Source organism: Oryctolagus cuniculus, chromosome 7 (assembly GCF_964237555.1).
Source record: "Oryctolagus cuniculus chromosome 7, mOryCun1.1, whole genome shotgun sequence".
In the NCBI taxonomy this organism is placed as follows: domain Eukaryota; kingdom Metazoa; phylum Chordata; class Mammalia; order Lagomorpha; family Leporidae; genus Oryctolagus; species Oryctolagus cuniculus.
Window position 1 is genome coordinate 15013028 of NC_091438.1, and position 70025 is coordinate 15083052.

At 51.9% G+C, this 70025-nt stretch overlaps 1 protein-coding gene and 1 pseudogene across 6 annotated transcripts; one reads left to right on the plus strand and one right to left on the minus strand.

Annotated features, from left to right (window-relative positions):
• Positions 1–327: 327 nt before the first annotated feature.
• LOC103345895 (neuroblastoma breakpoint family member 4) lies at positions 328–30302 on the plus strand. 6 transcript variants are annotated; one of them, XM_070076832.1, is made up of 19 exons: positions 328–520; positions 3739–3762; positions 5300–5360; positions 6131–6304; positions 6485–6668; positions 6794–6895; positions 10903–11109; positions 12790–12889; positions 14747–14961; positions 15985–16033; positions 16867–17081; positions 18287–18341; positions 18596–18762; positions 20159–20216; positions 21344–21390; positions 24173–24227; positions 24422–24477; positions 26934–27325; positions 28277–30301. In XM_070076832.1, the coding sequence occupies exons 7-18, from the start codon at positions 10935–10937 to the stop codon at positions 27317–27319; spliced, it is 1578 nt and encodes a 525-aa protein (XP_069932933.1). In that variant the 5' UTR covers positions 328–520; positions 3739–3762; positions 5300–5360; positions 6131–6304; positions 6485–6668; positions 6794–6895; positions 10903–10934; the 3' UTR covers positions 27320–27325; positions 28277–30301. The 6 variants fall into 6 exon arrangements, with proteins under 6 accessions (XP_069932933.1, XP_069932932.1, XP_069932936.1 ...); XM_070076831.1 differs by having other exon boundaries at positions 6134–6304; XM_070076835.1 differs by having other exon boundaries at positions 328–3762; positions 6134–6304; positions 18599–18762; positions 28277–30302.
• Positions 30303–37840: 7538 nt separating this feature from the next.
• On the minus strand, positions 37841–65616 carry LOC103346098 (adenomatous polyposis coli protein 2-like; annotated as a pseudogene).
• Between the last annotated feature and the right edge of the window lie 4409 nt (positions 65617–70025).

Genomic DNA, 70025 nt, shown 5'->3' on the forward strand with positions numbered 1-70025 from the left:
GTGCACACAGGAAACCATCTAGTGTAGGGAAGTTGTTTCAAAAGCAGAAACCAGTGCCTGTCCCTCACTCAGGGCCATAATAGTGACTGTTTCCAAAAGACAGACTTTTTCAAAAAACAAGCAAGCACGCAAACACACAAAACCCCTCCGTGCTCCATTCAGCCAGCACCTCGCGCTCCTCCCAGGGCCCCAGAGCGCCCAGAGCCCCACCCCAGGGCCTCACCGCGGCCCTCAGCCTCCGGAGCCGCCGCGCTCCCAAGGCCACGCCCACCGCCGCGCGGCCCGGCGCTTTCCCGCCCTCCGCAAGCCCCGCCCACCCACCCGTTGCCCTCAGCCTCTCACACAGCCCAGGCCCCTGCGCCCCGAGGACGCCATCGATGACCCCCAGCCCAGCCTGCAGGCCGCCGAGGGCCCTGGGGGCTGCCGCCCCCCTGGGGAACCCGGATGCGGACCCCGCTTCAGAAAACAGAGCTGTGGACAATGGAGGACCCCGCGCCAGGGCTCCGGAGCGGGGACAGCGGTGCGGGGTCACTTGAGGGCCGCCTTCCGGAACCGGAGTCAGAGGAGAAGAGAGGGAACCGCGGACGCGGGGCGGACCCCGCGCCGAGGGACAGGGTTCCAGGAGGACGGGCGCCGGCCCCAGGCTCAGGATGCCGCTCCTCCGGAGGAGGATGCAGGAGCCGCGCCCACAGCTCCCGGGAGGGCGGGAAGGGCCGGCCCCCCTGGAGGAGGCCACGGGGCTGCGGAGCCCGGGCGGCAGGGGGCGCTCTCCGGGACCACAGCCTCCTGCTGTTTGTAACTCCAGGCCTTTCATTCTTACTGTTGTGTTTATTCACTGGAGAGAGAGAATTACAGAGAGGGGAGAGGCAGAGAGAAAGGTCTTCCATGCTCTGGTTCGCTCTCCAGATGGCCACTACAAGGGGTCTCCCAGGCAGGAGCAGGCCCCAAGCCCTCGGGCCATCTTGCATGGCTTCCCCAGCCCATTAGGAGAGAGCCAGAAGGGAAGAGGAGCAGCTGGGACAGGAACCAGCGCCCATGGGGGAAGCCGGCCCTGCAGGTGGAGGCTTAGCCCACCAGGACACAGCACAGGCCGGGCCCACGGCGTTTCCGGTGCTGTGCCGAGAAACTGACTTGAAACTTAGCAGACTCCAGGAGCTAGAATCCTGCTGTCTTTTCTCTTAGAGAGAGGAGGCCTTGCCTCCTGCATGGGGGCTTGTAGTGTATAACTTTGTTGCAGGCAGAAGTCTCTGAGGGTTAAAGTGCAGTTAAGGAAGTGAGGTTAAGGTGGCTGCGGGTCATCCCGCACTGTCTTGGGCTCAGAGGCTCTGGAGCTGGCGCAGTCACACTAAGGAGAGGAGCCCAGGAGCTGCAGCGTGGGGGGGACAGGGCGTGCACAGAAGGGCAGGGTCCAGCAGCCAGGTGGCACAGCAGGTTAGAGCCCCAGCCTGTAGCCCCGACCTCCATGGGGGCTGCTCCACTGGCTCTGCAGCTCTCTGCTGTGTCCCTGGGAAGCAGCCAAAGACGGCCCTAGTCCTTGGGCCTCTGCCCTGGTGTGGGAGACTTGGCAGAAGCTCCTGGCTCCTGACTTTGGATCAGCTCAGCTCTGGCCATTGTTGTCATTTGGGGAGTGAACCAAAGACCTCTCTCTCTCTCTCTCAGGCTCGACCTCTCTCTGTAACTCTGTATTTCAAATAAAATATAATAATTATTAAAAGAAGAAGAACCAGGGCAGTGTCTTTTCCCGTGGGCCATACTAGTTCACTCATCTCTTCCCTGAAAGGTTGCTGGGCCCAAGCCAGCTCCTCCCCAGGGTTTGAGTCATTCAGTTTGTTCTGCACCTGTTCTCTCCATCCTTATCCTCTCTACTTGTTTTGTGTGTGTGTGTGTGATTTATTTATTTATTTGAGGGTTAGCACTACAGAGAGAGGGAGAGACAGAAAAAAGGGCTTCCATCTGCTGGTTCACCACCGAAATGGCCTCAATGCCTTCCTCTGGGCTGATCTGAAGCCAGGATTTATCCGGGCCTCCCACATGGGTGCAGGGGCCCAAGCCCTTGGGCCATCTTCCACTGCTCTCCTAAGCGATAAGCAGAGAGCTGAATTGCAAGAGCAGCAGCTGGGACATGAACCGGCTCCCACACGGGATCCTGGCCTGACTGACAGAGGCTTCCCCTACAAAGCCACAGCCGGGCCCCATCTCCTTCTACTTTAAATCAGATGTGGAAAAATCCTGCCTGAACCCCATGCTCACATTAATGAGATTGCAGGGATGTGTGGGAAGGATCCCTCCTCCAATAGGGTGAAAACAACACCTGTGTCTTTTGTGCTTTTTCCACATAAATTCTTAGGTGCTTCTTCTGGTCATATGAATAATGTGCTTCATATTTTGGTGTGGGTTGCCTTGAATTTGTAAATTGCATTGGATAGAGTAGACATTTTCATCATGTTAATTCTTGTAATCCGTGGACATGGATGTCTTTCTAGTGTTTGTGTCTGCTTCAGGTTCTTTCACTGGTGTTTCATAATAGTCATGGTAGAGAAGACACTAAGAAATGGACAAGTAGGAGTACTTTCTACATGGCTTGGCAAACATTTTAATGAGATGTGGGGGCAAAGCATTGAGGCCTGTCTGTGTCTAGCACACAGTAACTGCTCAGTCACATTAGTTCTTACGAGTTCATCACCCTCTGCTCTTTCAGACTCTTCTTCCTTGTCTTAGACACAGGGATAACTGTTCATGGTGTGATGGACCATTCTACTCACATAAGTTAATGTTCCTCAAATGATTTAAATGTTTAGTATTATTAATAATGTCTCAAGGAGCATCATCTACATATATTTGGTATGTCCCTTATTAATTGTGAAGATGCTTCTCCAGGTTGTATCCTGTAAAGGGAATTGTAAGATCAAAGTTCTGGTACATTCCTGATGGTGCTGTTCTGGCCCCATTGCCTGGCAAGAAGATTTTCCCATTCACATTCGCAGCCACTGATGAGAATGTTCTTTTCTATACCCCCTTGCAGAAACTAGACAGCCCCTGTTACCTTCTGTTAACTTTTACCAGCACTTAACTCTTTATTGTGAGATTTTATCAACTCAGATTACACTCAATAGGCCTGGAAAGGCTGCGATCAATGGGATGGTCTGTGTTCTCTTGTATTGGATGACTGCTCTGTTCTGAGATAATCAGACAACAGCAGTGTGAGCACACGAGTCTTGCACGGTGGACGACACTGCGTGTTGGGTTCCTGCAGTGTTCTGGATTTTGTGTGTGAGGCCCTCATTTCTTTGTCGCTCTTTCCTTTCTTTCTGCCTGCTTCCTTATTCTTTCTTTCCACTGACTTGGGATTGGTCTGCTCCTGTTTTACTAGGATTTTTGAGATACTTTGTTAGGTTATTGGAAGTCTTTCTAATTATTTGATGTAGGAACTTAATCCCATAACCTTTCCTCTGCATACTACTTTTAGAATTTCCTGTAGATTCAGTGTGTTGTGCTTCCATTTTAATTAGTTTCATGGAATTTTAAAATTTCCCTCTTGGTTTCTTATCCAGCCTTTATGTATTTGCATACCTTTGGGGGTTCTTGTGTTGTTGATTTCTAGTATTATAGCATCCATGTTCCATGTGCAGATGAAAAGAATGTGTATTCTGCAGCTGTGGAGTGAAATATCTGTAGTCATCTGTTATGGCCATTTGGTCTGTAGTAGTTTCTCTCTGATGCTTGTTAATTTTTTTCCAGGTGATCTCTTCCTGTCGAAGAAAGGTGAGTGTTGAAGTCCCCCACTATTACTACATTAGAATTCATGTGTCCTTTAGATGTAATAATTTTGTTTTATAAATTAGTGTGCTGCAGCAATGGATTCGTATGCACTTACCATTGTCACATCTTCTTGTTGGATCAAACCCTTGATAATCATATAGCAACCGTCATCTCTGTTTCAGTTTTTATCATCAAACCTATTTTATCTGATCCAACCATAGGTACTCTTGTTCACATCTGATATCCATTAGCATGAAGCATCTTTTCCCATCCTTTCCCTTTCAGTCTCTGTCTTTACTAGTGTGTTTCTTGTAGGCAACTTGTGGTTGGGTCTTGGTTTTCATCCAGTCATCCTGTCTGTATCTCGTAACTGGGTAATGTTGTCTGTGGACATTCACAGTTATTATGGATAAGGGATGGGTAAGAACTTGATTTTTAGAAATTTCATCATTTTGTTGTGAGTACCCTATGTTCTTTTTCCAGTGGGTTTTCTGTCATGTGTCTTGATAGTGGCAGTGACTCCTTATTCCAAGTCACTTGCAGAGGCTCTGGGGATAGGAACTGCACAAGGCAGACAGTGCTCCTGTCTCAGGAAGACCCTTTTCTGGCATAGGTGCCTGATGGTCTAGAGGTGGTCACAGAAACTCATTCTGTGTCTGACTGCAATCACTACTTGATCCTTTCAGTGTTCTTTGGTCCTGCTGTGTCACCCAGGAATCAAACTGAATATCAATGACAGATCTTAGCACCAGAGTGACTCACAGGGGAAGCACATTCTCCAAATGGCCAAATGATGTCCCTGTATAACAAAGGAGGAAAATTCCTCAGTTCTTTGGATGTCACAACATCAGGTGCACTTACCCAACTGGTAAAATATTTCTACCTGTGCAGAAATTTGTTGGATTGATAACATCAGATTTTTCCAATTGGTTTTTATTGTCCATGTTCTTGTGGTCTTAGCCCAAAAACTGTGTTGACTCTGCCCATTTCTTAGAGCATTTGCTCCTTGTTTTCTTCTGTTAGTTTCATAGTTTCAGATCTTACATTTAGATCATGATCCATTTTGAGTTGATTTTTGTAAATTAAAATCTATTTTCCCAGTCCCATTAAAATAGATGTGCATATCTCCAGGGAATGTTTTCCACATCTTTGTCAAAAGTAAGTGTAGGGATGTAGGTGTGTGAATTTCTAGGGGTTCTCTTTTTTTCCATTGTCCTATGTGTCTATTGCTATGTTGCTACCATACTGTTTTGGTCTCAATAGCCTTGTGGCATATCTTTAATTTTGAACTGTGGTGCCTCCATCTTTGGCTTCATTGTGTTAAGAATATTTTGAGTATTCAGAGCCTTTTGTGTTTTCATAAGAATTTTAAGATTTTTTTCTTATTCTGTGAGGATGTCATCAGTATTTTGATGGAGACTACATTGAATCTCTAAATTGTTTTGGGTAGTTTTGATATTTTAATAATATTAATTCTTCCAAATCAAGAATATATGAGGGAATTCCATTATTTTGTGTCTGCTTCATTTTCTTTCATTAGATTCAATGTGTTTGAATTTCATTGAAGAGGACTTTCACATGCTGGTTGAACTTATCACAAGGTATTTAATTTTTTGTATCTGTATAGAATTAGATAGCACTTACCAATTCTCATCATGATGGTTGAGTATATAATAAGGCCATTGATTTTGGAATTCCACACTGTGTAGCTAATAAAGAATTACTAATCCAGAACACATAAGGAATGGAAACACTTCCCCCGTCAGGTGGAGGCCTCACAGCAGGAATGTGGGATTTCCCTGGGTCATGAAGGGGGATGTGAATGAGTTGGAGGTGTTTGTTATGTGTGGATGCTGTGTGTGATCCATTCCATCTGTGCTATTCTGACATTAAACACACTGCTTATCTGCCCCATGTGCAGGGGACATAGGGTGACAATGACAGTGACTCTAATTCAGCAAGGGCAAAAATGGAGCCTACAAGGAAGTCATGAATCCAAAAGTTTTCAAGTTGAGATGGGCAAATCCAACAGGACTTCCTGGGATAGGTTTCAAGGCTGAGGACTAATCCTCTGTGATGTGGGGCCTTGCCTCTGGGTCTCAGCCTGTGATACTTCCTTCTTCATTTGAACCAGTACTTGTCTTTTCTTCTCACACTCCTCTGATGTGTGTCTTCTTCCTGGTGTTAGCAGCCTTCTCTTGGTTGTTTTGCACATACACCTTACCTGAGTCAGTCTGCCAATGCCCCGTGCTTGGCTCTGACCACATTCTACCAGGGGCTGTTCTCACGATCTCAGGCACATCAGGAAAATCTTTATTGACCTGATTTCTGTTGGTCATTGTTGTTTTTAATTTTTTATCTTTGAAACTAGCAGCATTGCCTCGCAGAAAAGCTGGGTCCACAGAGGTCCAGAATGAATCTCTACTCTCCCTGACTCCAGGAGACAAAAAGAAGAACATGGATCTCCATACAGAAATGACCTCCATGAGGTCTGACAGTCTCCACCATTGCAGCAGAGGAGAAAACCTGAGGGAGAATTCCAGAGGTAAGGGACCACACAGGACAGGCAGGGCTGTGTTAAATACTCATTCACCTTATGTATTCTCTGCTCCCATTCTATCACCCAGTGATTGAAAACAGACAGAGAATACATAATGGGACAATAGAAATGTGGGAAAAGCTGTGTCCAAGGAATGACCCTCATACTTTGTTTGTTTGTTTTTAGGAGCAGTAATAGCAGTGCTTTATCTGAAGTCTACAAAACCCAACAATGCATTCTTGGAAGACAAGAGCCATGCTCGGCACAGGGAAGCTGGAGGTCAAAGCTCATGGGGTGGCCCTCCTTCCATCAGCTGTGGTGCTGAGAAAACCTCTTAGTCTCTATGGACCCCAGGTTCCTCATCAGTGAGGTAAAGTGTGTATTGTTCCTCTCTGAGGTCCTGCTGCTTAGGTTCCTCTGAGTCCCTGGGGAACCACACGTGCCCTGGGAACTGAGGCTGAGAGCTGACCTAGTCCCTCCTGTGTCTCCTCCCAGATCCGGAACTGAGTCCACATCCTGAGAACCCAGAACTGAAGGTGCAGATGAAGGAAGATGAGCAGCTCTCTGGGACATGAGAATGACCCAGAGAATGACAAGGTAATGTTAGGGTGAAACCAAGTGTGGGTGAGATGAAGGACACATTGTGTCAGAAACCTCAGGGGATACTCAGAAAGGCCTACTCCACTGTCCAGCCCCTGAAGGAGCCACCTTCCATGAGTACTGAGGTCAGGAGAGAAACTGACTCCACAGTGAACCTGTGCACCTGGCCAGGGAGATCCCTGGATGGAATCAGAGCAGGTTTATGCTGAACACAAGCTTTCCATGCAAGCTAGAGATCCTGGTAACTTCAGTGTCACCACCAAAAAAAAAAAAAAAAAAAAAAAAAAAAAGAGGGAGAGAGAGAGAAAGCACAGCCTTCCTGCCCTCTTCAGCTAGGTACATTTTTCCACCCATGCTCAGTTCCGCCATGCAACACACTGCACAATCCAATAAAATGGCAGTGGTGCAGTTCCACAGCCCCAAAGTAAGGATCCCCATGATCCCCACATGGGGCCAAGACCTATGTACATTGTTCACAAGGCTTTTGCTTTCTCTGTGCTATAGTGTGAAAGCACTCACAGAACTCAGTAGCCAAAATAATTAATCATTCATCTGAGAAATTGGCAAAGGACCTGAGTAGACATTACTCCATGAAAGGAATATGCATTGCTACCAGGTTTATGACAAGTTGCCCATTATCAGTACTCATCAGGGAAACACCATTCCAAACCACAGAGGGATATCCCCTCAGAACCATAGGGTCAGCTGCTTTCACAAAGACAAGAGAGAATAAATGTGGGCAAGGGTGTACCAAAAAGGAAACACTTTTACATTTGTGTGAGAATGTTGAGTGGTATGGCCATTATAGAAAACATTATTGAAGTATTTTTGAAATGTTAAACTAGAACTGTCAAATGACCCATTCATCCTCCTTATTGGTATATGTGCAAAAAAAGAAGAAACAAAAAACCATATCAGATATATACCTGCAATCCCTAGTCGATGCCTTATTCACAGAGGCCAAGATGCAAACTGCCTAAATGTCCATCAACAGAAGGTTGGTTAAGCAATCTTGCTGTCCATATATATGGCTTGAAAAGTATATTTTAATAAAAGGATACTACAGAATTTCCATGACACTTTGGAATCACTTGAAGATTTTGAATCATTCTTAACATGTCTGTGTATAGATATTTATATACATATAATGTGTAACAATACATTATACATGATAGATGTATGATGATGCTTAAATATATATTTATATGATGGAATGCTGTTCAACTCAAAGATAAAGGAACTCCTGTCATTTGTGAGAAACTGGATGAAATTGGAGGACATTATGGTGAGTGAAATAAATGAGATATAGAAATAATAACACTGCATGAAGTCTGTTATGTGTGGAGTCTGAAAGAAAAAATGGAAAATTGTTGAATATGTCAAAACAGAGAATATAAGAGAAGTCTTCAAGGTGGTGCAGTCTGGTGGGAAGAATAGAGAAATGTTGACCCAAGAGTACAAAGTGGTAGTTATAGAGAAGAACTAAATCTAGGGTTCTGAAGTTAAGCATGAGAATCTGAGTTATTAGTGGAGCATGCTATTCTCCATTAGAATGAGAAAGTCTGAGAATTTTCTAACAGTAGATTTTGTGGGTTCTTACCATGTGCAGGCACATAAAGGTTAACTGTGAGATGATGAATATTTTATTTACTAGTCTAGAGGAATCATTACACTATGGATATGTACATTACAATATCATTTTTGAATATTTTAATAATTATTTTAAAAGATGTATTATTCTATTTGAAAAGCAGAGTTACAGACAGAGAGGAACACACACACACTGAGAGGGAGAGACCTTGCATCTTCTGTTTCACTCCCCAAGTGCCTACAACAACCAGGGCTGAGCCAGGCCAAAGCCAGGAGCCCAAAATGCCATCTGGGTATCTCACAAGAGCTCAAGGGCCAAGGACATAAGCCATGTTCCACTGCTTTCCCTGGCACCTCAACAGGGAGCTGGATCAGCTGAAAGTGGAGCCGCTGGGACTCCACCAGCACTCATAGAGGAGACCAGTGTCTCAAGTGGTGGCTTACCCCACTATGCCACAGTGGAGACTCCTACATCTATTTAGACATCAGAATTTAAAATTTCAAAAAAAAAAAAAAAACAGTTTTGATCATCCACTCAAATGGAAACCTTAAAATGTGCAGCTTTTGGGACTGGCATTTCATTCAGCAGTTAAGTGGCTTTTGCAATGCTCACATATAGGCCCTACATATAGGATGCCTGTGGGTGAAACTGAAAGTGGAAAGAAGTGGTTACTAAAGGAGGATGCACATTCCCTGAAGGGAGGAGAGAACTTCCTCTTTGCTTATGGCCTTGTCGAGCTAGGTGGATCCAGAAGGCTTCTGTAGCTGAGGCAGCTCATGTCAAGCGCCCTGGGTGAGCACTGAGGTCAGACATAAGAGTGTGATTTGTTAAAGACACAGTGAGAGCCACTGTGCACTGCCCTCTGTCCTCAAAGCTATATCAAGGGACTTCATAGTAGAACTGTTCTCCAGAATCACTTCCTTTTAGTGCATTAAATGGAGGATATTCTTATGTCTCATAGGTTATAGTTCTGTCTAAGAGCTCACAGCAGATGTATCATCCGTGGGTTCTTCTTTGAAGACAATTAAGTTTCTAAAAGGAAAGAAGGGAGAAGAGGAAGGGAATAGCAGAAGGGGGCAAAAAGTGAAATCCCCTTTGAGAAGCAGTAACCTTGGACAGCCCTTTGCTAGGCTGCTGAGTAACAGTTCTCTTAGTTTTCTTGTTCCATTCTGTCTTTTTTTCTTTCTCAGACTAAACAGGAGAGTTGGAGGAGGAAGAGGGGGAGAATAGGTGGGAGGGCAGGTAGGTGGGAAGAAGGACTATGTTCTTAACATTGCATTTATGCCATAGATACAACATTAAATAAGAAGTTAATTTAAAAAACCACTTCAAATATGTAACACCCATATTCCTCAAAATAAGTTTGCCATCATTATAAAATTAGTTGCAGTAATTATATATAAATATATTATTAAAAGCATTAGGTTCTTCCCATACATTTGCAGAACAAATTGGAGTTCTGCACACCAAGTGTCACCCTGGCCAAGCCTGACTGTTGCATGCTTTTGGGGAGTGAAATAGTAATGTAACACATAGTTTTGGTTGTGTTTCTCTGTGTGTATGTCTCTACATCTTCATCTTTACATCTCAAATAAGTATAATTAAACAAAGAACATTTTCATTTCCATATGTTCAAATATGTTCAAATTAATATGTTCAAATTTTCTGTTCAAAGTCATTGATAAGAAGATGAATATACAGGCCAACATAGGGAGAAACTTTTTGAAATTGCATACCTAATATAACAGTTCTATCCAGAAAACTAAAAGAACTCTCAAAATTCCTTTCTAAGATAATAAAATGACCCATTTATCAGGGAAGCTTAAAATTCAGCATTTCAAACAGGTAGAAAAGCCTTGAGATCTCTTTAAACAGCAGGTGGGGTGACTTCCTAACAGCCCTGAGAAAGGAAGGCTTGTTGGGACACATTTTCTGCCTTGGTATTTTCATACACATACATGACTATATGAGCGATACATGCTTAGGTGATTTGGGGACACGGTCTGTAGTATCAGTGCAGGATCTATAACTATGAGACTGGCAGATGGGTAGGTTGTCCCCACCAGTGGGGGTCTTGTGCCTCAACCTAGCTTAGGCCCCTGGAAGGCAGAGTTCCAAAGATTCCATGACACGCTCCACCTTCTAATTCTGTGATGGCAACGGCAGACCGTTAGCTGCCACACAACAGCCAGTCCTAGCAGAGACTGAGCTACAGGCAGTGCCTTGAATCTAGGCTTTGGCAGTTTTATCCTTGTTTGTCCAGTGAAGAACTTCCCAGTGTTGTCGGGCAGTGGATCAGGTGTTTCACATCAGTAAGTGAAGCTTGACTGTTATTGTCACCCCTCAAGCCTACCTGAAACTCTTGGATGTCATTTGTTTGACCCTCACCTGTGTTTGGGTTTCCTCTCCCCAGTCCCTGTTGTCCTGCTGTGACACACCATCAGCATGGCAGGATCCCACAGCCCTGCCTCAGATCCCGAGGCAGAACTGAATGACCTCGAATGCCAGCAATTGAGATCCCAGCTGGCAAAGAGCCAACAGGACTGCTGGGAGCTCCAGGAGAAGTTTCTCATAGCTGAGGCTACAAACTTTGCCCTGGCCATGGAGCTGAAAAAATACAGTAAGTTCTCTCGGGTCATTTCACCACAGTGAAGATTGTCCTGTATCTTCTCCTGAGGAACTAAATGGCCTCACTACTTCATTGTTGTCTTCTTTTTGCTGAACTTAATTTCCTCCTGACCACACTCCCAAGCTGACACACAGGGTTTCGCAAGTTTTCCAAGGTAGCAGTGAGGTGTAGGGTGACAGGAGTGCTGAATCTTTCATGGATTCCTGTTGAGGCATCGAGCTGCCTGTTGTCCTCAGGGTCAGGCTCCACCATATTGAGTGCATGTTTATGATCATCCTGTCTGTGTCAGCTCCTGCAGCCTTATACCATCACTGTGGGCCTCATTTCTGGGGCTAACGCATTTCACTCAATTCAAGCTTCCGTTGAGTTCCCATTGGCAAAGCACTGTCCTAGGTCAGGAGTGGACATGTGTTCAGAGTGAGCAGGATGTGCTTCCAGAGAGACAGAGAGTCTCCTGTGCACTGGAACTCTGGTATCCATGGGAACACCCTCACAACACAGCCTCCCCACTGGGAGAAAGTCCTGCTCCTGGAGCACAAGTTCTTCTTCCAGAAGAGGAAGACGCTGCCTGAGACCTGGGAGTGGGAGCACAGGGTGTAGGGGGGGAATCAGGCCCACTCACCTGGGTGCTCCCCACTGCCCACCTTCTCTGTAGCTTCGATTTCTCTCCCATTCATAGGTGCTATCATAATTCCTGCCTCTGTAGATTGTCACAACAATATGTGCTCCTTCTTTCCTATACAACTCCAAGGATGGTTCCTTGCTCAAGATCAACAGAATCCATGAGGCCCTTATTGCACTGTTTCTAATTTAGCAGGAACTATACTTTTTCTTGGGCCATATTGCCTCAGGGCCTTACTTTGTTATACATTGTATTCTACACAGTTCCATGAAAGATGGTCCCTTAAGTCTGAAATAACAAACACTTGAAATCTTTCCCAATGCAAGGAAACAGTCCTACACCCTTATCAAGCTCCCAAATATACAGAAGGTGACGACTTCATGCCCCAAGTTCCTGTTTGACCTGAGAGGCTGCAAGGCTTGCTGAGTCCAGTGGCTCATGATTCAGTCTGAGCTCAGGGGCTGGGAACTCTGATTCTGTAAACACCAGTGGAATCACCTTGTCAAGTCACCTTCTGTATCTTTGAAGTCCTTTTTTCTCATTTTACTGGGAAATAGCAGGGTCAGTGCTGTGGTTCAGCAGGTAAAGCCGCTGCCTGCAGTGCTGGCATCCCATATGGGTACTAGTTCAATTCTGGCTGGTCCACTACCAATCCAGCTCTCTGCTATGGCCTAAAAAGCAGTAGAAGATAACCAACGTGCTTAGGCCCCTGCATCCACATGGGAGACCTAGAAACAGCTCTTGGCGTCTGGCTTCAGATTGGCACAGCTCCAACCTTACAGCCATTTGGGGAGTGAATCAGCTGATGGAGTCTCTCTCTCTCTCTCTCTCTCTCTCTCTCTCTCTCTCTGCCTATGTCTCTCTGTAACTCTGCCTTTCAAATAAATAAATCTTTTAAAAATAGGAAATTTCAGATGCTATGTAGTGAGGTGATGAAATACAGATGTGAAACTCCCAATCTGGAGCCTGGCCCTGGAGTTCTTTTGGTCTTCAGCAGGCACTGACTACAAAAGCACCTCCCTGAGTTCTGCGTGTCTGTCTTTCCCCAGATTGTGAGAAGTTTAAAAACATCATTGAGTCCATACTGACCAAGAAGCTCCACTTGGAGGAGCCGCTGGCAGAGAAGCCCACGGTCCCAGAGCTGCTCAGGTAAGGGTCTCTGTGTGGGACAGGCAGGTGGGGAGGTGTGTGGGTGTCTCCGGTGGGGCAGCTCAGAAGGGAGAACTGAGGCATCTCAGGCATGGAAAGCCAAGGCACTGTGGCAAACAATGTTCTCCATGTAGGATCACTGTGGGACCCCAGACAAAGAAGTGGCCATCAAAGGAGGATGCACTTTTCTCTAAGGGAGGAGAGAACTTCCACTTTGCTGATGGCCTTGTCTAAATACAGACAGAGTTTTCAAAATGCTTCCATAGCCTAGTCAGCTCATGTCATGAGCCTTGTGTGGTCCCTGACAACATACAGAGGAGTGCTAATTGTTCAATTAACAGCAGGAGTCACTGTGCACTGACTCCCCATGCAGGACCTCTGTCCTCAATGAGTTGTATTAAGAGAGAGTTACAGTGAAACATTTCTCAAACAGTTTTTATTCTTGGGTGGGTGTGTGTGCACATTGTTGAAATCGTTACTTAATATAGAGTTGGTCTTCTGTGTACAAAGTTCATTGAAAATGCATCTTAAAGGAGAATGAGATTGAGAAGTAGAGAGGGAAGAGGAGCTGGGCTGGGAGTGTGGGTGGTACCCTGGGTATGGGGAGAAGAATAACTATATTCCTAAAGTTGTCTTATGAAATGTATATTACTTACAATAAATGAATGAATAAATTTTTAGAAAGAAATGGTAAAAATTAATTTTACAATGAAAGTAAAAGTGAATAGGTACTTTGAAAAAATTCTCCCTACAGGAGAATTTAAAATGAAAATACTATTCCCTCCGCAATTACTGTTTATTTCTGTAATAAAATGGTATGAATAGATAATAAAAAAAAAGACATCATGGAGTCCATGTTGACCAAGAAGCTACATGGGGAGGCCCCTGCCAAAGCAGTCCAGGTCTGCTGAGCTGCTCAGGTAAGGCTCTCTGTGTAGGGCAGGCAGGTGGGGATGTGTGACACTAGTGGGCAGCCCAAATCAAAAACTGAGCCAGCCTGTGCCAGACAAGGGCAGAGAGTTTCAGCAAAGCCCCATGTCTCAGACGTTATGAAACAAGGAGGGAGCAGAGGAATCTGAATTCAGAGCTGCAAGTGCGGAGAGTCTGTAAGTAAGGTGTCCAGGTGGATGGGCTCCCATGGGGCCCTCCTGTTTACTCTCTCTTCTGCAACAGGAAATCCCCATGGCTGTGTTTCTGGGAATCCAGTCACCAGTTAGCTTTGGTCCTCTGTAGGTGGTGCTATGCCTGTTCTCTCTTCCTCCCATGTTCTCATGGTTCCCTTAGTGTGGAGGTGCTTTTCTGTGGTCACTCACCTCAAGATGGAGCTGCATTGGGTCTTCTCAGGGGAGGTAGAGGGGATGCTGGGCTCCTCTGATTGGTCATCTTGCAATCAATCCTCATTTCCCCTTAGTCACCATCACCTCCTGATATAGAAGACTGATGCTCAGCTTGGCCCTGCCAGACCTTCATTCTTGTTTCTTGCCATGTAACCCCTGTGTGCACCATGAATCCCAGTCACTACACTGTACACTGTGTGTCTTCCTACGTGGAAATGCCTGTGGCTGGAAGGAGGAACTGAATTAGCACCTTTATGAAGGCGAGAAAGGAAGAATCCTTGCACTGTTGATAGAACATGACCTGAATGGAATCTCAGGAATTGTGACAAGATCTTTCTCTAAAAGTGGGAGCAAGGCCTTGTGTTGCCCTTTGCTGTTCTTGGCACAGGTATTTCTCCAAACCTGAGTGGTGATGCTGGTGGAGGGCTCTATAAGGCATTGTTATGAAAATCTGTGGAAATACAGAGAGCCTAACACTCATCCCTTCCCATCTAGAACTTTCTCCATGCTTGCACCTTAGGCATTGCCGTGGCATCCTTGAAGATCAGGACCAAGAACTTTCCCAGTTACGCCCAAAGGTCCAAAGGGGGAGAAATCTAGCCCACATCCTGCAGCAGTACCTGAAGGACGTGCTCACCGTGCATGACCCTGAGACCTGTACGGGGCAGGGCTTCCGACGACTGCTCACTGAGGCTGTCCGGCTGTCAGCGTGCCTTGAGGACCTGCTAGGAGCAGGTAAGCTGGGCACAGGCTGTCATGTGAGAAGCCTCAGGGGTTCAGATGCATTCATCTCTGCCATGGGCATTTGCCTCAGCTCTTCTTGGTACTGAACATGTGTACCAGGACAAGGTCAGCACTGCTTGGGAAAAACAGATAGGGGCAGAGAAGTCTTTCAAGTTTGCAGTATCCCAAAGGTCTCCTCCCTTCCTGATTGTGGTTGGCCATTGGGGGAAGAGGCAGGGTCCATCCTCATATCAAGACCAGAAAGACCTTGTGAAGTGAGGCCACTGTTAGGCTGAACAAAGTCACTGAGCTAACTTGAATGGAAGCCTCCAGCTCTGTGCTCAGTGTGGTTTTCAAATGGTAGACAGCTGATTGCTTTCTCCATCCAGGATTTCTCTTGCCTCATTCACTAGATGGACCAAAAACTCTGGGGCAGAGCAGATGTAACCATCAAAGGTGGAAGCTGTTGCTTGTAGGTTTCCCAATAGGACAAAGGCCCTCCTCTCCCTGGGAGTGTCAGACTAGGCACTAGAGTTAGTAGAACTTCAGTGAGGAAAGCTGTTGAGAAGGGACTCATAACACAGAGAGAATTTCCTCTAATGATACAGCAGAGAAAACGTGGAGGGCCTGTGAAGGAGGGATGGAAGTCGGGTTCTTTGCTTCTTCATGACAGCTGGAGTTTCTCTGTGAGACCCATGGGAACATAGAACCCATGCCTTGGACTCCCACTAGTGGCAGGATGAGGGATAACAGGCAGAAGTCCCAGGGAAGCTTGAGAAGCTTCCAGTGATATGGGAGCAAAGGATGTTGGCCTAGTTTCAGGCAGATTCTGCCATGATTCTGATCTCCAAGTGCAGAGACACAAAGCCTAATGGACCACAAGAGAATGGTAAGGCATTTCTTTAAACACAGAACATTTGAAGTTTTTGTCCACTATTGGCCCATATGTAGATATTCATATGCACACAGAGGCCACCTTGATTGTAATGGGGGCAGTGATATTATCTGATTGGACATTTCTGAATCTGTTTACAGAAAATATTGAAGAGGAGGAAACACCAGCACAAGGACCTGTTGCTGACAGGTAATAGTGAATGATTAGGAGCTGGCAACAAATGGGTGAAGGATGCACAGGGTCTCGTAAAGAACAGAAAAGGGGCCGAGGCAGTCATGGAGTTGAGGCACACACAGAAACACAACTGCAGATTGTGTTGAGTCCTTCCTTGCCAACTAGGAAATCCCCCTGTTAAAGTAGGTGTCTGTTGTCCTGGTCCGAGTTGCTGATAGGATCCATCATGAACTCACAGCCTTAGGTGTTGCCTGCACACAAAGGGAACCTCTGTTCTCTGCTTTCTGGAAAAGGGAGGAAGATGTGCATCTGCTTTCTACAGAGTTAGCTGAAGTTCTCACCAGAGAAAACTAACAAAGAGGCAATGGGCAAAGGGGGCAGTTAGGAAGAATCCAGCCAGGTTCAACTGCAGAAAAGCACCTCTACAAAACCATGTTTGCTGTCCTGTGACTTGGTTAAGAGAAGGCCCAGAAGGTAGCACATCTCTAGAATCTGCCAAGCCCCTAGAACCTTGATCACATGGCTGCAGGACACTGAAACAACCCAACCTGAGCACAGGGTGTCAGCCCGCGTGGCTGTCAATGTGTGCTTGTGCTGTGACTGTGCCATGCAGCGACAGTGGAGGCTGCTTCCTCATTAGCTGCTGTGTATTGAGTGTGATGAGCAGAGGCTGATCTCTTCCCAGGCCCTCTCCCCCTAGGCAGCCACACGGTGTCCAGAGTGGAGGGAACAACCTCTATGCTGTCTATGACTGATCCCTTATGCACCCCATCCAAACCAGCCACCTCCTTGGTGTCTCTTCCTTCTTGGTTTAATCTCTGTCATCCTTATCCCACCTGGCTTCTCAGGGAGCTCTTGGAAGTGGATGAAATGGAAACCCCACAAAATTCACAGCAGGAAACATCTATCACTGGTGCTGTTGACCACCTGCTGAGTGACTCCTGCCTGCCTGAGGGCACTGTGCAAATGTCTCCTGATGCTGAGGACACCCACAGTGTGCTAGGTGTAGATGGGGAACACGCTTGTTCACAAAAGAAAGAAGAACCTGTCACCGTTCTCCCAGGTAGCCTCTCCATTCTTTGTACACAATGGCTCTCAGGTTGAGGGTCACTTTTGAGCACAGGCCCTGCAGACACAAGTTGGTTTCAGTCAGGGTCCAGGTTGTGGCACTGAACATAGACATCAGGAGAGTCAAGGAGCTTCCCTCCCCTCAGATGCAGTTTGTCTCACTGCACCCTAGCCTAAGGGAACATACAGAGGCCCTGTGTAGGAAGTGCCTTTCAGACACTCTAACTTAGAAATAATGCCTGCTGTCACCCACAGTGATATCATTCTGTTCTACTACTGCATCCCTGGAGTTCTAGCCCCATGCAGGCTTTTAGTAACACTTCCCATGTGTGGGCCAAGTTGTGATCCTAGTTTCCCTACTTCCATCCCTAGTCTCTATCTCCTTTAAGACAGCTTATCTTAGCTATGCAATCATCCCAAAACCAGGATATAAAGTCTTTTATACTGTACTTCCTGTACAGTTCAAAAAACATAGCTGAATCCAGGAACGTCCCTACAAAATCAATGTTCAATGTTTCTCTATAACTGCATAGATTTATTTGTGCGAGGTATTATGGAGTTCATTCAGCCTTCTTTAGAAACTCCTCTACCCTTATTCACCATGATCAGTCTGATAGGATGAGTCAGTAACATAGCAACACTCCTAGATTTTAGATACATAAATCCTAAAGGGCCTGGGGAGAGAGCTCTTGAATTGCTTGTATTGTTCCCATAGACAAGAGGGAGATTACTCATGAGGAACGCTTAGAAGAGCCAAGATTCTGTGTGGCATCAAACAGGTTTCAATTCCAGGGCATGCAGACTCCATGCATAGCTCTCTCCCAGTGTTCTACCTCCTCTCCACAGTCAGCAACCTGGGTCCTTTAATGAGAGCAGCCTGACAACTGCAGTTTGCCTCCTAGGAAGTTCTTGGGCTGTGAGCTTAGAATCCCTGAGGACCATTGCAGGCTGTTTCTAAGGGTTCTGGACAGAGGTTATTGAGATGCTGATCCAACTGTGAACAGGGAGATTTGACCCCTTGCCCAGGATGGCTCACCAAGCCCATCTCCTGATGTCAACTTAGTCCTCCTGGAGGATTTCTGTCACAGTCTCCTGTTGTCACACAAGAACAATCTGTCCCCTTGGTAGTAGTGGCCATCGGACACGCATATCTGACCAAAACCTGCTTAACCTGTTCAATCTCTCTGAATTTGTTTGCAGAAAATCAATATCACGAAGTGGAGGTACAAGAGCAAGTTGTCACATACACTTCCAGGTAACTCGGAGGCAGAGCAGACACTGTAGCATGGACTACTAGGGAATCAAAATGCTGGAGAAACTGGTCACTAGAGCCAGTTGGAACATTCAGCCAATGATGAAATGGCTCTTTTCATAACGTTCCCTTTTGCATTGTTTCCCTCTATATTCCCCCTTTGAACATCCCTCACATATTTTAACCTGTAGTCTGATGACAAAGTCACTTCTGTACCTGTGATGCATGTCTTCAGTGTCTCTGCCCTCCCATCCCAGCAGGGAGCTCCCAGAGGAGCAAGAGCGGGAAGACCCAGAGGACTCACTGGACGAGTGCTACCTCACTCCCTCGATTTTTCCGGTCGTTTCTGAGCTTGACCATTCCACGTGGAGCAGCTGGTGCTCCCTGGAGCAGCAGGACATGCTCTCTGCTCCAGATGCAAATGGTGAGTCCTCCACTGTGAGGTGATACAACCCCCTCTGCTTGCCAAGGAGCCCGCACTATCCTTGCACTCATCACTCCCACCTGACTGAGAGGGCTCCTGGACATGGGATGGTCTGAGACGTTCTCAGCATCTGTTCTTTTTCAACCAGTCTGTTGCACAGGTGTGGTTGGCCCATCCAGCCTTGCTGTCCTCCCATTCCTTGTGTGGCTTTGTCACTCAGATTCCAGTGCTCAGTCATTGCCAGAAGAATGTCACAGATGCACACCCACCTAAGCAGCACATCTCATGCTTGTCTCTGCCATCCATTCCTAATGAAGCAGACCCCTCTGCCCCCTGCAGTGTTGATCACACGAGTCATTCCCCATCCCTGTCATGTGACATTGCTTCCTGTCAGAGCCAGCAGCATGCTCGTCTCCATTGCAGTCAAGATACTCCCCCTGTTTCATTGAACCCAACCACGTTGTCTGTCCCTTCAACGTTGGCATCATTTCACCTACCACACATACAAAATGTTCTGTCATTCCTTTAGTAGTGTGTCCCCAGGCTGCAGGTCTGAGACCTGTGCTTAGAGATTCCATGAGTAGCCAAGTTTTCTCTTGTGCTGCACACATTCACTCTGATACCCAGAACTGAAAATTCACCTGTTCCACCTTTTATCTTATCCTCAATGTACAAAATATGGTAAACCACAAACTACCAAGAGAGCTTGTTTGAGAACCATGGGCACTGCACTTCCTCTCATGGAAAGGAATCACACTAGGAACCAAGCATCTCCAGAGAATATTATTTTAGATTTGATTTTACCTTATGAAAGGCAGAATTAGAGAAACAGGGAGAGAGAGAGAGAAACAGGGAGAGAGAGAGAGAGGCAACTCTTGCATACTCTGGTCTGCTCCCCACATGGCCACAATGGCATCGACTGGACCAGGCCCAGGGAGGAACTAGGAGTTTCCTCCAGGTCTCCTATGTGGGTGCAGGGCCCAAGTACTGGACCATCTTCTACTGCATTCCCAGGTGCATTAGAGGGATTTGGATCAGAAGTAGAACAGCCAGGACTTGATCCGGCATTGACATGGGATCCTGGGGTTAAAGGCAGCAGCTTTACCTGCTTGCCACAGCAACCACACTTGGGAAAATTTGTTTCATTTCTGTAGGTAATCAGGTCAGTGATTATTGGTGTGATGACTGGAGGAATAGGGAGGTTTACCTCATGTGTCAAGAAAAATGAACAAGCTAGTTCCCTCAGAAATGACCTCCACCCTCTAGACAATTCCTATCTGAGGAGTCGGCAGTGACACTGAGGATACTGGTGTGCTGTGCTAGTGCTGGACAGCGCATTGCACAGGCTTTGAGGGGATCATCCTGGATGACTGTGCCTGTTTGAATTCATTTGCAGAAAAGGAACATGACAATGATGAAATGCAAGAGGAAGCACAAGCCCTGTCACACACAAGGTGAGTCTTAGGAACCCTGGGCAGCGAGCTTAGTGCTGACCCGGGCAGACTCCAGGTCCAGAGAAGAAGAGCAGTGCCACTGTGCATCTCCCATCCATTGAGCCAACCCTGCGGCACCCCGTCAGCACTGCTGTCTGCCATCATTAGGGTACTAGTCTGGGTTTCCACTTCTCCCTACCTTTTCCACGTAGTGACCTGCAGCAGGCTGACTCCATGAAGGAGCCTCTCCAGGGATTCCTTGCCATCATTGCCTCTCTCGTGTGCAGTGAAGGGCAGGGTGCTGCTCACAGGTCTCCTCTTCTCATGAGCTTCTCTGCCCCCCATTAATCATGTAAAACAACCTGACAGAAACTAGTGCCTCAGCACTGAGAATAAGACTGACGGCTAAATCCGTGGTAGTCTCCAGTATCCCACAAGGGGAATTCATTGACTCTGCATGTAGTTTACATAAATCTGTTGAAGCCAGTTTTCATTTCCCAAATACTCATGGGTACTAGTGGACCAACTGAGAGTCATTTCTCCAGGCTGAGTCCCTAATGACCTCAAAACAGAGGAAATCCTCTGTTTCTCTCTGCTTCTGTCTCCATGCCCTGTCAATATCTCCGCTACTCACTTATCACCTCAAACCTAATACTCTTTCTCCAAGAAGATGAGAGTTCTGTTTGCCTGTTTACTTTAAAATGACTTCAAGCAGTACAAATAAGCATAAAGAAGTCTACAAGCACACATAGATTTAATATTTGGCTGTAGTTGATTCATGTGTAAATATTATATATCTACACATACTTACCATTCTAAGTGAAGGCAGTTGTGTTTCTGTTTTACCTGGCTTTCTGTTTGCCACGTGCTTCCTATGAGCACTTCATTTTTCCTCACATGAAAGCTGCCCTGTGATAACGTTCAGTTCATCTACTCCAGGTGGTCAGCAAGGAGCCTCCTCAAATGGAAGACATTGCATCCTGTCTGCACCGTTAGTAGCCAGTCTTCCCCAGATAGGGACAAAGTTGTGGGTGGCCCCTTGCTCAGCCCAGCCACTTCTGGAAGCCTCCTCTTGGAACAGCTTGGAAAGGGGCTTTCTGTTCCTTCTATGTTTCTCACCCACCTTTCCCTCCCTCCAATCTCATCAGGGAGATTCCAGAGATTGAAGATCAAGATGTCTCACAAGACTCTCACGGTACGTGTTTAACTCCTACACTTCTTCTGGAAGCTTCTGACTGGCCCCATTCTAGGAGCACCTGGTCCTCACTGGAGAAACAGCCTGTCTGCTCTGCTCTTGTTGTAGACAGTGAGTGCTCCATTGTGAACGGGAACACTCCACTGGTCTCCCAGGTGGCCTCTGTAGTCTTGGGTTGCTGCACCTGTGTTGGGTGAGACAGACCACTGTGCACTCAGGCCCTGGGCACTTATCTCAGTCTGGATGTGGCTCTTGGGTGGAGTTTGCTCATAGTCATCCAACAGGGGAATCCCTTGGCTGTCACCAGGCCCACTTTCAAGGCGCAGCTTTTGACGTCAAGACAGGGAAGGAGGGGATGGGAATGCAGGATGGCAAACACTGAGCCACCACCATTTCTCTTGGAGAGGTTTCTTGAAGAAGTCACTGTGATGTTCTTAATTTTAACAACAGTTGCAATTGTAAACAGCATCCTCCAAACTTCTCAGGCTTAAAGTTTTGGCAGTCTGTACAATGTTTCCTTAGTTATCTGACACTAGGTATCCTTGGTTGGCAGACTCTGTTTTCTCTGAAGCAGCTTGGTGCTAACCACAGCAGTCCAGTCCCGCACCTGTGTCCATGGTGTGGTTTTCATCTTCTGCTTTACAGCACTGATTTGTGCTCATATGAGGTCTGTAGTTTTAATCCAGTGTCTAAACTCGGCATTTTTTTCTCCTGTAAAGCCTCCATAATCTTGCACCAGGACAGGAATCTATTCAGTATCTGAGTGAGGCTGAGGGGTCCCTCACGTCATCACAGGCAGAGTGCCTCTTGTTGAGTAGGAGCCTTGAAGTATTGCTTCATGGGGGGGGAGGCAGAGAAAAAGTCCAATTTCCTTGAATCTGATCTTCAATGAGGTTTTACACTTTCTCTCAGCAAGAATCACTCATCAAATCATTCAGTAGGAAAATCACGAAATCCTGATGCCCTTCCGTGTTTCTCAATGTTCTGCAGTAGAATTGGCAATGACAGTTGTCCCCCCAGTGCTATAGATCAGCAGGCACCTTTTCTTGGTGAGACCATGCGCTTTTCCTCTGTACAGATGTACAGAGATGTGCAGAGTCATCCCAGGACACAGCGATTCACACCCAGCTATGAAGGCCACTCTCATGGGCATCTGTGCTGTGCTAGACCCTGTGCCATCCTGATCCATGCAACCCTTACTGGACCTCTCCTGGTGGAGATTCTGTCCCCACCTTGGGGAGAGGATCCTGAGGCTCAACAAGGTCACTCTCCCAGGTCACCCCACCTTGTGTGCATTGCAATCAGAGACCACTCCTTGGCCTACCCCTTGTCTGTAGGCTCAGTCCACTTGTTTTCAGCAGACATGCCAGCGAGGTGGCTGCTATGGGTACTCACACTTAAAACTTTTCTTCTGTAACAAATTGTGTTGAGAGAATTTCAAATATCAGTAGAAAAGTTCTGGTCTGCAAACAAGAACTTCTAAAGGCCCTGCACAACATCTCCCACTAGGAAGGCATCGGTGTGCTTCGTCCCTGAGCAGGGTCAGCACCTCATTGAGGTTCTCAGATAGAACTCCAGCTCAGGAGTGCCCCATGGCCTGAGAGTTCCTGGTCTCTCCCCTCGGACTTTTTGCACTCAGTGTCCCAGTGAGGCATGCCCATCTCCATTTCTGTCCAAAATGGTTGCTGTTTCACAGAACAGAGTTCCCTGGATGAACGTTTCTAGGCTCCAGTTGTGCCTGGGATGTCTGACTGCAAGCATACAGGAGCTGCTTATGCTCAGAAAGCCAGAGCAGATTGGTGGGCAGTTTATGTACAGAATGATCCCTTTTGAGAGTTGGTAAACCTTTATCTCTGTCCCTGGTGACTGCTCTGTCCTTGTACTCCTATCCCCACTAGGATGAGTGAAGTCATTGCTACGTGCCAGACCTACAGACTTGTGGCTATAGACTCAAAATCCTGAATTGAGCTGTAAGCAGGAGTTAGAATTCATGATTGTTTATTTGTTATGGAACAGAGCTGTGACCATTTCACAGCAAGCTCAGCAGCATGTGCCCCGGTGGTGTTTGCTCCCTCCTGGTGGGAACCTTGGAGGATCACTGTCGCCACTTGCTTACTTTTTCTTCAATGCCAATCCTCAGCTCTGCCCTTTGACATCCATGCTTATCCAGGCCACAGCATCCATATAGGCATCTCTGTCGTTCATGTTCTCAATGGCGTTTCCATTGGAAGATGAATTGACTAGGGAAGAGTTCATCCAGAAATACATGCTCTTGAATTGCTTGTATTGTTCCCATAGACAAGAGGGAGATTATTCATGAGCAACTCTTAGAAGAGCCAAGATTCTGTGTGGCATCAAACAGGTTTCAATTCCAGGGCATCAGACTCCATGCATAGCTCTCTCCCAGTGTTCTACCTCCTCTCCACAGTCAGCAACCTGGGTCCTTTAATGAGAGCAGCCAGATGACTGCAGTTTGCCTCCTAGGAAGTTCTTGGGCTGTGAGCTTAGAATCCCTGAGGACCATTGCAGGCTGTTTCTAAGGGTTCTGGACAGAGGTTATTGAGATGCTGATCCAACTGTGAGCAGGGAGATTTGACCCCTTGCCCAGGATGGCTCACCAAGCCCATCTCCTGAGTCGACTTAGTCCTCCTGGAGGACTTCTGTCACAGTCTCCTGTTCTCACATGAGAACAATCTGTCCCCTTGATAGTAGTGGCCATCGGTAACCCATATCTGACCTAAAACCTGCTTAACCTGTTCAATCTCTCTGAATTTGTTTGCAGAAAATCAATATCACGAAGTGGAGGTACCAGAGAAAACTGTCACATACACTTCCAGGTAACTTGGAGGCAGAGCAAACAGTGTAGCATGGACTACTACGGAATTGGTAGCCAGTCTTCCCCAGATAGGGACAAAGTTGTGGGTGGCCCCTTGCTCAGCCCAGCCACTTCTGGAAGCCTCCTCTTTGGAACAGCTTGTAAAGGGGCTTTCTGTTCCCTTTCTGTTTCTCACCCACCTTTCCCTCCCTCCAGTCTCATCAGGGAGATTCCAGAGATTGAAGATCAAGATGTCTCACAAGACTCTCACGGTACGCGTTTGACTCCTACACTTCTTCCGGAAGCTTCTGACTGGTCCCATTCTAGGAGCACCTGGTCCTCACTGGAGAAACAGCCTGTCTGCTCTGCTCTTGTTGTAGACAGTGAGTGCTCCATTGTGAACGGGAACACTCCACTGGTCTCCCAGGTGGCCTCTGTAGTCTTGGGTTGCTACACCTGTGTTGAGTGAGACAGACCACTGTGCACTCAGGCCCTGGGGACTTATCTCAGTCTGGATGTGGCTTTTGGGTGGAGTTTGTTCATAGTCATCCAACGGGGGAATCCCTTGGCTGTCACCAGGCCCACTTTCAAGGTGCAGCTTTTGACGTCAAGATAGGGAAGGAGGGAATGGGAAGGCATGATGGCAAACACTGAGCCACCACCATCTCTCTTGGAGAGGCTTCTTTAACAAGTCACTGTGATGTTCTTAATTTTAACAACAGTTGCAATTGTAAACAGCATCCTCCAAACTTCTCAGGCTTAAAGCTTTGGCAGTCTGTATGATGTTTCCTTAGTTATCTGATACTAGGTATCCTTGGTTGGCAGATTCTCTGTTTTCTCTGAAGCAGCTTGGTGCTAACCACAGCAGTCCAGTCCCGCACCTGTGTCCATGGTGTGGTTTTCATCTTCTGCTTTACAGCACTGATTTGTGCTCATATGAGGTCTGTAGTTTTAATCCAGTGTCTAAACTCAGCATTTTATTCTCATGCAAAGCTTCCATAACCTTGCACCACGACAGGAATCTATTCAGTATCTGAGTGAGGCTGAGGGGTCCCTCACGTCATCACAGGCAGAGTGCCTCTTGTTGAGTAGGAGCCTTGGAGTATGCCTTCATGGGGGGAGGCAGAGAAAAAGTCCAATTTCCTTGAATCTGAGCTTCAATGAACTTTTACACTTTCTCTCAGGAGGAATCTTTAGGGTTTGAGGCACCTTCACTCATCAAATCATTCTGTAGGAAAATCACGAAATCCTGATGCCCTTCCCTGTTTCTCAGTGTTCTGGAGTAGAATTGGCAATGACAGTTGTCCCCCCAGTGCTATAGATCAGCAGGCACCTTTTCTTGGTGAGACCATGCGCTTTTCCTCTGTACAGATGTACAGAGATGTGCAGAGTCATCCCAGGACACAGCGATTCACACCCAGCTATGAAGGCCACTCTCATGGGCATCTGTGCTGTGCTAGACCCTGTGCCATCCTGATCCATGCAACCCTCACTGGACCTCTCCTGGTGGAGATTCTGTCCCCACCTTGGGGAGAGGATCCTGAGGCTCAACAAGGTCACTCTCCCAGGTCACCCCACCTTGTGTGCATTGCAATCAGAGACCACTCCTTGGCCTACCCCTTGTCTGTAGGCTCAGTCCACTTGTTTTCAGCAGACATGCCAGCAATGTGGCTGCTATGGGTACTCACACTTAAAACTTTTCTTCTGTAACAAATTGTGTTGAGAGAATTTCAAATATCAGTAGAAAAGTTCTGGTCTGCAAACAAGAACTTCTAAAGGCCCTGCACAACATCTCCCACTAGGAAGGCATCGGTGTGCTTCGTCCCTGAGCAGGGTCCACACCTCATTGAGGTGCTCCAGATAGAACTCCAGCTCAGCATTGCCCCATGGCCTGAGAGTTCCTGGTCTCTCCCCTCGGGCTTTTTTCACTCAGTGTCCCAGTGAGGCCTTGAACTTGTCTTTGCCACAGACTAGTGCTTGTGTGGCTTTGTCTCAGAAACACCCAGTGCCAGGGCTGGGAAGTCATGAGGAAGCAGGCAAGTGCACAACACTGCCTCAGGAGGGAGATGTGTGTGCTAGGCCAAAGCAATGCCTTACCTCCCACCTGGGATTTCTTCCTGACTTTTGTGTTTCACCTTAGCTTGTCTCTCCATTCTTCAGGTGCCTGTAACTAGGTTCCCACTTCAACTGACCAGAAAATGATGGCCACATCATGTATATTATTATCTATATGACAGACACTGAAGGCATATATCCTATGAATCGATGTGCTTGGTGTTTGTTCAGCAAAGCATGTGCATGTATGAAATGCATGTGTTCTTGTGCTAGATGTGTCCATTCCAGCTGTTAGTGGTCCCCTGTCCTTGTCTCTCATTACAATGCCCTCCAGGTTAGATGATCCTGCTCCATCCCCCCAAACCTTCAACAGATATCCAGTGTGGTTTCTGTGCCTTAAAAGCTTAAGAGCTGTGTGTTTTATTAGTTCAACTTTGTTGAATATTGTGATCATCTGAGCCATGTTTATTACTTTTGCCTAGTGATAAATTATCAGTGAGTATGTATAAAATCAACCCAAATGAAAACATTTTAGTGTCTGTGCAGATTTCATCTCCCACTTCAGACAAGACTGTCCAGGGCCCCTTTCCTTACTTGTTGTCCCTCTGCTGCAGGCCTGACTGCCAGAGAGAGAGCATGAATACCAATCCTGATGGCTGTGGTTCTATTTCAGAACTGAGTTTTGTTGCTGCCCCTGAGAGGAAGACCCGTTCCCAGCTGGAGGGAGGTCCTCACAAAGATCCCATCACCAGCAAGAGTGAGAGTCATAGCATCAGCCCCAGTGATGTCCCAAGTACCCCAAAAGAAAATGTTATCAAAGGAAAACAGAAGCCCAGGAAATGCAAACTGGCCTGCCGGTTCCCTGGCCTGGAGATGAAGGGAAAACCACAGCCCACAGAGAGGAAGATTGCGTGCCGATTCCCTGGCCAGGAGATGAAGGGAAAACCACAGCCCATGGAGTGCCACCTCGCATGGAGATTCCCTGACCAGGAGATGAAGGAAAAACCACAGACCAACATGTGGGCACTGACCTTCAGATTCCTGGGCCTTCACGCCTAGACAGAGGTAATCCTGTGTGTGTGTCTTAGATGTACTTGTTCCTTCTTACACTGGGAACAGATTATAGCTCATTTCTGTTTGTTCAGATAGGGTAGAACTGTAACCTCTCTGTTTGGATCAATAATTGGAAATAGAAGATACAGTAAGAAATCCTTGTCATGTAGAAACCTGACCCACAAAATAGAATACCTCCCCTCATAATCAAGTTAAAATGTTTACAGTTGAACTTCTCTCCCTAAAACATGCTGTTCACCATCCACTCACTTGATTGCAAGCCCTCTATTGGGTTGAGAAATATACATTGAACAATCACATTTTATCTAATCTTGTTCCTAGGCCAATTTCCAATGCGGATTCTTAGGTCTCATTCTCCAATGTTTGTCCTTCCCTCTGACCGGTATACAAACAGGATATTCTCAAAAAGAAAATTTCTTAGGGGAACTGAAAAAAATGGGGAAACTCTAGGATGACTAAAGAGTGCCTGTTTTAAAGTTAATGTTCCCTTCAGAGTCGAGTGAGTGAGCTATTAGGCACACAGCAGAATGGTCCTAGGTGTAACTAGATGTGGAATCATCTTCAGAGAAACTTGGTGTCTGTTCTATTGACATGAGTTGTGCTGTGGTTACACTCCCGGCTCTCTTTGCTTACTGCAGAAAACTAATCCATTTCTAATGCACCAGAGAGCAGGAGGAATTGGGGTGACATCACCCACTCCTGGTTAGGAGAGGCCAAGGGCCCTGGTTCCCCAGCACTGCAGAGCTTGGCTGGAGTTCAGGGCAGGACTCTGCTCATTTGGCTGCCACTTCCCTCTCAGCAGCCCAGGGCTCCCCTTCAGCCAGTCTCCCCACTGGAGCTGAGTTTGCCTGGCCTCTGCCCCACTGCGGCCCAGATACAGGCTCAGCTCTCACCTGGACCTGACCCAGCTCTCCTTTGATTTTTCTTCTCTCCCTCTTTCAGATCCCAAGTACAGTTGGAAGTACAGAACAGTATTGCTGATTGTAACATCCCCACCTCTTCCAAACATCTACCACAGGAGCTCCACTTCAACAGCAACCAGAACACCAAGAACGCAATTTCAACACCATGAACTGTCCTCGGCTATTTTTATCCACTAGCCTGCTTCCCTGAGAGCTGGCACAGTCTTCAACTCCAATCCGAGTAAACACCTAAGGAGACCCAGGCCTGACTGCACAGCTGCTCTGGAGAGAACACAACCTGGCTCCTCTCCAACTGCCTCCTGTAGAGATCTGAGGTCAGGAGGAGCTGGAAGCAAACAGCATAGGACTCTGGGCACACACTGCCTTTGGATGGGGCGAGCTCAGTGTGGGCAGTGTCAGAGACACAGCACCCTGCACACAAGGCTGCATGTGAGCAGAGGAGAGGATAGGACTCTGCAGGACATGGACCCTGACCCAGACAGCTGGCCCTCTCCTTCACACAGCCAGCATCCGCATAGAGGACAGCAGGAGGAGGAGACTTTGGGGCTCAAAAGGACAGGAAGGGTCTCTTTCCTCCTTTTGAACCCCAACCATCTCCCCCTTCTGCTGTCTTCCATGATGGGAACGCTGACTGTGTGAAGGCGCAGGCCAGGTGTCTGGCTCGGGGTCTGCATCCTGAGGATCTCTGATGCTTTCCTCAATTTTACACTCAGCCTCACTCTTTGGCCAAGCACCTGATGCAGGGAGTGCCGTGTGCTCCCTCCCACACCCCCGCAGGAGGCAGAGAACATCTTGTGTGCCCATCAGGTCCCCTGACCCTGGCATCGGTCAGTTGGTGAAAGCTGTCTGTTGATCTGTACATCCTAAAGATGCGCTCCTTCCTCTGTATCCTAACAACTGTGGAGAAGGTGACCCCTCAGAGCCTGAGCAAAAAGGGAGTGAGCAGCAGCCCTGGCGGAGGTCCAGTCATCAACCCAGGAGGTGGCTGTCGATGGGCGTGATAACAGCAAGTTCATGGTGATGAATGCAGCAGTGTGGCCAGAAGGGGCCAGGTGGGTGAGGTGGACTGAGCCTGCATCAAGGAACCAGACACCTCTCTGAACACTCCTCTCTCCACGTCCAGAGTCAGGCAGCACAGATGCGGGCAGGACCTTGTCATGGGGACGCTCATCTCCTACAGCTGCTGGTCCTGCCAACTCCACTCAGTGTTGCAGGAGAACTGGGGGCTCCTGATGCAGGATGTGGGCCAAGGCATCCAGAGCCCCAGCAAACAGCAAGGCCGTGTTCCTGCCGGCCTGAGGCAGCTGCAGGACAAGGAGCGGCCATATGCCTGTCCCCACCCCGACATGGAAAACCAAGTCCTCGCAGATTCTGGATGCCCACTGCTTAGTAGTTGTTCCTGGTCAATGAACAAACCGAGCCAATGGCACCGCTGCCCTGTGGTGGACCTGTTTCTCACAGCTACCATTCTTACTTCCACTGTCTGTCATACCTGTGATGACACAATTGTTTTCCTTTCATGAAAATTGGGATCCTAGGGAGGGAATTATGTTTCCACCTGAGTGTGCCTCCTCTCAGTGTAACAGCTGCCTTAGACATCCTGTCAGCACATCTTGGGCTCCTAAAATCTACAACTTCTCATTAAGATATCGCTGTCCAGGCCCAGAAGTGTCTCCAGTGTCCAGGAGTGTAACTGGAATCTCAAAAATTTTGATTCAGAACCCAATATGTATTCCCTGTTTTAGTTAAGTGTTTTTAAAAAGAAAAATTCCAAAAAAAATAAAAAAATTAAAAAGTAAAAAAAAAAATTAAATGAAAATAGAAAAGAAAAATGGTACTGCATTGTTTTTTAAAAAGGAAAAAGATTTAAAAAAATAAAAATTTAAAAACTGTTAAAAATTTAAAAAGAAAAAATTAGAAAAATGTCATTTAAGTGTTTTTGAAAGTAAAATACTGAAAAATTAAAATTAAAAATGTTAAAAACTTTAAAAACAGTAAAAAACAAAAAATAGGAAAATACTAATAGGAAAATTAAAATGCCACTTCATTTTAGTAACTTTTTAAATAGGAAAAAGTAAGATATATATAAAAATTAATTTTTTTTTAAAATTTAAACTCAGCAAAAAAAGTAAAATTCCATTTCAGTTCAGTGTTTTTGTAAATACAAAAATGCTAAAAAATTTTAAATTTAAAACTGATTATACTTTACAAATGACAAAAGAGAAAAACAATTATTCAGAATAAGTGTAAAATGTCATTCCTATTCACTGTTTCATTTAACGGAGAAAATGCCAAATAATTACAATTTAACAACTTTGCAAAAGTTTAAAACTTCAAACAAAAAAAGCAATACTAAGGAAACAACGTACAATGCCATTTCAGTTAGTTATTTTTCTAAATAAGAAAATGCTAAAAAGAAATGAAAAAATTTCAAAACAAGAAGAAATTACTAAGAAGAAAAAAAATAAATGCCGCTTCAGTAAAATGCCACAATGCAACAACAACAAAAAAATAAACATTGTTTTTTTGCTTTGTTTGACAACTCAAATTGGTTTAAAACAACTGACCACTGATGATGACAAGTTATTCAGTACCTCCAGAACAAACTGCCAGGTAATTTATGCCAAGAGACAAATCAGCAGTCATCTAGGTTTTACCTTGGATACCACTTCCACCATCCCTAACTTCGGTGAAAATCTCTGCAGAAATTCTACAAACTCTTTGCTGATTTTGAGACCTGCTTTTACTTTTGTTCTGTATAAAAATCATACACTTTGGATAATAAAATTTCAGAGTTGAAATAAAAAACTTTGGAGAGTGCTGCTTGGAAGATGTATAAATATCCTGTTTGAAAATGGCCTTCCTTTAACAGTTTTACCATGCGTTAACCATTCATGCCTGTGTCAGTTATTATACTCAAGTTTAATACTAGATTTCTAATAGAATTCTTCCTGAAGACTGGATCTTGGCATTCTGTAGTTCAAAAGCATTTTCACCCCAACATGGAATGTTATTGCAAATATCCTGTTAGCCCATACCATTGAATTTTTTTCTCTATCACTTGGATTTTTTAATTGCAGTGTTATAATATATTACATCTCATATTGGGTGTGCTGATGTTTTACCCTTGTATCTCTCTCTCTCTCTCTCTCTCTCTCTCTCTCTCTCTCTCTCTCTTTATTTATATATGAAGTAGACTGCTTTTCACAAGCTATAGTAGAGAGCCGGATCAGAAGAGGAACAGCCAGGTCTTGAACCAGAGTCCACATGGGAAGCAGGCACTGTAGGTGGAGGCGTTGCCCACTGTACCACAGTGCCAGAACCAAGTTTACCAATTTTTAAAGCGATTGGTTTATTTATCTGCAAGGCAAACATAAGAGAGAGGGAGAGCTACATAGAATGAAACACAAACACACAGAGATGTTCCGTCTGATTCATGTCTCAAATGCCTGTGGTAGCCATGGCTAAACCAGGCTGAAGTAAGGAATCCAACAGCTTAAGCCATCTGTGCCTCCCATTACTACAGGAAATATGGCTTAGAAGCAGCTGGGTCTTGAACCAGGCACTCTGACATGGATGCCGCTGTCATACTGATGGCTTTACCCAGGGTCCCACGATGTCAGCACCTGCCTTCTTTAGAAAAAAAAAAAAAACAAGTTTATTGAAAAGCAGCATTACAGTGAAGAGGCAGAGGATGAACAGTGGGAGCAAAGGGAGAGGGAGGTGGTGGTGCTGGGGTGGAGAGAGAGAGAGAAATACCTTCCACCTACTGGTTCACTCCCCTAATGCCTGCAAATTCAGGAAAAACCTCCTGGCTGCCTTGAATGTTTCCATTCCTGCACTTGGGACTCCAGGCCAGAATCAAAGTGTCTCTCCTGGAAGGCCAGCCATCTGCCAGCAGGTCTTGGGACTTCCTACCTACATGACCACATGACAGAGTGCCTTATCCCATGATGCCCTTGGGATCCAGGGGACCACAAGTGCAGATTCCATTCGCAGTGATTTTGAAAATTGAAAAAGAATGCATCTGTACTGTCCATATACCATCTTTTTCCCCTTGAATTCTTCTACACACAGTATACCATTTATGTCGTAGTGTCTTTAGGTATTATAAGATATCTAGGGACAACTGAAAACATATGGGAGAATATTTGGTCCAATGCAAATGCTACCCATTTATGTACAGGACTTTAGCAATGGTGACTTTAGTGCCTGCAAGTGATCCCAGACCCCATCTGACACAGAGCTTCATGGACAACTGTCCATATTCCATAAGTCCTCGCAGGGTCTCACCAGACACAGAGTATTGTCCTGAGACTTGAGGTCCAGGTCTAATGAATCCTGCAAGGACGGAAGCAGCTTTGCCCCTGGGGAACAGGTCCCCACTGGAGGCGTTTTCAGATGCACACTGAGCTATGGATGGGAATGGGGATTCTGGTGAGGTCAGCAGTGGAAATGAGGAATAGATGTGATTGAAGACCAGGAACAAGGTGAACCTTTTTTGTAAGAGGCAGGGAACTTGGTTTCTGTCATTTTTCTAGAAGGTATAACTTGCCAGGAATGAAACTGGACAATAAATGGAGGTGAATTCTCAGCAAAGTGCTGATTCAGGGGCTTGCCTTCTGGCAGTGTTTCAAAAGAATTTATTTGAAAGGGAGAGATACAGACATACTGGGAGAGAGATTGTCAGCTGCTGGGTCAATCCCCAATAGCTAGGGCAGGGTCAGGCCAAAGCCAGGAGCCAGGAGCTTCTTCCAGATGTGTGTGGGGTCCAAGCAAGTGGTCCAACTTCCGCTTAATTTCCAGGCACCTTAGCATGGAGTTGAATAAGAAGTGGAGCAGCTTGGACTTGAACTGGTGCCCATACGTGATGCTGACACTGCAGGTGGGGACTTAGGCTTCTATGTCACAGCACTGGCCAATGGCCATCTGACTCTTTATAGTAACGTCCAAAAAGAGAATTTAATTTCTGGGAATTCTGAACAAAAAGAAACTAGAATTTGAAGATTTGGAAAGTTGAGTCTGTCCATATTACAACAAATGAAATGTGTTCTGGAAGAGAACACCAGGGTGTGGCTAGACTGTGCCTTGAAAAAGATGCATGTATGACATGGACAGAATCTGCAGGTTTCACCAAGGGTGAGCGGATGGTGTTGAAATGAAAGTGGGCTGACGGCCTTCCTGGATGGAATGGACGGAGTAATGCAGGGTGTCAGTTGACAACATGCAGTTTTTGTCAAGAAGAATGAAGGTGACCCTGATGGGGATTCCAAGATAATCAGGGCTCCTGCACCTGTTACCCAGGCTGACAGGCAAGACAGAAGCCATGGGACACTGCACTGACCAGCAGTAGAGGCTCTGGAAATGTTTGGGATAATGCTGCCACCCTCCTGGGCCCAGATGGCAGAGTTTGAACCAAAGAGAATTATCATGGAGAGGCAGAGACAGAGAGAAAGCCTTCCAATCACTGGTTCACTTCCCAATTGGAAACCATGGCCAGAGCTGGGCCAATCTGAAGCCATAAACCAGTAGTTTTTTCTGTGTCTCCCACATGAGTGCAGGAGCCCAAGGACTTGGACCATCTTCTACTGCCTTCCCAGGCCACAGCAGAGAGCTGGATCAGAGGAGGAGCAACCAGGACTCAAACAGGTGTCCGTATAGGATGCTGCCATTCCAGGTGAATGCTTAGGCTAGTAAACCACTGCTCCATCACAGAAGGGATGAGACACAGAGAGTACTGCCACCCTCTGTTTCAGTCCTAGAATGTGTGCAACTGCCTGGCTGGACTGGGGCTAAAGTCAGGAGCAGGGAATTCAATCCAGGTTTCCCTGTGTGGGTGGCAGGAACCCAAGTACTTGATATTCTGGGGACAGGTTGTTCACAGACATGTGTGGGCACCTTTGGGGTTGTACTTCTACTTGTCTGCAGAAGGCCTCCTGCAGAGTTGGCTACCTCAGGCTGTTTTGTCCAACCAAGGACATGCTGTTGCCAAACCCCTTCCCATGTGTGATGAATGTCCTGCGTTCTGAACACTGAGGGCCCCACACCTGCTTTCTCAGTTTCCCTGGTGCCACCGCATAGGAAGACCTCCATGGACTGGCCATTCTGAAACAGTGACACCAGCTTTTGATGTGAAAGGAGAGACCCAAGGAGCAGGCACTGGGAAAATTCATGCTGGCTCCTGTAACATAATTCTAGCCCATCTCAAGATCCTCACAGTGTCCAGGGACAGCAACCCTGTCCACGGGCAGTGTCTAGTTCCTAGGGCCAGTGGTGCACCTGTGCAGCCCAGGGTCTGTCACTCAGGGTGGGCTCAAGTGTCCTCCAATTGGGGGCTGCAGTGCCTGCTGGTCTGTGTGAGTGCACTCATGCCTTCCTCCTGTCTCCAGTGCCGGGTGCACTGGGTCCCTGAAGATCCTCTGGACAATGGCTGTCGCCTTCACACAGTGGATTTCAGACAAGCTCAGCCAGACTCCAGTTCTGTTCCTGCCTAGCAAGAAAGAGAGGGAAGAGGCCAGCGGTTCTCTCTGAGGCAGCTGTGTGCTGAGGGCTCTTCCCGGGCCTCCAGGATTCTCCTGATGAGCATGCCCCTCCCTCCCCCTCTGCACTCCAGGACAGCCACAGAGACACAGGGACTCCATGCCTGCTGTCAGCTGGGTTTCCCCTCCCCCATCCCTCTCCAGGCCCCAGGTCTAACCCAGTCCTGGAGGCCACAGGAAAACAACAGGAAAAGCACACTATGTTGCATTTTCAAAGCACCCAGCCCTAGCAACCTCCATGAAACTCTGGGAAGCTGAGCTTCCCTGTGGGGCACTTGGGGTCACTCCTCCAACTTCTGAGAGGGCTCTCCGGACAGCAGCAGCTGAGATGAGTAGGTAGAGGTGGCTCCCAAAGGGCGGGTTTGCACCCTGGACCTCACAGGGACGTCTGCACCCTGTACATCAGGTCCCCTTGTAATGCCCTGAGAACATGTAGCAGGCTCTTTTTTTAGAGAACTTTGATTCTTTTTTTATTTATTTATTATAATTTTTTTGACAGGCAGAGTGGACAGTGAGGGAGTGAAAGAGACAGAGAAAGGTCTTCCTTATCCGTTGGTTCGCCCCGCAATGGCCACTGCGGCCGGTGCACCGCGCTGATCTGATACCAGGTGCCAGGTGCTTCCTCCTGGTCTCCCATGTGGGTGCAGGGCCCAAGCACTTGGGCCATCCTCCACTGCCTTCCCGGGCCACAGCAGAGAGCTGGACTGGAAGAGGAGCGACTGGGACAGAATCCCCACCCCGACCTGGCCTAGAACGCGGGGTGCTGGCACCGAAAGTGGAGGATTAGCCTAGTGAGCTGCGGCGCCGGCCATAGCAGGCTTTTAAATACAGCCTCCAGCAGGTTCCTCATTCATGGCTCCACCCTGCCTCTGCACTGTGCTCTGTGCCTGCGTCTTTAACAACACTGATGACGGAGCCCGCACAGGGCGGTGCAGTGGGTTAAGTCCCCACGTGTGATCCCAACTCCCCAGTCAACGCATGTAACAGGGAAATAAAGGGACCCATGCTGTGGTTTATGACACTGGTGACTGGGGTCAGGGACTAATCACTTCTTAATACATTTCCGTGAGGAAAGTGCGTGGACGCACATGCGCACACACGCGCTGGAGTTCAGGGCACCACAGCCTGACAGCAACAGCAGCTCAGCGAGGGGCCAGGGCAGAGGGGACACAAAGAGCTCCCCCAGGGCAGCGCTGGTTTCTCCTCCGGACTCTGCTGCTCCCTCAGGATCCGGGCCAGAGAGACCCCGGGAAGAGTGGTCCACGGGCAAGGGAGGAAGGGTCGGGACCCCCAGAGAGAAGAACGGAAGCCGGAGCTCGAGGTGGCAGAGCGATCATTACATCCACAGAGGGGAGACCCCACAGGCCACAGCGCCACGCACCCGCTCCTCCGACAGCTCCCACACAGCTGGGAAGGGCGGGGACACGGACACGCGGGACAAGCCCGCACCAGACCTTGGGCTCCCACAGGCCACGCCCACCGCCGCGCGGCCCGGCGCTTTCCCGCCCTCCGCAAGCCCCGCCCACCCGCCGTTGCCCTCAGCCCCTCACACAGCCCAGGCCCCTGCGCCCCGAGGGCGCCATCGAACACCCACCCCGGCCTGCAGGCCGCCGAGGGCCCTGGGGGCTGCCGCCCCCCTGGGGAACCCGGATGCGAACCCGCTTCAGAAAACAGAGCTGTGGACATGGAGGACCCCGCGCCAGGGCTCCGGAACAGGACAGCGGTGCGGGGTCACTTGAGGGCCGCCTTCCGGAACCGGAGTCAGAGGAGAAGAGAGGGAACCGCGGACGCGGGGCGGACCCGCGCCGAGGGACAGGGTTCCAGGAGGACGGGCGCCGGCCCCAGGCTCAGGACGCCGCTCCTCAGGAGGAGGATGCGGGAGCCGCGCCCACAGCTCCCAGGAGGGCGGGGAGGGCCGGGCCCCCTGGAGGAGGCCGCGGGGCTGCGGAGCCCGGGCGGCAGGGGGCGCTCTCCGGGACCACAGCCTCCTGCTGTTTGTAACTAAATGTGCTTCATTCTTACTGTGGTGTTTATTCACTGGAGAGAGAGACTTACAGAGAGGGGAGAGGCAGAGAGAAAGGTCTTCCATGCTCTGGTTCGCTCTCCAGATGGCCACTACAAGGGGTCTCCCAGGCAGGAGCAGGCCCCAAGCCCTCGGGCCATCTTGCATGGCTTCCCCAGCCCATTAGGAGAGAGCCAGAATGGAAGAGGGGCATCCGGGACAAGAACCAGCGCCCATGGGGGAAGCCGGCCCTGCAGGCGGAGGCTTAGCCCACCAGGACACAGCACAGGGCGGGCCCACGGCGTTTCCGGTGCTGTGCAGAGAAACTGACTTGAAACTTACCAAACCCCAAGAGCTAGAATCCTGCTGTCTTTTCTCTTAGAGAGGGGAGGCCTTGCCTCCTGCGTGCGGGCTTGTGGTTTATAACTTTGTTGCAGGCAGAAGTCTCTGAGGGTTAAAGTGCAGTTAAGGAAGTGAGGTTAAGGTGGCTGCAGGTCATCTCGCACTGTCTTGGGCTGAGACTCTGGAGCTGGCACAGTCACACTAAGGAGAGGAGCCCAGGAGCTGCAGCGTGGGGGGACAGGCCGTGCACAGAAGGGCAGGGTTGGGGTGAAGGTGGCATAGCGGGTTAGAGGGGGACCCGTTCACACTTTGCGATTAAGGAGTGAGAACCAGATTTGGGCCGTGCATGCACAGTCAAAAGTTTAAAATTTTTTCCTTTTACAATAGATATACTATACCTATACATGACAGAATATTTGTATATATGGAATCTATATTTGTTTAATTTGAGCCATTCAATTGACAAAAGTGTACAGTTAGGTGTACAACCAGGAATTTGAATGCATAGCTCTTTTTTCCCGACACATTGTGAGTCCCCTTCTCCAAGTGGGAGGCACAGACTGTCCATGTTGCAGCTTTCTCACTTCCTGGCAAGGGTAGCCCAATCCCCAGTTTGTAAGAGAGCCAAGGTGGTGTGGGTGGGGGGGGGGTGAGAGTTATCTTTACATTCATGGACAAAAACCGCTGTCAAACATTACGTTATTAAAATACATTTATTATCCCTGAAAAAAAAAGTATGATAGCCTTACTGTTGATTATTTGAAAAACAGCAAAATATCAAATCATCAAAATCATATCATTACAATTGATACCACAAATACTGAAACAAATACTCTATCACACAGCAATCCTTAAAAACATACAAATTAAATGAAAAATCTGGAGCCAGGGCCATGGCACAGTAAATTAATCCTCCACCTGTGATGCCGGTATACCATATGTGTGCTGGTTTGAGTCCCGGCTGCTTTTCTTCCAATCCAGCTCTCTGCTGTGGCCTGGGAAAGCAGAAGATGGTCCAAGTCCTTGGGCCCCTGCACCCACTTGGGAGACTGGGAAGAAGTTCCTCGCTCCTGGCTTCAGATCAGTGCAGCTCCCGCACTGTGGCCATTTGGGGAGTGAACCAACAGAAGGAAGATCTTTCTTTCTCTCTCTCCCTCTCACTGTTACTCTACCTCTCAAACAAATAAATAAATAAAATCTTAATCTTTAAAAAAAAGGAAATATACAATTTTTTAAAAATTAGTGAAAAATCTCTCTTTGTGTACCTCATTGTCACCCCCAATGGAATCAGCATTACTTTTCTGATTTTATTAATACATACCTAAATATACATTTCATGGGATTCATTTATAGAAATAAAGCCACAATATTTGGCTTAGTTATTTGACAATAAGGCAAAAAAGCTATTGCTATTGTCTGTGTGTATGCGTTGCTTCCAAACTCACGTTGAAAATTAGTCCTCCAGAGCAGACCCCAGGGACAGGAGGGAGTCAGACTGGGAGGAGGCCTCGCGGGGTCTGCCACGGCTGCCTGGTGCAGCCATGTGACCATGGAGTTGGTGCCCTCCTGGATGGCGGGCCACTCCATGCTGTCCAGGTCAGTGGCCTGGTCTGAGCTGGCAGCCTCCTGGCTGCAGTCCCGGGGTGCCTCTGCAGGGCCACTCGTCCTGCCCGGTAGCCCGTGCCTTGTGGCGTCGAGGACCAGAGGCCGGAGACCGGCGCCTGGGCATGGCTGAGCCTATGCAGTGGTGCAGGAGCGCCTCCTAAGAGCGCAGGCTGGGGGAGCTGCCGTGTCCACCTCCCCGGCGCGGGGCCTGGGGGACCACGGGCTCCCGGCCTCCCAGGTGGCTGGCCGGCCGCTCATAGGTTTCGGGCACGCTGAGAGAGCTGGCCGAGAAGCTCAGGGAGTAGCAAGGTGGGGTCTCGTTGGAGATCACCCGGGGCTGGACCCTGGGGTGCAGCTGGACCTGAGCGGCCGCCTTGGCTGGGGCAGGGGCCTCCTTCCCGCCCCACTTCAGAGCCCGCGGGATGGCAGATGGTCGCCGCAGGGGCAGCCCGGCTGAGGAGGGCGCCTCATCAGAGTCCTAGAAGCAGTACCCGGCGTCCTCGGTGGGCGTCCTGAGGCACAGGGACTGCTCCCCCCTTCACCCTAAGCCCAGTCCAAATGGGCACTTGGGAGCCGGACCAGGGGCAGCTCCAGACCGGCCCGGCTCCTGCCCGTGCCAGCTGGTGCCCCCGGCCTTGAGCCGGTTTTTCTGAGACCTGGCTAGATGGGGCCGCGAGGCCGGGGGCCTCCTGCCCGTCCAGCTGGCCTCGGGGCTGCTCCCTGGGTGGCCATTGCAGGGTCTCCTCGCTGAGGGACGCGGCGCTGGAGAAGCTGACCAGCGTGCCCTCTGCCGAGTCGGTTCAGGAGTCGTCCTCCAGGGCACCAGCTTGTAGACTGGGACAGGCAGTGCCCGGTGGCCGGGCACCAGTGCCGAGGCCACTTTGCGGAGTCACGCGGGCACTGCGGCCCCTAGGCACTCGCCCAGCAGCTCCAGCTCCTGGTCCGCGGCCATGTGGTTGCTGGAGCCTGCGGGCACCGGCCCCTCCTGGCATCCTGCAACTTCTCCCCAGCAGCGCCCGCCGCCACCGCCACCCCTGCCAGTGCCACGGTTGGGGCAGGCAGGCGGCAGCAGCCGCAGCTCCATGTACTGCTGCTAGGAGTGCTCGCGCGGGGCGAGTGTGCTGAGGCTGGAGGCGCAGAATTTCTCTTCCGGCTTCTCCATGATGAAGCCCTCTGGGCCACATGGTCTGCCCGGGGCTGTAGGCCAGCTCACTGGGGCTACCGTGCTGCTGCCCAGCCCACTGCAGGGGTCACTGGGGATGGAGCTGGCGATGGACAGGCTCTCCAAGTTGCCCAGGGAGCTCACAGAGCTGCAGTGGCTCAGCACCAGCGGTATCTCCTGCACACAATTCTCGGAAGAGCTGGATGGCGTGGCATGCTTCATGCCCAGGCCCCGGCCACGGCCCCACAGTGGTGCCGGGATGGCCATGGACAGAGAGGAGGGCCCTCGCCACACCCCGCCCAGCTCTGCCTCTTTGGGGCCGGCCTCCTCTAGGCCCTCGAGGGAGGAGTCGCTGTCCACGTCTCCGGCCTCTCAGGGGCCCGGGCATCCGGCCAAGGACAGCGAGGACAGCAAGCTGCAGCAGGACAGTGAGAGGGGCCTCTCCTGCACCTCTGGGACCGCCAGCCAGCCCCCAGCTTCTTGGGCACCTGGCTCAGGCCCTCCGCTGGCAGCCAGGCCTGCTTCCAGGCCGCAGGGTGTGTGTGTGTGTGTGTGTGTGTGTGAGTGTGTCTTGGGGCCGCTGGGGGCCCCCGCGCCTGCCCTACCCTTGGCTTCCAGCAGCGGCACGTGCTGATAGGTTGGCGACAGCTTGATGGTGTGCACAGGGGCATCGGCGCTGGCGGCATCCCGGGTGGGCCTCTCGGCCTGGCTGCCCCGCAGGTCGAGGTCGAGCCAAGCTGGCTGCGGCTGCCCGCCCAGGAGCTCCTCGCGGTGCTCGGCCAGCGGGCAGGGTCGCATGTGCTCCCGCGGGCAGTAGCTGGTGCTGCCGCTGTTAAAGTTGTTGTTGGACAGGCTGGCGTGGGCCGCCTTGAGCCAGAGCAGGGCATGCGCCTGGCCCCCTACCTCCGGCCGGCCGCCCTCAGGGGCACGGCAGAAAGAGCAGGACTGTGCCCGGCCCTCCCTCGGTGCCTCCTGCCCGGGTCCCCGGAGCTGAGGCTGAAGCTGTCGTCAGAAGAGGTGTGCAAGGCCGAGATGTCCTCCACCAGATGGTCGATCCACGCCAGCGCCAGCTTGGCCTTGGCCTTGGCCGCCACGGCTGCCTCGCCGCCGGCCTCCTTCTCAGGCTCCAGGCCGCGGCGGGCTGGCTGGGCGCGGGCCAGCGCCTGGCCCTGCAGGAAGGGGCTGCCCAGGAAGAAGGACAGCATGGCCAGGCTGGCGGGCTCCGGGGTGGCGGCGGCCATGGACGGCACGTCGTCGTCGTCGTCGAAGCAGCCCAAGTCGGAGGCTTAGTCCCACGCCAGCCCGTCCAGGTGCCGCAGGGGCAGCAGCGGCTTCTTGGCGGCGGCCTCAGCGGCCTCGGGCAGGGCCTGCATCTCCAGGAGGCCGAGCGCCTGCGCCAGGTGCCAGGCGTCGAGCTCCGCCTCCAGCGCCCCTGCTTGCGCACGTAGAGGCTGGGCACGCAGGTGCCGGGGAACATGGCCATGGCGGCGCCTGGTGCTTGGCAGGCCGGTGGGCCAGCAGGTTGCACAGGGTGGCAGCGTTGCCCATGGTGATCATGTTGTGCCTGGAGTGCACCAGGTTGCGCAGCGTGCCCATGGCGCCCAGGTCCCACAGCAGCTCCTGGTCCCATGCGCTGCGGGCCCACAGGTTCCAGAGCATGCCGCACGCGTTGCTCACAATGGTCAGGCTGTGTGAGGTCAGGTGCTGCAGCAGCGTCTGCAGGCAGTTGTGGTCCTGGAGCACCTGCCTGGATGGGTGGAGGGTGGGAGCTGGGTCAGGTGTGGCTGAAACAGATGGCTCCACCCTGCCCTCTGGGATAGGGAGGCCAGAGCAGACGGCCCAGCCCCACGCTCCTGGGATTGGGTGGCAAGAGCAGTCGGCCACGCCATGCCCTCTGGGGATTGGGCAGCAGTTGTGGGCATTTGGGGGCGTGGACCAGCAGGTGGGAGGGGTGGTGTTGTGTCTGTGTTTCTCAAATAAATTTTAAATTAAAAAAAAAAAAAAGGCCAGCGCCACAGCTCACTAGGCTAATCCTTTGCCTGCGGCGCCGGCACCCCGAGTTCTAGTCCTGGTTGGGGCGCCAGTTCTGTCCCAGTGGCTCCTCTTCCAGTCCAGCTCTCTGCTGTTGCCCAGGAGGGCAGTGGAGGATGGCCCCAGTGCTTGGGCCCTGTACCCGCATGGGAGACCAGGAGGAAGCACCTGGCTCCTGGCTTTGGATTGGCACAGTGTGCTGGCGATAGAGGCCATTTGGGGGGTGAACCAACGGAAGGAAGACCTTTCTGTCTCTCTCTCTCTCACTGTCTAAGTCTGTCAAATAAAGAAAAAGAAAAAAAAAAGAAAATTAGGCCTCAATGCTACATGGTATTTGAGGTGAGGGTCTTTGGGAGGTCATTAGGATTAGATGAGGTATGGGAGTGGGGTTCCTGGGTTTGCATTAGTGCCTTTATAAGAAAAGCAGGAGAGACCAAAGCTCATACACTTTCTCTGTCTCAACATGAGCTGCCCTGCACAACTTCAGGACTCTGCAGAGAGTTCCTTTCCAACCAGAAAGCTCCCATCAGATGCAGCCCCCAACTTTGGGCTTCCTAGTCTCCAAGAAATGGATTTCTTTTCTTAATAAATTATCCCATCTGTGGTATTGGGTTACAGAAACAGAAAACAGATGAAGACAGCCACCAGTTTCCTTAAAGCCTCAAAAGAACACCAGGGAGGGCAGTTTTCCCCATTGTCCAAAGATGACTTAGAACAATAATTCTGACTGAATTCTTCTCCCCTCTGCAGACTCACCTTCCTCGTGATGCTGGACACACTGGTGACCTGGGATGCTAGAGATGGTCACCCGGAGAGGCTGCTCATACTGGGCATGGTGACAAGGGTCATACTGGGACACTGGTCTCACTGCTCATGCCGGGGACGGTGACACTGGGGATCCAGAATCATTCCGGGGACACTGGTCATGAGGGGCTACTGCTCACACTGATGATGATACTGATAACACTTGGGGTTTGCATGAGTCAGAAATTTTTTGTAGTTTAGTCATCTGTGGGGAGCAATCCGGACTGGACTAAGTTACTCGAATTAAGACTTATTCTATGCATCTGCTCTCCCACAATATGGCGCTGGGAGAGAAGTAAACAGCTTCCGCACAGCTGCCTCCATTTCAACCAATTAACTGTAGGACTTGCTCCTGATTGGAGAGCAGCGTACTCGGCGTGTGGGCAGCCGAGTTGGGATTGGCGGAGGAGGACTATAAAGGAGGAGAGAGACGGCATGCACCAGGAACATCTATGGGGAACATCTAAGGGAACCCATGCAGCCCCCGAGAGACCCGGCCGGCGGAGTGCCGCTCCCCTGCGGAAGTGGGGAAAGCGGCCAGGGGGAACCGCCCTTCCACGGAGGTGGAAGGGATAGTAGCCAACCCGGGAAGAACCAGCAGCAAACCCGGGGAGGGCCGAGCAGACAAAAGAACAGCGCAGGGTCCTGTGTTGCTCCTCCACGAAGAGGGGGAGCGACATAATGGTGCCGTGACTCGGATAGGAAACTTAGGACGGATATGAAACTTAGGAGGGAAGAAACGGGAAGAACTAGGGAAAATATCGGAGAGAGAAACTAGCAAACAGCCTAGGGAAAAGCCGGACGAAAAAGGAGCCGGAAGAAGCTATTGAAAGCCTAGGCATAGACTCGAAACAGCCTAGGGAAAAGCCGGACGAAAAAGGAGCCGGAAGAAGCTATTGAAAGCCTAGGCATAGACTCAGATACGGACTACGGGGGGAAGCTGGGAGAAATCTCTAAGGTCGAAAGCGAAAGTGAAAGCTAGAACAAACAGCCTAGGCATAGACTCAGATACGGACTACGGGGGGAAGCTGGGAGAAATCTCTAAGGTCGAAAGCGAAAGTGAAAGCTAGAACAAACAGCCTAGGCATAGACTCGGATACGGACTACGGGGGGAAGCTGGGAGGAATCTCTAAGGTCGAAAGCGAAAGTGAAAGCTAGAACAAACAGACTCGGACGCGGACTGTGGGGAGAGGCCAGGAGAAATGAGGGAGGAATATCGTTGGAGGAAAGCTTGGGGAAACATACCGGGTAGAGAAAAATGTTAGGGAAATTGAAGCCGCGGGGGGCAGGCCAAGGCGGAAACGAAAGCCACTTTGGGGTTCTCAAGTTAGCCCGGGAATAGGGGGCGAAAAGTTGAAACTAGAAGCTGAAACGTGAGCCTGGTTGGGATCCGTCTGATTAGCCCGGGGAGCAAAGGACGGGAAGCCAAACCGTGGGGCGGAGACGTACGCTGGGTTGAATTCGCCAGGCTAGCCCGGGGAACTTGGATTGAATGCTAGTGGTGGAGACGCAAGCTACGCTGTGTTACTCGCGGAAGCCGCCGCGTGCAGAGAGAGCACGGGGCGTGAATAGATAGGGAACGCTGGCGTAGGCCGTGGTTCAGACGTGAAAGGGTTAAGCGTGGAGACCGCGGAGCGCGCGAAGCCGAGCCGCGCAAAGCCGGGAAGCTGCGCAGATGAGAGAGGCGCGCGGGCTGAAGCGGCGAGGTGCCGGGAAGCTGCGGGGATAAGAGAAACAGAAGTTTGGAAGTGAAGTAAAAGAGAAATGGGAATGCTGGAAGATAGAAGTGAAATGGGAGAGGTAGGAATGCCCGGAGATAGAGAAATAGAGAAAAATAAGGCCTCCCCTCAACATGCCAATTAGAAGGCTTGGATTCGGTCTGCCCGATTAGTGAGGCGATGAGCACCTGGGCGGCTAGCCGCAGGTCACCGAAGACAGGCACGAATTAACATCAGTAAAGCTTCCCCACAATGAAACAATTAGGAGGCTTGGATTCGGTCTGCCTGATTTAAGGCGGTAAGCACCAGCAAAGCTCGACCAGAGCATGCGCTGCAGGGCACCGAACACAGGCACGCATCAGCGCCTAGAAACCTCCTCACAACATGGCGAAGAGAGGACCCGGATTCGGTTTGCCTGATAGGACTTGTAAGAACCAGCAGCAAACCCGGGGAGGGCCGAGCAGACAAAAGAACAGCGCAGGGTCCTGTGTTGCTCCTCCACGAAGAGGGGGAGCGACAGTCATCCAATTCTGTGTTTTTCAGAAATGCATGTATTTTACCCTAATGTGAATACAGACCATTTTACTGGGCCGTCTTTTGATGCCGCATTCAACATCAAGTTCCTTGGCAGAAGACAGAATGTGGTTAATTTACAGGGCTACCTCTGGATGATAGAGACTCCAACTGTCAAGAGCATTTTGATTGTTAGTTTTGAGTCTCTAATGTCTTCAGATGTTGATGTATTTGCTCATTCTGTGCCTCTCTGACTTATGGACCACTTAGCTCTTTGCTCTCTACTAATTGATGATTGCAATGAAGCACTTGATCATGTTCATTACTACAAGTACTCAACAAGCTCATTGGTAGACTCACAAAAAAAGGAGAGTGTTTTTTTTCAAAAAAGTGAATATTCAAATCAAACTAGACTTTTCCTAATAATTTCTGAAGTGCATTTAAAACACATACCTCACAATTTCAGATTCATATATAAACATTTTCTAAAATATTTGTTTATTTTCATTTTATTTGAGAGAGAGATATGAATATATAGAGAGAAGCAGAGTGCTGCTGGTTCACTCCCCAAATGCTCATGACAGCCAGGGCTGGGTCAGGCCGAAGCCAGGAGTTTAGAACTCAATCCAAGTTCCCCACATGGGTGGCAGGGGCCCGAGTACTATCACCATCACCTGATGCCTCCCAGCATACACCTTATCAGGAAGCTGGATTGGAAGCAAAGGATCCAGGACCCGAATCAGGCATTCCTATATTGGATGCCTGTGTCCCAAGTGGCATCCCAGATGTTGTGCCATTTAACCTCACCTTTCCCCAGTAAATGAGTTCTTTGGGGACAGGTAGTTGCATTAGAGCTCATTCTTTCAAAACGTCTACATACTGAATAATTATTTACTGATTAATCACAAGCCTAGTGTGTTCTTACATTTTCTCTAACCATTCTGCTTCACTCTCCTATTACTATCTCAGATAACCAATAGCTACTTGAATGAAGAGACAAAGACTCACATCTGCAGGGCTGGCACTGTGGCACAGCAGGTTAATCCTCAATGCTGGCATCCCATATTGGAGCCCTGGTTCAAGTTCTCACTGCTACACTTCTGCTCTACTTCCCTGCCACTGGGCCCAGGTAAGCAGCAGCACTGACCCAAGTATTTGGGCCCCTGCTACCCATGTGGGAGACCTGGATGAGTTCCTGACTCTTAGCTTTGGCTTCAGCCTGGCCCAGCCCTGGCCACTGCAGCCATCTGGGGAGTGAACCATTGGGTGGAAGAGCTCTGTATCTCTCTCTCCCTCTCTCTTTCTAATTCTGCCTTACAAGCAAATAAAATAAGTCTTAAAAAAACAGCTTTACTTGGGAAGTGTGGTTTCAGGAGATTTTTCAGGCTAAAGCAATGTGATGTTAAAATGCATGATGGGTCACAAGAATCTGATGGAGTAATCAGGATATTCAAGCTAGAAATAGTCTGACACATTGGTTCCACTATGCAAGGGTGAGAATAAAAATGTTCCGGCAAACTTAGGAAAGTCTGGTTGTTCTGTAGCTGTGGCAATAAAGATCCGTGTTCATTGTTTAAACCTCTCTAAATGATCGAGGACAATGCAGTTCTATGAATACACATTTGCCAAACTAAATTGTTGGTGTCAGCACTCACTTGTGAAAGTCAGCCCATCAGGGCAGACTCACCACCGAACTGTACCTCTGAGCACCAATAGCCAGCAGCACTCTCACCCGTGGAGCCACACTTAATGGTGATGCAAGCTCACTCCCCCTCTGAACATCCTTTAGTCCCTGAGCGCCACGCTGCCCCAAGCAGTCATGGACGATCAGCATTCTGCTATGCTCTGAGGGACTGTATCTGCAAGCAGAGTTTCCTCTTGTAATGCTAAGGCTTAACCACAGCTGTGTCTTTTTATCTCAGATCCTCAACAGTGGTCATTCTGGAGATTCTACTGAGACCATTCGCTGACTCACCATAGACTGCTTGGAACACAGGTGCATTGACTGGGCCCTAAACTCCAGTTGCCCAATGGATCTGCAGTCAGTAATTTGACTGGTAATTTGACTTCTGACTAGTTCCACTGGGCTCTTGATGCTCAGTGTATTTTACTATCTCAGAGTTTGTGACTGTCTTGGTCCTTATTATGTCACCAAGACAGAACACTTGAGACTAGATAATCATAAAGGGAAGAAGTTGGGGCCAGTGCTGTGGCAGAGCAGGTAAGGCAGCCGCTTGTAGTGCCGGCTTCTCATATGGGCATCAGTTCTAGTCTCAGCTGCTCCACTTCTGATTCAGCTCTCTACTATGGCCTAGGAAAGCAGCAGAAGATGGCCCAAGTCCTTGGGCCCCTGCACCCAGGTGGAAGACATGGAAGAAGCTCCTGGCTCCTGGCTTCGGTTCAGCACAGCTCTGACCATTGTGGCCATCTAGGGAGTGAGCCAGCGATTGAAGACCTTTCTCTCTCTCTCTCTCTATCTGCCTCTGCCTCTTTGTAACTCTTTCAAGTAAAGAAATAAACTCTTAAAAAATAAAGGGAAGAAATTTATTAAGCTCATGGTTCTAGGGACTAGAAGTCTAAGATGCAGTTCTTTATGTATACAAAGTCTTAACGTGATAGGTTTTTGTCTCATGATTGTAAAGGGAGTAATTCTAGAAGGCATAGGTTAGATTGGCATCCAAGCCAATCCAAGCCAAGTCTGAGGGCTAATGAATTGAGGATCACTAGACCAGTGACAAATGTGTGTCAAAGCAATTGGTGGAATTCTGTATTAGAACCACACAGAACTCTTGTATGGGAAATCCTGACTGGTCACTTTGTGAAAGCAGGCCACTTAGTTCAGCCTGTTTTCCAGCTCAACTGATTGTTGCATTGGTTGGGGACCCTAAGGCACTGTGCACAAACGCAAACTGTTGACTAACCAGAGTGACCTGTCGGTTTATCTGTGTGAAAGTCTCTTCTCCTTTAAGAAATAGCTAACTCTTTGCACTTTTCATGACGACTACCAGCAGTTTGTTTTACTTACTGAGAAATTTCTGACAAATGAAAATCAAAGTTAACTTATTTTAGAGAATCTCTCAAAAAATAGGAAGCAAACCCCAAGAGAGCTGGTTAAGCCACCACCTTTGATGCCAGAATCCACATGAGCCCGTTTGAGTCTTGTGCCTGAAAAAGTAGCAGAGAGTGGCCAAACTCCTTGGCCCTGCCACCTACATGAGAGACCCAGATGGCATTCCAGGCTCCAGGCTTCAGCTTGGCTGAGCCCTGACCATTGCAGCCATTTGGGGAGTGAACCAGCAGATGGAAGATCTCTCCCTCTCTAACTCTGCCTTTCAAATAAATAAATAAATCTTGATATCTCAAAGACTTTGCAAGCTTCTGAACCCTACCCTCCTTGCATTTCTCTATCTTGTGTTATTTCTACTCAGCTTTATCTGACTATGTGAACTAATCTTCCTTTGGGGTTTCTCAGGAAGAATGCAATCGTCTCGCAAAATTGCCAAGCAAAAAATCAGGGGGATGGGGCAGACGTGTCTGCCAGCTCCTCAGTGCTCATGGTGTGTGGGCAGAGACAGCCACTGTAAGGCGAGGCTGTGTAACTGCAGAGACAATGGTCAGACACAGGACCTACCTCCCGGTGATGTGGATAAAGTGTCTGAGGAAGATCTGTGCAGGAGGCGACACTTGAGTAGCGACCAGATGGAAGATGAGCGGGAAGAGCATTCAGGTGGAGACTGGCTTGTGCAAAGGCCCTGAGGCAGCCCACACGTAGCTGACCTGCCCCCACAACTCAGGCCCATCTTGGCTGCCCCTGAATGGGGGCACAGCTAGTGTAAGGCTGGGATGGGCATTATTTGAGCAGAGCTTTGAGTAAGGAAAGAGAGCTCCCAGCATTCCCTGTGCAGAAGAGGACTTTTTGTGGAGAGTGGGCAGATCCTGGTCCCTGTGTTAACCCAGAGCTCAGACCTCATTTGTTTTTGAAGCTGTCTTGGGTCATTTGTTTGAAAGACAGAGTGACAGAGAGAGAGAGAGAGAGAGAGAGAGAGAGAGAGAAAGAGAGAGAGAAGTCTTCCATCCCTGGTTCACTCCCCAAGCGGCCCCATCGTACAGGGCTGAGCCAGGCCGAAGCCAGGAGCTTCTTCTGGGTCTCCCATGTGGGTGCAGGGCCCCAGCACTCAGGCCATCTTCCGCTGCTTTCCCAGCCATCTGCATGGGAAGTGGAGCAGCCGGGACTCGAACTGGTGTCCATGGTGCAAGTGGCAACCCATGCCAGCTCCAGGACAGGGAAGGCATGTTTTAGTCTTTTCTCCTTCTCCTTCTCCTTCTCCCCCTCTCCGTCCTCCTCCCCCTCCCCTTCCCTCTCCCCCTGATTCAAGATTTTATTTATTTGAGAGGTACACTTACAATGAGAGGGAGAGAGATCTTCCATCTGCTGTACGGCCTCTGCATTACAAAATAAAGCCCTAGATATCCTCAAAAAGAAAAAAAAAAGAATTCATGTATGGTCTCAGGAGATGACCTGTATTACCTGTATTATCATTTCTAAATTGTAGCCTCAATTATTTTGTGATAAAAAATACAAACAGCAGAGAGGTGGTCAGCAGGGAGGTTAGTAGTACAAGGGGCTGTTGTGAAGTCTTGTTCTACATATCTCCAGCTCTCTCCAGAAAAGACAACCTGGGCAAAGCACCCAAATATCCATTGCCTTCACCAAGTCCAGCCTACATATTGCATGGGGCAATTGTACCCAGCATTAAGAGCTTCCAGATGACTCACTTTTTAAAAAGTTTTTTATTTATTTTGAAAGTCGGAGTTACAGAGAAAGAGGAGGAACAGAGATCTTCCATCCATGTGTTCACTCCTCAGATGGCTGCAACCAGGAAGGCTGGGCCAGGGGAAAGCTGGGGGCTCATCCAGGTCTCCCACCTGAGGGACAGGGGCCAAACACTTGGGCATCTTCTGCTGCTCTTCCCATTATCAGGGAGCTGGACTGAAAGAGAGGCAGCCATAAACAAACTGGCACTTAACATGGAATGCCAGCATTGCAGGTGGCAGGCTTACCCACTATGCCACCGTGGGGCCCCAGTACTCACTGTTTACATCTCATGACTAACAAGCACCTGATTCCACTGTGTTTGCAGGAAGGCAAGGGTGGGAATGAAGTAGTCACCAGGCTTTCACTGTGGATAGGATTGTTGGAAATGCTGGAAACAAGAGAAAACCACAAGTCACACACTCAAGGTCAAGCAGAGGAGGGAGGGTAATAATCCAAAGAATGGATTCTAAAATAGACTAAAAAATAATAAAAGGACTAGAAACGGAGAGTATACTCATAGAGCCATGACAAGGATTCCGGTATAAGTAAATCTGGGAGAGAAATGAGCAAGTATAATCATGGACTTGGAAAAATGTTCTATTTGTGGCAGATGGTGTCTGAAGCTGGCTTTCAAGTATGCTTTGTATCTGAATGTGTGAAAATTATGCAGGAATCTGGTCATGAAGCACCAAGAGGGCCTAACTTAAGGTGTTTCTGTTGTATTCTGAAAGATGTGAGGGACACCTGTAGGGTTTTACTTTCTTAAGTGGCATTGTTACATTATAGAATGTGCTTAAACAGAAACTAAATGAACAAAACTAAGTTTTTTTGGTTTTTTGTTTGTTTGCTTGTTTTTGCGTTTCTTCCTTTATTTAAAAAAACCATCCGGGGGCGCACGAGCGGCCTCCCATGGCAGGGGTCATGGGGCGAGGCAGGGGTAGGGGCTCGGCTATGTACAGGTGGACGTAGCCCTGGGTCTGGCCACAGCCTCGGCCCCGCCCCAGGCCCCTGGTCAAAGGCACCGCCCTGGGCATGGGCTGGGCGGCCATGACCACGGCCACAGTGGCCACAGCCAGCCTCCACCTGGGGGCTCTGGGTGACCAAAGGCACCCCACCTGGAGGGGCCCCACACTAGGTGTAGAAGACCTTGTGGCTCGGGGGGCCGAGGCCCACCTGCCTACCTCAGGCGGGGTCCCTGTGGCCGGCACCGCTAGGTGTAGAAGATGACCTCTGGGCCCAGGGGGCTTGGGGGCCCCGTGCTAGGTGTAGATGACCTCGGGGCCCAGGGGGCTCTGGGGACCAAGGCTGCCTCCCCACCCCATGGGGCCCTGCTAGGTGTAGATGACCTCGGGGATCTGGCCATCCTCCACCGAGGTGCCACAAAACTAAGTTTTATATCTGCAAATGCACAGGAGTTTTTTCAGTCTGGAGGCTGGGGTTCAAGGCCAAGGCTCCAGTGGACTCTGAGGAGGGGGCAGCCATGTCCTCTCCCCCATGAGTCCCACCACTTATCACCTCCCAGTCCCACCCCCTGGGGGGTGAGGGCTTCAACCTGACACTTGGTGGTAGCCCAGTGCCTCCCCTGCCAGATGAGCCAAGGGTACTGTTGCCCCCTGGGGTGGGAGGGGCCGGGCAGGTCGGGTGTCTGCACCCCAGCAGCCAAGCTCTGATGGCCTCCCAGGGGTGGACAGGGCAGGGCACCAGGGTGGGGAGAACAAGGGCAGAGGCACGGCTGCCCAGCCCCTCGGCACCTGCCCTCACCTCACTGCCTGGGCACTGACCAGAACCTGGCCCCATCCCTGGCTCCTCACACAGTTAGGCTATCTTTGTGGAGCCCACGAGCACACAGTGGACACAGAAGGATGACAGTGGACACTGGAGGAAAAACTTGGTGAAAACGGTGCCCCAGGAAACTTCGCCAAGTGGGAGCTTCTGAGTGGGGAGGCAGAGAGGAGAGAGGCACTGGAGCTCCCCCCTCCACTGTGGACTCCCAGTCCCCTCATCCTCATGGTCGGAGGCACTGTCCCTGTAGCCCCTGTCCTTGTGGTCAGAGCCCAGCAGGTGCCAAGAGGGCCCAAAGGGGATGAGGGTGGGGCTGCTGACCCCTAGGGCCACTTCTGCTGCTTGGGGTGGGACAGGTGCCTACCAGGAGCTGAGGGGTGGGGGCGCTGTGGCTCATGCCCAAGGGAGGAGCAGGCAGAGACTGGGGCAGGTGGCCCGGGAGGGGGTTTGGGGTCTGGTCTGCCAGCACCTCTCATGCATGCTGCAGCAGACAGGGCAGAGACAGGGCACGGCTGGGCTCCCCCGCATGCCTGGGAGGGAGCAAGAGCCTGCCTGGAAGGTTAGTCCCCAGCTGTCTCCAGCTCCAGGAAAGTACCAAGCGGGGTCCCCTCAGGATTTTCAGGCTCACTGGGCCCCCCACGGCCCAAGACGGGGAGCAGCCCTGTGAGTGACTTCCAGGAAAGCACTCAGCAGCAGCCCTGAGACTCAGGCCAGGGCCAAGGTGGGAGGCAGCTTCGGGCCCAAAGAGGGGCTTCCAGGCACAGTGTGAGGGTGTGGCCTGGTCCTGTGCAGCCAGGGGGAGACCTGGGCTGCTGCTTCAGCCTCCCAGCTCTAGGTGTGCGCCAGGGTCCCCAGCCTTGGGAGGACCCTCCCAGGAAGCTATCCCTTTACTCCCCGGGTCAAAAAGACGGAAGCTGGTCATCCCACTGGGACCCACCCTGGCCCCAGGCTCCTCCTGATCTGGGGTGCCGCAGGACATACCCTGAGGCTGAAGATGACGGGCTGCTGCCGTGGCTGGGTCAGTGCAGCCGGCAGCCCGAGTCCACCCCTCTCTGGGCTCTGGCCTTTAGCCGCTTCAGGCTGCGGTGGCCGCAGTTCACCAGGAGGCCGCTCTGGGCTGCTGTCCAGGCCTCCGCGTGGCACTACTGTTTCAGGCAGCGCTGCCTGTGGTGCAGGAAACGGCGGACGGTGGGGGTCCGGCCCGGCTGCCCCCACAGGCTGCTCTGGGCAGGGGCAGGTGCCAGCGTGAGGGCCTGGATGAAGGCAACTGCAGCCCCCACCTCGTCCCCCAGGCTCAGCAGCAGGCGGCCCTGGGAGCAGAGGTCCTCCGCCCACCGCAGGAAGCCCCCATCGCCTGCACCCTCCTGGAGCAGTTGGTCCAGGTTCCTGAGGGCTCGGTCGCATTCCCACAGCTGGGCCAGGCAGGTGGCACGCAGGCGCAGGTGGCAGGTGCCCCCACCACTGGCCAGCACGGCCAGAGAGCAGAAGCCCAGCGCCTGCCGCGGCCGCCCCATGTCCAGGAGGGCATTGGCTTCCAGGGCAGCGGCCTGCTCAGAGGAGGGAGGGAGGGAGAGAGCCTGGGTCAGCCCAGTTCGCGCCCAGCGCCGCCCACCTCTGGGACCCCCTCCCCGTGCTCCCTGCGTCCCAGCTGGCTCTGCAGCCCCTCCCGCTGGCCTCCGCAGGCTGTCCCCGCCCCCAGGACAGCGGCCCACCGGCCTCCGCGACCCAAAGCCGGGAAGGCAGCGAACCAACCGAGGGACAAGCAGGCTGCTGACCAGGCCTAGGCGCTTCCGCCAGTCCCAGCCCCACCGCACCCTCCGGACGGCAGGGCCGGCGGGGAGTGCGCAGCTCTGGCCATGCCGCCGGCGCCTTCCTTTCAGGGCCGAGCTGAAGCCCCCTCGGTCACCCTCCTGGGCTCATGAACCCCCGGGAGAGGCTGTACAGAGACCCCGCCCCAGACTGCGGCCCGGCCCGGAGGGCGCGCTCAGGCCCCACACAGCTGGGCTGGGTGGGCAGCGGGAGGAGCGCGCCGATCGAGTCGGGGGACCGGCCGCCAGCCACCGGAAGTGGGGAACGGCTACTTCCGGTTCTGCTAGGGTCGCTCAGCATCCTCTTGGACTCCAGGCAAGCCCGCAGCTTCTCAGAGATGCTGCCTCAGCCCCGCCTCCGAGCCCAGAGGCCCCGCCCAGTTCTCCCTAGAGCCAAGGGATCCCCGCCCAGGTGCTTATGAGAATTCTGAGACCCCGCCTCCATGCCCAGAGGCCCCCCCCAACATGTCCCGTAAGTCGAGAGGCCCCGCCCAGCGCCCACCTCCGTGAGCTCAGTACCCCGCACAGCCCCGTCACCAGCCCCAGAGGCCCCGCCTGGCCCCACATCAGAGCCGAGACCCCCGCGCGTGTCCCCGGATCCGGGCTCCGGTACCCAGCCCACCATCCGGCGCTGTTGGTTGAGGCCGCGGGAGCCCCCGCCACGCGCAGGCCCGGTAGAAGCTGTTGCGCCGCCCTGCACGAGGCGGGCTTGGTGCAGGGCGGGCTCCGAGGGGTCTCCCTCCACCCCCGGGAGGCTTATGCCCCCTGCGAGCGAGCCCAGAGGCCCGTGGCCGTGGCGGCCGGCGGCCAGAGACCCGGGTCCGGCCGGTGATGCTGCTCGCGCCCATCGCACACGCGACGCGCACCCCGCGGGTGCACCTGGGCAGGCTTTACTCCTCGGAGGCCTCAGCAGCCGCAGCAGGAAGCCCAGGTCCACAGCCTCCGCCTCAGCCAGGCCCTGCAGGTCCCGGGCCGCAGCCTGCACTCTCCCTGCTTCAGCCTGAGCAGGCCCCGCCCGGGGCCGCCGCGGACTCCTGAGCAGAGTGCAGGGCCCCTGCAGATGCGCACCGCCTGCCTCTTAGTTGCCTGTAGGGGTGGGAGGGGTGTGTGTGGGCGTGGGCGAAGGTCTGCGGGCAGAGGCACGCGGATTCACCTGCTGCACAGCCCCTGCCTCTCCCCCATGGTCACCGCAGCCCAGGGCAGCGCCACCAGCCCCAGCAGAACCGGAAGTGGGAACCCCGCTCTCAGGAAGCTGCTGGCACAGCACAAGGGCAATGTGGGGCAAGGCCACCCGGGCAGAGCCGGGTCTCTGCGGGGCACAGAGGGAGGTCAGTGGTCATGGCTGAGGCCTCAGAAGTCACTGCCATCCAGGGGCGCTTTCCCTGCGGATCAGGTCAAAGGGTGACGCAGGCCGGGCATACCCAGCGCCATAAGGGCGTTGGCCAGCAGCAGGTGCCCACTGGGCTGTGTGCCGTCCATCTGGACCAGTGCCTCCCCAGCGGCCAGAAGGCCCTGGGCGTCGTCCTCCTGGGGGGGCCGGCTCTGCAGGGCCCGGCAGTGAGCGTGCAGGCCCTGCGCGAGGAGGCCCTGGGCATCGCGCCTCAGAGAGTGGAGCTCTGGGACCACAGTGGCCAGGTCCAGGTTCAGGGCAGAGACGATGTCGGCCACGGCTTCCTGGAAGGGAGGCGGGCGGGGGTGGGGCTCCGTCTGGAGGGGCTGCCCTGTCTGCCCCACCCTGCCACGACAATGAACCCCATTACTCCCCACCCCGTTTCTACTGGGCACCAGAGGGGATCTCTAGCTGGCCTCTGTCCTGAAGTCAGCTGCCCAGAGCCCCTGAACAAGGCTGGACACGGCCCCCAGAGCACACCCTTCCATCACCTGGTCAAAGGCGCTGCCCTGGGCACAGGTTGGGCGGCCATGGCCATGGCCAAGGGCACAGCTGGCCTCCTCCTGGGGGCTCTGGGTGACCGAGGGCGCCCCCCCCTCAGCGGGGCCCCGCGCTAGGTATAGAAGACCTCGGGGCTTGGGGGGCCGAGGCCCACCTGCCCACCCCGGGCAGGGTCCCCGCGGTCGTCACTGCTAGGTGTAGAAGATGACCTTGGGGCCTGGGGGGCTCCATGCTAGGTGTAGGGGTCTTGCATGAGGGCTTCAGCAGTCCGTGAAAATGCGTGTTATGCGGAGTCTACATGAGCTTGGCTTTTTTTGGTCTTTGCGCCATTTCCCACTGGCTTTCTGAAGGGTGCGCCTATCTGGCTCTAGGGTCAGGGTCTCTCCCTCTGTGGGTCTCTCTAAATGTCAGTGCTTCATGGGGAAATCCACCAGGCACAGGTCCTTTCCTGCTCAGGGGGCTCTGACATCCCAGATGGGGCCCTGGCCCATCGCTGGTCCATCTCTCGGTGGCTTCCTCCTGGCAGGTCTCACGTTCCGAGGAGGGGGCTCACTGCATCCAGTCTCCCAGGCTGCTGGGGTGGGATTCCCTCCTCATGGAGGTCAGTCCCGGCGCCCACCCCTCATCTCTCAGCACTGGCCTTCTTTCCGGCTGTCACTGTGACCGTGTCCTCTGAGTTCCGTTCTGGCTCCCAAAGCTCAGGGTCCACAGCCGTGGTTCCCTGGGTGCTGCCCCTGGCTGCCGTGTCTTCCCCGTGTCCCCGGGGTCTCCTCTCTGCTCCTTGGCCGCCCAGTACCCATCTCCTTTCACAGAGGGGAAACCGGCGTGGAGAGGACAAGTGACTCGGCTGAGTCCGCTCGTTGGACTGGGCCCCCTCCCACTTGTGCACTGGGGTGGGTATCCAGGGAGTGGGCCTGGGTGAGAACATGGATCCCCACAAGTCAGGGCGTGTGTGGCACAGTGGCAGACACAGAAACCTCATAAAGAAACCAACGAACCCGAAAGCCCTCTGTGCACACAGGCCTAGCTGGTGTGAGGGGGTCTCTCACCTGACGGCCTGAACCACAGCCCCTTATGTTGAATGGCAGCTGTTTCTGCAGAGGTACAGAAACTACCGCAAAAGCAGGCAAATCAAGTCCTGACCTGGCTGTGCCCCAGCAGACATGACTAATCGATGCCAGCACTTACTCCCATGGCTCACATCCCTGAGCCACTCTCAACACACTGTCCTGGCAGCCTCCACCAAGACAGCGGAAAGGAGCCCCCTGGCCCACACCCCGTGGTGGGACGGGATGGGGGCGGCTCCCTGGGGGATTCCTTTTGGCTGGAGAGGACCCCGGTGCCACTGGTTCAAGTCCCAGCTGCTCCACTTCTGATCCTGCTCCCTGTTGATGGCCTGGGTAAAGCAGTGCATGATAGCCCAAGCGCTTGGGCCCCTGCACCCATGTGGGAGAATCGGATGGAGCTCCTGGCTCCTGGCTCCAGCCTGGCCCAGCCTGCATCCCCATTTGGGGAATGAACCAGTGGATGCCACGAGGCCATGAGAGGACAGGGACCCCGGAGGTGGGCATGCGGCGCAGCAGTGAGTACACAGCAGGGGTGCCTGTATCCATGTGCTCGTATGTAACACGTAACAGTCCCAGCTCTGCTCCGGGTCCCAGCTCCCTGGGAGGCAGCAGGCGATGGCTCAAGTACTCAAGTGCCCGGCCCATGGGGGAGCCCTGGGGGAAGTCCTGGGGTCCTGGCATTGTGCTTGGCCCATGGGGGAGACCTGGGGGAGTCCTGGGGTCCTGGCATTGTGCTTGGCCCATAGGGGAGCCCTGGGGGAATCCTGGGGTCCTGGAGTTGCTGTCGTAGGCGTTTTCTGAGTGACCCTGCAGATGGAAGATCTCTCTCTGTGTCCATCTTTGGTTTTCTCTCTGCCCTTCCCACAAAATGATAACACATAAATGCATAAATTTCCCCCTCTGTCCCCACCAGGGTGTCACGCTGTGGGTGTGCTGATAGCCAGGGCTCAGGGTAGCAGGGCGGGGGTCACGGCTACCTCTCCGGAGGACTGGTGCTGGGCTCCCGAGTCGCTGAGTTTCCAGGGTGGGGTGATTCTACAGGGGGGTGAGCCTGGCCCCTCCCAGGTCTCTGCTGCATCTCCCCCTGGGCTCACACACCCCCTTCACGAAGGGACACTGTCAGGCCAGCTGTGACAGCTAGGCTGGCGGGAGACTGGCATTGTGGCTTAGCTGCGTATGCACTGTGCTCCTCGGGCACAGGCTTGGTTGGCTGCCGGCTCCCTCTTGCCCAGGGCTACAGGGGGCCAAGGGTTCCTCCTTCGGCTTTGCACATCTTTAAAATTGAAGCTGACCGCAAGCAACACGCAACTGGTGTTTAAAGTGCTGCATCCGGCGATCTTTATCTTTCTGCTGGAATCGCGTTACTTTTACATTGAATGTAGTCGCTCTTACTTTTGGATTTGAATTTGCTATCACCCATTATTCTTTCTTTTGGACCATTGCTCTCCTGTCTCCTTCCTGATTTCCCTCCTGTAATTCCCTCCGTCTCTGCTACCTTGTTGTGTATATGTATGGATTAGAATCACACAATATCACATAATGTATCTATTGATCTTTCCTTAAAAAGTGAAGACACACATCTGTGATTTATTCTCAGAGTCCTTTCTCTCTGACCTGTGTGCACCTGTGAGATGTCGTTCAGGCTGTGTGGTCAGGTCCCAGTGAGTGTGTGTGCACACATGTGTGTGCATGTCTGTGTGTGCGCATGTGCGGTCAGGTTCCTGGGCTCTCACTCAGCGGCTGCCCCTTCTGTGCACCATCTCCTGAGTTTCTCTGTGTGCATTCACATGTGTGAGTCATGTGTGTGCACACGTATGTGTGTATATGCACTCGTGTGTGCACACTGCCTCCTCTTGGGTTTTATCTGCCTGCACCTGCTTTCCAGGCCTTCATAGACAGGCTTTATTGAGATACAGTCAGGGCTCTGCATGTGCAGTCAGGGAGTCTTGGGGCAGCTGCAGGGTTGCACCGCAGTCAGGCCCTGGGATTTCAGGACGTTCCCGCCTCCAGGGTCTGGGCTCTGCAGTGATGGAGCATAGGACCTGCCCTTTTGTGCCAGGCTTCCTTCCTGAGGTCCCCCATGCCTGGGGCCACCCATCCCCCACGCCTGGCTCTCGGGGCTTCTCAGCGCAGCCCCCATCTTTCTTGCCTGGGGCTGCATCTGGGGCCCAGCTGGGTGACCCACACAAGCTCCTCCTCTTCCGTCCTTCATTCATCAGCCTCATGGACACCTGTCACACAAGACCACACTGCAGGTTCCCGGGATGTTAAAAAAATCTTAAAAAATAACTTATTTATTTGAAAGGAAGAGTTACAAACAGAGAGAAAAATCATCTATCAACTGATTCACTCCCAAATGACCAAAATGGCCCAGGCTGAGCCCAGAATTCTGTCTAAGTCTCCCACAGGGATGCAGGGGCCCAAGCACTTGGGCCGTCCTCCACTGCTTTCCCAGGTGCATTAGCAGGGAGCTGGATCAGAAGTGGAGCAGCTGGGACTCAAACTGGTGCCTGTATGGGCAGCTGGCATCACAGGTGGGGGCTTTAACCCCCCTGTCAGCCCCAGTTTTAAGTTTTCTGAGGAGCTCCCCATGGCTTCCTACAGTGGCCACCTAGCTAATAACTGGCTCATGCCTGGTTCATGTATGGCCCATGCCTGGTTCACACCTGACTCACAGATAGATCAAGTGTGGCTCATGTGTGGCTCATGCCTGGTTCATGCTTGGTTCACACCTGGCTCACGTGTGTCTCATGCGCACAGCAGTCTGCAGGGGTTCCCTTCCCTCGACATCCTCCCCAGCTCTGGCTTTTGTCTTTTTGATCACAGCCAATCTAACAGGAGTGAGGGGCAGTTCATGTGGTTTTGATTTGTTTCCTTGATGAGTGACAGTGAGCATTTTCCAGCATCTATTGGGGCATGCACTGTGACATAGCAGGTAAAGGCTCTGCCTACCATACTAGCATCCCATATGGATGTTGGTTCTAATCTCCCCTGCTCCACTTCTGATCCAGCTCCCTGCTGTGGCCTGGGAGAGCAGTAGAAGATGGCCCACTGCTTGGGCCACTGCACCCACATGAGAGACCTGGAAGAAGCTCTTGGTTCCTGGCTTCGGATTGGCACAGCTCCAGCTGTTGCAGCCATCTGGGGAGTGAACCAGCAGATGGAAGATTCTGTCTGTATAACTCTGCCTCTCAAATAGATAAATAAATCTTAAAATAGTGAAGTATCTAGTGGGCACTGGTGTGGCTTTTAAGACATGTCTCCGTGGGTTTCTGGCCTGCTTTTAGACAATTTGTTTTCTTGGTCCCGCTTTGAGCCCTGTTTGTAGTGCGTCCCTGACTGCACGGGCGTCTGTCCAGCCCCTCACACTCTTCCTCCCGGTCCATGTCCAGCCCCTCACACTCTTCCTCCTGGTCCATATCTGCCCCCCCCCCGCTCTTCCTCCCAGTCCGTGTCCAGCCCCTCACACTTTTCCTCCTGGTCTGTGTCCGGCCCCTCATGCTCTTCCTCCTGACCCCATTGTCCAGTTTTTCCATTCGTTGCCTGTGTTTTGGGGTCCTATGTCCTGGAGCTCCCATTTACCTGGAGGTGGTTCCTGTGTGCTGGGAGGCTGGGGTTGAGCGTCCCTGCAAGTGGACGTCTGGTCTGCTCCCCACCCAGTCTCTTGTGCTCACTGCTCCGGGGCTGCTCCCCTGCGGGCCCCAGCCACTCTGGCTCCCTGCAGTCAGGCAGCACCTGCAGCTTCTCTCTCCTCAGGGCTGCACCGGCTCCTTGGAATGTTCTGCAGCTCCATGTGAAGCTTGGGATTTTTCCCATTTTGTTGGGATTTGATGAGGAAGTCACTGGCTCTGTGCATAGCTTTGGGTTGTAGAGACATTTTCACGGTTTTTAAAATAATAGGTTTTTTTTTTTTTTTTTTTTGACAGGCAGAGTGGACAGTGAGAGAGAGAGACAGAGAGGAAGGTCTTCCTTTGCCATTGGTTCACCCTCCAATGGCCGCCACGGCCAACACACCGTGCAGATCCGATGGCAGGAGCCAGGTGCTTATCCTGGTCTCCCATGGGTTGCAGGGCCCAAGGACTTGGGCCATCCTCCACTGCACTCCCTGGCTACAGCAGAGAGCTGGCCTGGAAGAGGGGCAACCGGGACAGAATCCGGCGCCCCTACCGGGACTAGAACCTGGTGTGCCGGCGCCGCACAGTGGAGGATTAGCCTAGTGAGCTACGGCGCCGGCCAAAATAATAGGTTTTGTGCTAGATGATTTTGCCCAACTGTAGGCTGACATAAGTGTTCTGAACATGTTATTTATTTATTTGAAAGAGTTAGAGGGGGAGAGACAGACACACACAGAGGTCTTCCATCCACTGGTTCACCTCCCAGATGACTGCAATGGCCAGAGCTGGGCCAAGATGAAGCCAGGAGCCAGGAGGTTCCTTCAGGTCTCCCACGTGGGTGCAGGGGCCCAAGGACTTGGGCCATCTCCCACTGCTTTCCCAGGTGCATTAACAGGGAGCTGGATTGGAAGTGGAGCAGCCAGGACTTGATCTGGCACCCATTTGGGGTGCCGGAGCCACAGGTGGGGGCCTCACCCACTGCACCAGAGCGCTGGCCCATCACTGGGGTTTTAAAATATTTTCCCGGAAATCCATGCAGTTTCCGCAGACTTTTTCAATCTGTTTGCACCAGGACAGGTTTATGTTTCGATTGCATCTCCCGCCAACTTGAGGAAGCAGAGGTGCAGGAGGTGGGTGAGGCGGCTCTGGCTGGTGACGTGGCACCAATGCACCCAGAGGACGCCACTGAGTGGGCAGGGCCAGTGGCACCCAGCAGAAGTCAGAGGCAGAGAGAGAGAATGGAGAATGCGGTCCATCAGCTGGTTCATTTCCCAAATGGCCACAGTGGCCAGAGCTGTGCTGAACCAGAACCAGAGCCAGGAGCCTCTTCCAGGTCTCCCACGTGGGTGCAGGGGCCCAAGGACTTGGGCCATCTTCCACTGCTTTCCCAGGCTGTAGCAGAGAGCTGGATAGGAAGTGAAGCAGCTGGGACTTGAACCGGTGCCCATCTGGGATGCCAGCACTGCAGATGGAGGCTTTCCCCGCCATGCTACAGCGCCAGCCCTGGGGATGGGTTTTGACTTCTTGAGAGCTGCACGGGGCACTCAGGCTTCTTCCCACTCTGGCGTCCTTCTCGTGGTGCAGTTACCCTGCATGTGTCCGTGCTGCTGCCTGCATCAGAAATCCACCCTCTGTACCGTGGATCTGCCCACGGCTGGGGCCCACCCACAGCACCCACCCCTCAGCACCAACTGCGCACTGCAGATGTCCAAGGCACCCACAGAGTTGCCAACCAGTGTCCGTCCACTGCCCCATGGTCAGAAGCTCCCCATTGGCACCCTCACACACACTGACATTCCAGGGGTTGCCGCGTGGCTCTCCCATGGCCTTCTGGGTATATAGGGTTGGGGGGGGTTGGTGAGGCAGTGATGTCGAGGGCCCAGGCTGCCAAGGATGCCACAGGGAACAGAGATGAGGGTGGCCAGTGTGGGTCCTGGCGCTGGCCCACGTTGGCCAGGGATGCTGGCCAGTCCCTCCTGGGATCCCACCTACTCTGAGTGAGCCAGGCTCGGATCCAGCTCCCTGCAAGCCCCCTGGACTTCCCCGCTGAGCAAACTGAGCAATAAATGCAAACATAAAAATGCAACGATAAAAAATAAAATGCAAACTCCAACTTTTCCCCTGAATTACTGAAGCTGTTTTCATATTTTCAGCATTTTTTGCTCCTAGGGTTCATTTTCTTCACACATGACCATCATTCATTAAAATCATTTTCTTTTTCTTTGAATTGGATTGCTTAAGCTATTTTAACAAAAATAAAATGAACATGTAAGTTTGGGACTACTTATGGGGTTTTCATTCTTTCCCATTGATTTATTAGTCAATCTCTATGCTTATGTCATATTGTCTTGTTTATTGTTATGGTTTTTCATGAAGTTAGATAGTACAGAACCTCAACCTTGCTTTTCCTTTGTAAGAATGCTTTGCATAGGTTGTTTATTTTCTCATATGAATTTAAAAAATCAGTTATCAAATTCTAATGAAAGAGTTCTGGGATTTCTATTTGGATTGCTTTGAATCCACATTAGTTAGGAGATAATTGATAATTTAGTCTATGGTGTTATTTCTCCATCTATCCTAACTTTATTTTCTATGACCAATGTGTTTTCACTTTCTATGTGATGTCTTGCATATATTTTATTAATATTAAATGTATTTCTTGCCATTTTGTTATTTGATGCATTTAAATAATTCTTATTAAACTATAATTTAATTATTTATTGATATTACATAAAATGCAATGGTTTTTATAAATAAATCTAATATCTTGTGACTGCCAAATTTATGTATTCACTTTGATATTTCTATACCAAGAAGCATGCCATCTATTACATTTCAGGATGGAGGTGGACATTCGTCCCAGTGGTTAAGATGCTAAGACTCTCGATTCCACATCAAAGTGCCTGGGTTCAGGTCCCAGTTCTGTTTCTGACTTCAGCTTTCTGATAAGATGCATCCTGGAAAGGAGCAAGTGATGGCTCAGCAAGTTGGGTCCCTGCCATCTACATGGGAGACCTGAATTAAGTTCTCTGTCCCTGGCTTCTTCTGGCCCAGCCCCAGCCATTGCAAGCATTTGGGAAGTGAACAAGTGGATGAGAACTCCATTTGTCTGTCTCTGTCTCTCTGCCTCTCAAATCAATCAGTAAACAAAAATTTAAAGCCATAAATCCCTGTATAGACAGAGAACATTTTCTTTATTATTTTGATCTTTTTAAACTTATTCAGACTTATTTCAGATTATAATATTTGATTGCAAAAATAGAAGTCCTGGATTCATCTATTTACTTTTATCTCATCAGGATTTTGTTTTTGCAATGCATCATTAAAGATAGAATATCAGTGGTCTTGATTATTTTGACAGTCTCTGACGATGATTATAGATGTGGTTGGAATTTGCTCTACTATTTTATGATTTGCTTGTTCTTCATCTTCTTTTTTTGAGTCCTTTTCCTTCCTTCCTATTTTTGATTTATTTTAGTAGAATTTTGGCATTACCTTTTGTCTACTGCCTTTTTAGCTACACTGCTTATATTAATTTTATTGAGCACTCTAATGATTTCAATATGCACTCCGAACTTTTAATTATTTCTGTGATTTAATGCTGTACTATTTCATTTTAAATGTGGAAACATTGCAATACTGTAACTGCATTTTCTGCACCCCTATCATTTATGGTAGAGTGTCTATAGTTATTATACATAAATACTCTATAAACTCCACAAGAAAATATAGTTGTTTTTGTATTAAACAACGCTATGTATTTTAAAGAAAATTAAGACAAAAGGATCTTTTGTAGATATCCAGATATTTATTATATGAGTTTCTTCTTCCCCTCTTCAAGGTGCACATTTCTATCTGGCATTATTTTTCTTTAGCCTGAAAGATTTCCTTTTAGCATTTCTTACATTATAGGTCCACTGGAAATGAACAATTTCAATTTTCTTTTCTTTTAAAATGTCTTCCCTTCACTTGTATTCAATATTTTCCCTGGCCATAGACTTTTTGACTCAATTATTTTCTTTCTTTTTTTTTTTTTTTTTCTGACAGGCAGAGTGGACAGTGAGAGAGAGACACAGAGAGAAAGGTCTTCCTTTGCCATTGGTTCACCCTCCAATGGCCGCTGCAGCCGGTGCACCGCACTGATCCAAAGGTAGGAGCCAGGTGCGTCTCCCATGGGTTGCAGGGCCCAAGGACTTGGGCCATCCTCCACTGCACTCCCTGGCCACAGCTGCCGGCCCCCAGCCCCTTTCTACTCCCAGGGTCACACCCAGCCCTGCTACAGGGTCAGGGAGGCGGGCCTCATTGCGGGGCGTTTCCGGCGGGAGGCCCCCCCGCCTCGGCCCTCCGACTGCTCCGCGCTTACTCCTTTGCGCTGGGCCCCGCCCCGGTCCCGTCCTCGCGCGTAGGCCCCGCCCCCTCGGCCCTCCCACTGCGCCGCGCTTCCGTCTTTACGCTGGGCCCAGACCCTGTCCCATCCTCGCGCGCAGGCCCCGCCCCCGCGGGCAAGGCCCCTCCCCCTCGCCTACCAGAGCCCCGCCCCCTGGTCAGTCTCAGGGTCAGGCCCCGCCCACTTCTGGCTCCTCGCTGGGAAGCCTCGCCCGCACCTAGGGCCGTACCCTTCTCCTACTCTGCGGCTTTCTCCCCCGAGCGCAGCGTCTCCGCACCGCCCCCAGCGTTCCGCGGGAGCCCCCCAGCCGTCTCCCAACCCGGGCTCCGCTTACCCAGGGCCGCCAGCTCCGGCGCAGCGGGCTGTCTGGCGACGCGGCGACTCGGCATGGCCTGGCCAGCAGGGACGCGCGGCTCGGAGGCCGGCCCAGACTCAAGCGCGCACGCGAGCTGTCCCGCGGACGATCGCGGCCCGGACGAGCGGCGCAGGGGCTGGGGCCGCAGGCGGGGCAGGACGCGCGGCGCCCGAGACTGCTTGGGGCGCCGGGCCTGGTCGTCAGGCGGGCCCGGGGGCGGGGCGGCGGAATTCCCAGGCGCCGTCGGTCTCGCGCCCATTGGCCCGCTCGCCGCGGTGACATCAAGGCAGGGGAACGGGAAAACCTCCGTGCGTCACGTGACCCGGGGGCGGGGCCGGTCGGGAAGAGGAGGCGGGGCGCTGCAGAGGGGCCGAGGGGGCTTCGCCCACCGCCCATTGCCGGCAGAGACCACTGAGGCCACGGGCCGGGTTTCTGCGTGAGACGGGAGCCTGGCGCTTCTCCTGCCCGGGGCTTCGCAGCCGCTGTCCGTGGTGGTAAAAGCATAGGCTGGGCACGGGCTCTGGGACTTGCGCCCCGCCCCTGGTGGTCTCCAGTGCCTGGACCACAGCTGTGCATGGCCTTGGGCGGGCCCCCGGGAGCACAGGGACATCAGTGACATCTGGGAACCGTGCGCCCAGCCTCTGAGCACAGGGGCTCCCGGGGACCCGCACGTAGGGCAAGCGCCCGCATCCCGCGTGGCCCGTGGGTGGCGTTTGGGTGTTCCAGCTCGTCACTGCGTTGTCCAGAGTGGGCCAGCCTAGGCTGAGCCCCGTGTGAGCCGTCGCCTGCCCTGGACCCTGGGCACAGCACTCCCCAGGCCGGCCCTGGCAGTGGACTGAACGTGGCTCCCAGCCCTTCAGGCCCTGGAGAGAGAGGTACAGAGCGGCCACTGTCTGCAAAGGGCCGGCCGGTGACCACGCCATGCTCAGGCCCTGGCCGGCCGGGTGCTCTCACTCCGCTGCCCAGGAACAGCCAAAGCCGGGGCACAATGACCAGCGTGGCTGTGCTCCAATAGGACCTTTTCTTTTTTTGTTTTTATGGGGACACTGGGACACTCCCATTGCACATTGGAGGGCCTGGGGTCCAGCCCTGGCTCTGCTTTAGATTCCAGGCTCCTGTTAAGGTGTGCCCTGGGAGGAGCAGCAATGGCTCAAGTACAGGGGAGACCGGCCCTGGGTTTTAGGCTCCTGGCTGGGGCCCCACCCTGGCAGTTGCAGGCATCTGGGGAGTGAACCAACAGGTAGCTCGCTGGTTCTGTTATCTGCCTTTTAAATGGATATACATTGTGAAATGTCCTTTCTACACATGAGACAGTATATGCTTTTTTATTTTTTAAATATTTATTTATTTGAAAGGTAGAGTTACAGAGACGCAGAGGCAGAGAGAGAGAGAGAGGTCTTCCATCCGCTGGTTCACTCCCCAGATGGCTGCAATGGCCAGAGCTGTGCCGATCCGAAGCCAGGAGCCAGGAGCTTCTTCTGGTCTCCCACGTGGGTGCAAGGGCCCAAGGACATGGACCATCTTCTACTGCTTTCCCAGGCCATAGCAGAAAGCCAGATGGGAAGTAGAGCAGCTGGGACTCCAACTGGCACCCACATGGGATGCCGGAGCTGCAGATGGAGGCTTAGCCCGCTACACCACAGCGCCAGGACCAGACAGTGTTGGCTTTGGGTTGTTTTCAACCCCACACAGAGTAACATCAAGTGCGCTGGAGAAAGCAAACCATTACTGTGCTTAGTCTACAGCCTGGCTCGTGGTAAGGAGCCACCAAGGAGGCTCCCATGATGACAAACCCAGGCGCGCCCATGGGTCCCCTCTGACCCACGTGCACGTCTGGTCCCCTGAGAGGACAGGTCAATATCCTTGGCACTCAGGGTTTCTGCTGGGCTGTGCACATGGACCCACAGCCCAGGAGCACTGAGCGCACCTGGTGTCTGCACTGCAGGGACTGTGCTTCCGCAGGTCTGGGGAGGCGCCGTCCACTCGCCTGCTGGAGCCCCTGCTCTGTGCTCGGCCGTGCACCTGGCCCCGAGGCAGCTCGGCCACATCCTCATGGGTCTGTCCTGTGCAGGCTGACCCGCACGCAGTGATGACCCTCAGTGGGGGAGCTCACAGGAGCACCTGACTCAGCTTGAAGGTCAGGGGAGGCTTCCCGGAAGAGGCGGCACTGGAACTGCGACCTGGAGGGTGCGCAGGTGTGGAGTGGTGAGCCTAGGGCGAGTTCAAGGTGCAGGGGAGCACTTGGAGGTGAAAAATTATGCCAAGGCTGGGTGGGTGTGGTTAAGAAGCCCCACCCCCCTCCCCTAAGGTTGCTCAAGGGTTAGAAGCCAGAGCTCTCATGACGACCCCGGGGCCATGGTGGGGTCAGGGCAGGGGCTGGCCGGGCCATGCCCGAGCTTTACAAAGTCACCTCCAGCAATTGGACACACGGCCAGCACTGGCAGGAGACAGTGAGAGGCCTGGCAGAGGTGTGGGGCAGCCCAGGGGCCTTGCCAAACTCCTGGGTGCTGAAGGAAGGGGCCGCCTGCGAGGCCCACACCCCGCACCAGAGCGCGCTGGAGTCCCAGATGCACCACTTCCAGCGCGATTTCCTGCGGATGCACACCCGGGGAAGGCACAGATGGCTCGAGCGCTTGGGCCCCTGCTGCCCCCATGGAGACCTGGATGGAGCTCCTGGCTCCTGGCTTTGGCCTGGCCCAGCCCTGGCCGTTGCAGGCATCTGGGGCGTGAGCCATAGGTGGAAGGAGATCCTCTGTCACTCTGCCTTTCAAGCAGATGAAATTAAAACTAAACAAACAAAAAGGTTGGAAAGTTTGGGCCCAGGGCTGTGGGGGAGGAGCCGGGGCAATGTGGCCGGTGAGGTGGGGTGGCCCAATAGCCCATGGCATCCAAGCTCCGAGGGAACTCAGCGGCCAGGGGCCATGTAACACAGGCGAGGAAGCCAGCAGGAGGGAGGCGGCCACACTGGCCCCCTCCACTGGTCTGTGGGCTCCCTGCCTGGCTCCACGGGGAGCCTGCAGGAGCCTGGGGGGCCTCAGCACAAAAGCCTCCTTCCTTGGCTGCAGGGCCCCGCCCTCGGAGTGCAGGCCAGGGCGCTCACCCTTGAAGGGGGGGTGTGGCCAGGCACTTGTGCCCCAGGGGGCCAGGTCCCAGTCCAGGGGTGCCCACAGCTCACACGTGTGGCAGACCTGGCTGCCCACCACGCTCCCAGCCCTGCTGGAGTGCGGGAATGGACCTTGTGGTGGGCGTGTGCTGCTCTGAACTGGGCGCCGGCTGTGCCCGAGCAAGAAGCTCAAGGCAAGCAGTTCGGGGGCTTCTGGGAACTGGGGACTGGGACGAAAGGGCCCTCGAGGGCTGGAGGCTGCAGAAGTAGTGAAGGGCAAGGCTGGGCACAGGGGCCCGCCCCCTGCAGGGTTCCTGCCCAGCGAGCAGCCCAGGAGGGGAGGGGCTGAAATTAAGTTAAACACCATATGAATTTATTAAATCCACACTGTTAAAGGGCGGCGGTGTACAGGCAGGGGCGCTCGGAGACGAGGGACAAGATGATGGACAGCCGAGGGCACCTGGAGGGGCCCCAGCACCGCCCCCGCCCAGCCCACTCTGGCACCACCCTGTTGGCTTCCCCATGATTGTGGCAGGGCAAGATGGCTGGGAACACAGAGGACAGACGGCCCCCACCACCGGCGCGCCCTGGGCCCTGACCCCATCTGTCCAGGGAGGTGGCGGGGGAGGGGGAGCGGAGGCCAGGGAGGCAGGTGCTTTCACCAGGAGCCTGGGAAGGCGGGGACCATGGCACCTAATCCTTCTTGTCCTCAGCTGCCTTCGCAGGGGCTTCCTGGGGCTCCGCGCCGGTGGAGGCAGGGGCGGCTGTGTCATCCTGCCCATCATCCTGCCCACTTATGCCCAGCTCCTTCACCCTGGTGGGATCGACGCACTAGATCCACTGCTGGTAGAGGTAGATGAAGAAGACCAGGTCTGCGGGGAGATGGGGGAGGTGGCGTGAGCGCAGGCAGAAAGCCAGGAGCCCCCGCCAGCCACTGGTCCTCACCGTCCCTCAGGCAGCCGATCCAGCACATGACGGGCGGGCATCTTGATGATGAAGGCAAACAGGTCCTCAATGAAGGTGTTGAGGGCCTTGTGGGTGAGCATGCGCCAGGGCAGGTGGGTCATGGACCTGAGCTTGTAGTTGAAGAAGAGCTGGGGCGTCACGGTGATGAAGCCTGTGGAGAAGACACCTGTGAGCAGGGGGCGGGGCCTTCTCACCCAGCCCCTCCCACGCCCTCCACCACACTCACACCCGCCTCTGCCACTGCCAACACCAGGGCCCGCTGACCTACCTCAGGGCCTGTGCACTCGCTCTGCCCATCAACAGACCTGGGCCTGGCTCCCTCCCTGGCATCTTGGGCTCAGCCTCTCCTCTGAGAGGCTCCAGGCTGCCCCTGCTGTGCAGCCCTCACTCTGCCCCACCCCACCCCACCCCCACCCCTGCCATGGCACTCCCCTGTCTGCTTGCTGCTGCTCTGGTTTCCCACAAGACAAAATGTTGCCAAGGACGAGGACAGAAACGGACCGTCTTGTCCTCCTGCTCGGGGCCGGCCCTGCCTCCCACACTGGATGTGAGTAGACTTTGAGCCCACTCAGGGCTGGCCCTGTTTCCACACTGGACTGTGAGTGGATCATGAGCCCCCTCAGGGCCGGCCCTGTCTCCCACACTGGACGAGCCCACCTGCCCCACCCGGCCCTCACCAAAGGTCACAGCCAGGTCTGTGCTGTGCTGCGCCGATACCGCCTCCTCCGGCTCCTCAACCACACATGGGGCTGGCGGGCACCCTCAGGCACCAACGAGGCATGGGTTCTGCTCCCCGACCTGGGGTCCCTCCAGCGCCCCACCTGAATGCCCCCCAGGGGAGCCCCCAGCCACACCCTGGAAGCCCTGGTCTCCCTCGGGCACTGCTCCAGCAGTCAGTAGGGCCAGCTCTGCACTCAGTGTGCGAGGGCTCACCAGGCCACAGCGGTGCCTGTCCACCCACTCCCTGGGCCCCGTGGAGGCAGCGGCTTGGAGACAGGCTCTGGTGAGGGTGGGTGGACCCGAGGGGCAGCGCGACCTTTCAGTGGCTACGCCTCCTCGTGCCCCACTTCTCATCTGGACAGAGCCCCCCCCCCCAGCTCCAGGGGCAGAGTTTAGTGAGCTGGTGCCCATTGGGACAGAGCCACAAGCACCCTGAAGACACCTGGGAGAGCCCCAAGCCCACAGAAGGCCACATGGGACAGAGCCTCCTGGCCCACAAAGCCCACCTGGGACAGAGCCCCCTGCCCCACCAAGTCACCTGGG

Excerpts from the sequence above, each read along its gene's own strand:
- LOC103345895 (XM_070076830.1), top strand. The coding sequence starts at position 10,935 with ATGGCAGGATCCCACAGCCCTGCCTCAGATCCCGAGGCAGAACTGAAT. Across the intron at positions 11,110-12,789 it reads CATGGAGCTGAAAAAATACA|ATTGTGAGAAGTTTAAAAAC; the intron begins GTAAGTTCTCTC and ends GTCTTTCCCCAG. Across the intron at positions 14,962-15,984 it reads TGAGGACCTGCTAGGAGCAG|AAAATATTGAAGAGGAGGAA; the intron begins GTAAGCTGGGCA and ends ATCTGTTTACAG.